Here is a 72,089-nt window from a genome sequence, read left to right as displayed (position 1 = left end):
TCTTATCTCTCCCGAAAGATAGTGATCACTCTTCCCACTTCTGCGATAATACGAAGTTATAGAGAAGAAGTCATGATAGGAAGTTGTAATTCAAGAGGATGTGTATACATGGTTCATGAATTTTATATTGAGAAAGGGAGATGAGCAGACTGATGTGGTGCTTCTGAAATTTCTCAAAGCCAAGGACTTTATGGTCATGAAGACCTTCACCATGCTAAAGAACATCATCCTCTAGCTCAAAAAGTTTGGCAGCATTTTTATCATGATGCATCACTTTGTCATTGATCGATTTATGGTTTTAGACCAATACATTGGTGGTTGGCCTTCTCCCTTTTGAGGGCATCTCATTATTTCATTAACAAATCACACACCTATGAAGGCATGGCAAAATTTAATTGACTGTCGATTTGGATTCTAGGTAGCTATTCATTGTTGCAAGTCTCTAAACTAGGAAAGCATATTATTCTTGCAATAAAATTTTATGCAACTTGGTTTGGATTCTATTCCACCAGGGGTTTTTAAGTGTTTTTTTATCTGTGCCATCTTCATTACCTTGATTTGTGCCTTGGATTATTTTGATCTTTTTCAATATGCATTTGCCTTTGGAGTGGTGATACATGGTTAGAGCGATTCATTTGCTTTATTATTTTGTTGGATGTCATATTTCTATTTTTTTACCAAGTAGTTTGATTTTTGATTTGGATCTAATTCTTCCATATCCTCACATAGTTGTGAATTTGTGTTTTAGTTGATTTAGTTATATTATAGTTTAAAGTTAAGTTACCTAACATTGAGTCGAGTCATTTAGTTTAGTTTTCAAGATTAACATTCATAGATTCAAAGTCAAATTATTATTATTTGTTATTGGTTTTGGTTCATTTAAATTATGTCTATTAAAATGCAAAGAGATGTCATTACTTCGATTGTAATTGGATGCATTCTCTCTTGTACACAACATTCATTTTGAGGGGGCTATTCTAAAAGTGAACCTCAAAGACAAAATTGCTAGGTAAGTAGCAATGTACTAGAGGTAGGAGACAACATAGGCTAGAGGACACCCGGTGTCCTCTCATCAGTCACCAATGATGGGGTCACTTATAAGATTTGGTGGCATTTTATTTTCTCTTATGTGACAGTAATAATTTTCTATGTTGTTGGAGATTGACTAACACGGTCAACAATGGTGAATATTTCTATTTTTGTGTGACTACTTTCTCTTGGTGAAAAATATTGTAGTCATAACAAAAGAACTAGTGTAATGTTGTTCATGGATCTTGAAAAGGTTAGTGGTGATCCAAAAAAACATATCAGGTGAATAGATGAATGTGTTTGTGTTTGTGTCCAGGTTTGTGGTAAACTTATGGAAAAATCATGAAAGGACAATAGGAGATTCCTTTCATTTGAATCAAGATCATGAACCACAAGAGTTGGGCTTACTGTAGTTGAAAATGTTAAAGTTCATAAAGAGGATAATGTGCACATCATTGATGTTGTAAATAGTTGTATAAGAGAGTAGCTAACTACAAAGATCCTTTGATTGTCAAACTTCTTGGAAGTGTGGTTAGCCAATGATGAGTTCACTTGAAGTGAAAGTGGGTTAAGTTATCATATGTAGATGACCATGTGTAGCAAGTGTTGAACAAAAATTACCACTAAGAGGGGGGTGAATAGGTGCTTCCTTGATTTTCTACTTTTCTAAGCTAATCTCAAAATATCAATTACTCACGTAATCACTAAATAGTCATACTGCTAATACAAGAGAGAAATCCAAAGAGTTCATTCACACACAAGAAACTCACAACACTAGATTTACGAGGAAAACCCAATATGGGAAAAAACTTAGTGAGAAATGTTGCTGGAGACTCCTGCTCCAATCCAGCCTTATAGGTAAAACACTGACTTACAAAGATTTTGGGCACCAACCCAAGGAGCACCAACCCCTGTCTTTTAGGGAACCAACCCAAGGAGCACCAAACCCTGCACCAAACTTCAACTTGGTGATGTATAATGAAATACTATTTGAATATAATTAAGGCTTCTTGTTGCAAATGAATTCTACAACTTTTTGATCAAATAACACTCTGCCGATTGACAGTCTTTTCTCCTCCACTGAAACTCACACTATCGGTTGTGTAATTACTATTTCTGTTTCTCAACTTCTGTTATCTTTCTCTCCCTCTCACGCACAATCTCTCAACATAATGGATCACACTAGGATGTTGCCTGCTTAACCACACCTTATCGGTTAGGCTTAACTACAAGACCACAGAACTGCCAGTAAAATCCTCTCATTGATATGCTTGCTAACGCACAATGTAAGTTTCTTAGAATTCTTTCTAAGGCTCACAATTCTTTTCTTTGCTTACTCTCTCTACACTTCTCCACTTTCTCAGGATCACCTTCTTTTGGTTTTGAGATCTCATTTCTTATATCATGATTTCGTGCTAGAACATAATTCAAAAAATTGAGTGGTTAGGGTTTCCTTTTTTTGACACAATCTTCATGAGATCCAATCCTACCTATCTCAGATCAATCACTTGTCCTAGAAGGATGCACCTGGACATGGTTTCCATTATCCAATACACATTTTTCGGAAACGGCAATCTCAAATCAGATCATCTGTCACGAAATCAATCAACACATCAAGCGCTTTAGAAGTTTTCTTTTCGAGGACTTCCTAAATCGGATTTCCCTTGCATAGATTCAAGCGCCAACTACTCTCTGATCTTTCTCTATCATTCCTTCTTCCTTGAGCCGCAATCATTCAGATACAATCCTATGATTTGTAGCTCATCCATTAATGGTGATTATCTATTTCATCAACCCTGTCGATGAGGCTTCACCAACCACAACATGTTTGCCACCTCTTCTTCACATGGCATCACAGCGATCAAGACATGACCCACCAACACACAGTTGGTCTTGAAAACACATACCGGTACAACTCTTTGTTGATAGAGCTATCTTCTTCTATTAATTGGTAGAATACCCTATATCGGTAACGCCTCATCACTTCCCATGGTGTGAGATGATTGGTAGGTCTTCATTCTTTATGCTCACCCTTATGTGAGTATTCATCCAGTTGACATCAAAGACAACTTAGTGCCAAATTGCCAACAATATCCCCCTTTGGCATTGATGTCAAGTTCTAGTGAGATACTCCATACTGGTAAGACCTTGTCACTTCTGGTGGTGTGAGACTACCGGTAGGTATTCATTCTTTATGCTCACCCTTATGTGAGTATTCATCCCGTTGACATCAATGACAACTTAGTGCCAAATTGCCAACAATCTCCCCCTTTGGAATTGATATCAACTTCTAGCGAGATACTTCATACCGCAAAATTTATCCCCCTTTGACACAATGACAAAGGGTACTGTGTACTCCCCTTGTGATTCATACCAACCTCCCCCTTTGACCACTATTATCTCCCTGTGAGCCACATAAAAACTTGCCTAGGTAGAGGACACAACTCCCAACTTGTGTCAAAGGTACTCAAAAGTGCTTGCCAGTAACAGTTTTGTGAAAATGTCTGCTATTTGTTCACTAGTAGGAACATAATCCATCCTTACCTCCTGTCCTTCAACCTTCTCTCTGAGAAAATGATATTTGATAGAAATGTGCTTTGTTCTAGAATGCATGACAAGATTCTTTTCTATGTTGATTGAACTCTAATTATCACACCGAATGAGAATAGGATAAATGATGTTCACCTATATATCTTTGAGAGTGTGCTTCATTCAAAGCACCTGAGAGCAACATGTAGCAGCAACAATGTACTCAGCTTCAGCAGTGGATAGAGAGACCTAGTCTTGTTCTTTCTATGCCAAGAGACCAACCGATCACCAAGAAAGAATGCACTACCATTTGTGCTCTTTTTATCATCAATGCATCCTGCCCAATCAGCATCAGTGTATGCTTCCAAGATAAAATCTCCATATTTAGGATACCACAAACCATAGCTGAGTGTTCCTTGTAGGTACCTAAAAATTATGCTAACAACATTCATGTGTGACTGCTTAGGGGCATCTTGGAATTTGGCCACCATGCACACTACCTAAACTATGTCTAGTTTTGAAGTGGTAAGATATAGTAGACTGCCTATCATGGATCTGTACAGAGTCTGATCCACCACCAGTGATTCATCCTTCTTGCTTAATTTTCTCCTAGTCACCATGGGGGTACTTATGGGCTTACAATCTTCTAGTTGGAATTTCTTCAACACCTCCTTTGCATACTTGATTTGAGAGATAAAGATTGCTTTATCTTGTTGTTATATTTTCAAACCAAGGAAGTAAGTCAATTCACCAAGCATTGACATCTCAAATTCTGACTGCATCTGATCAGCAAACTCTTTGCAGAGGGTATCCTTGTTGCCTCCAAATATGATGTCATAGACATACACAACCACAATAATTATGTGATTCCCATCTTTCTTTATGTACAAATTGTTGTCAGCACTTCCCTTTTTGAATTCCTGCTACTTCAGATACTGATCTAATCTTAAGGACCATGCTCTTGGAGATTGCTTTAGACCATACAGAGCCTTCTTTAACTAACACACAAATGTCTCATCATCATGTAACAGAAACCCTTCCGGTTGCTCCATGTATACTTCTTCCAAATTTTGATTTAGAAAATCAGATTTTACATCCATTTGGTATACTTTATAGCCCTTGTATGTAGAGTAAGCTAGAAACATTCTAATTGCTTCTAATCTAGCCACTAGTGCAAACGTTTCCTCAAAGTCAATCCCCTCTACTTGAGAGTAACCTTTGCATACTAGTCTAGCTTTGTGCCTTACAATCTTACCTTCTTCATTCATCTTGTTCTGGTAGACCCATTTTGTGCCAATGATATTATTGTCTTCTGGCCTAGGAACTAATTCCCAACTCTTGTTCTTCTCAATCTGGTGTAGTTCTTCTTCCATAGCATCCATCTATTCTTGTCGCGTGCTGGCCTCAATGAACATTTTGGGTTCAACTTCAGTCATGAGGCATAGGTTGACTTGTTCATCATTCCAAGCAAGTCTTCTTCTAGTCTGCACACCATCACTCATATTTCCCAAAATTTGCTCTTCCAGGTGATTCAGTTGTACATACCGGTTGGGGACCTTCTTGGATGCTACCTCTGGTTCAATATCTATCTGAACTTCACAATATTCATCACTAGAGTCATCATACTGGTTAACCTATGGTTGACATCCTTTGTGCATATCTTCATCAACTTTTACATGCACACCCTCAATGACCCTTCTTAGCCTTTTATTGTAGCATTTGTAGGCTTTGTTGTTAGATGAGTAACAAAGGAAGATTCCTTCATCACTCTTGGAATCAAAACTTCCTAAACCATCCATATCTTTCCTGATGAAGAACTTGCTTCCAAATACTTTGAAGTATTTGACTGACAACTTCCGATCATACCATAATTCATAAGGCGTCATTTTGTTGTTTGTTCTTAATTGAACCTAGTTCAAAGTGTATGCAACAGTGTGACCAACTTCTTTCCAACATGTATGTGGTAGACTGGCCTCATTTGACATGGTTCTGGCCATCTCCTTGACAGTCCTATTCTTCCTTTCTACCACACCATTTTACTGTCGTGTTCTAGGAGCAGAGTATTGCCTTCTAATTCCATGTTTTTCACAATAATCTTCAAATTCATTTGATGTGAACTCTCCACCCCTGTCTGACCTTAGGCATTTTAATCTATACCCACTTTCCCTTTCACTATTTTCTGAAAGATCTTGAATCTTTCAAATTCTTGTGATTTATATTGCAGAAAGGTGACCCATGTCATCCTTGAGTAGTCATCAATGAAGAGCATAAAGTATCTTTCACCAGCAAGTGTTCTTGTTTGAGTTGGACCACACAAATATGCATGCACAATTTCAAGTGGTCTTGAGATGTTGTGCTCCTTTATCCTGAAACTCACTTTTGTTTGCTTACCTTTTACACATTCATCACAAAATGTGTTTACTAGTTTGATCATGGGTGGAATATTCCTCACACACCCTTTTTGCTTACTGCAACTAAGTTATCAAAATTGATGTGACCTAATCTTCTGTGCCACAACCAAATTTCATCTACTTGTCCTAGCATACATTGAGACTCATAGCAATCCTTTAGATTATTGACATTTCCACCAGTCCTCTTTCCTTCTACCACAACTTCACGGGTACTGTCTTTCTCTATTTGGCAACCAGTTGAGTCAAAGGTGAATTTGTAGCCATTGTCACACATCTGACTTACACTCAATAGATTATGCTTGAGCTTTCCACATATTATACATCATGTGCCTTCATTTTTCCATCAATACTTAGAGTTCCTTTTCCCTTTATTTTGATGGAGGAATTGTCTCCAAACCTTACTAATCCACCATTCCAGTCTTCAAGTTTAATGAATTTCTTTTTGTCACCATTCATATGGTTTGAACAACCACTGTCTGCCACCCATATATTTTTCCTTTCAGAATGCAAGGTCGTCTGTACTAAGAGACTTGATTCTGCCTATTCCTTTTCTTTCTCAACCCAAGCTAGTTTGATTTCCTTCTTCTTGTCTACTGCTTTATTGAGATCAAATTCAGTCACCAACCCTTGATCTAGATTTACTTTCATTTGCTTCATCTTCTTGTTTGTGCATAACATTTCTATGTGTCCAAATTCTTGACAGTTATAGCATTTTACATTTTTATTAATGGGAACATCCTTAAAATTATTGTAGGGTACATGTTTGTTCTTCCTACAATCAAAACTCTTATGACCATATCCATTGCACTGATAGTAGACAACATTCATATCCTGAAGTGTATTAAATGGGTTTCTACTTTCATAATTCATAGAAGGCTTATTGTTTAATCTACAGTTAGCTACTCTGTGTCCAAATTTATTACACTAGTAATAGTAACCATGAAAGTTTGAAACATTAAGCTATCTTGGTCTTGAATGGAACGACCTCATGGAGGGTCTTCCCTTCATGTTGTTAAATCTGGTGAATCCTTCATGGTCAATTTTGGCATTTCTCCTTGGGTTTGTATTTTGGTGCAAGAAGTGTGGCCTCCGATTCATTTCTGCATACCGGTTTAAGTGACAATTTCCAACAACATTTGCATATGTCTTTTTGTCGGTATCCTTTCTTACAGTGAATGTCTTCTTTCCTTCACCTTTGATTATGGAGGTGAACGTTATTTCTTTGTCGGATTTATCTTTGTGGGTTGAAATTTGACCTTCTTCAAAGCCTAAGCCACTAGTGTCTTTGGATTGCTTTTGTTCTCTCAACATCTTATCTAAGGCCTCTGTGTTGCCTTCATACTTGCTCCTTATTTTTATTTCTTCCTTTATTTCTTCAAGCTCCTTTCTAAGCTTTATTATTTTTTCTTCCAACTCTTGATGCTCCTTTTATTTCTTTGTTAGATCAAAAGTTGTAGCTTCACAAATCCTCTTACTTTTTTCCAACTGCTATTTCAAGTGAGATATGACTTGACCGGACTCTTCTAGACATTGTTTTAAAAGATCTTGTTCATCTACTGCAAAAAGCTTAACCCTCTTGAGTTCTCTTCTTGTTATACTCAATTCTTCAAGAGCACTGATAATTTCACTCTCCAAATCCACTTCAGCATCAACATCCTCTTCTTCCTCATCTTCATCAACTAGTCTGTCAAATACCATGAAGAGATTGACTTTTCTGTTGTTCTCATGGTCATCATCTTTTGATGCATTTTTATCATCTGTTGTGTCCTACTCAAAGGTATATAAGTTTTTGTGGTTCTGATACCCTCTTCTTCCCTACCGATAGTCATTCCTTTCACTATCTTTGTTGGCATATCTTCTGAACTCTCTTGACTCATCTCCATCGATTTCTTTGTGAGGACAGTTTGCAGTGAAGTGTCCTACCTTTCCATAGTTGAAGCACTTAAGTGGTAGCTTTCCTTTGTAACAGTCAGATCCTCTTTTGAGCTTCCTGACAAATTTTTCTACTTCTGCATCAGAATCTTCACTAGATTGTTTGTGAGTAACAACTTCTTTGCCCTTTTGGTGATGTTGAATGTTGCTTCTTTCCTTGAGGAAGTATCGCTGGTTGTTCTCATCTCATATGTTGTCAGGGGGCCAAATAGCTCATCCATTGTAAGTCATCAGATCCTTGGCTTCTTCTATGGCTGACACCTCAGTATCATAGTTGGGAGTAAGAGATCTAAGTATCTTCTTGACAAGAATCTCATCTACAATCTCTTCTCGAAGTCCTCTAATGGTATTCACAATCTCATCAAATCTGTGAAGATAGTCTGCAATCTTTTCATCATCTTTCATTTTGATGCTTTCAAGTTGGCCTCTTAGTGTTTACAGCTTGGCTTCTTTGACTTTTGCATCACCCTCAAACAACCTCTGCAATTTGTCCCATGTCTCCTTTTCTGAAACACAATGCATGAGTTTGACAAATTCATTATCGGACAATCCACTCAGGATAGCATGTTTTGCCTTTGCATTATTCTCATACTCCTTTTTTGCATCCAGATCAGTGGGAGGAGTATTAGGAACAACATACCCATTATTGATGGACATCCACACATCAAAACCAAGAGATAAAATATAGGTCTCCATTCTTCTGCTCCAGAAGGTATAGTTGGATCCATCGAACATGGGGGCTTTTGAGGAACCAGACTCACTTCTTGCCATTGTGTTTAAAGTCCAGAATCAACCCAAGTTTTAACTATAACCAGGAATCTACTCTGATACCAATTGTTGAACACATAATACCATTGAGAGGGGGTGAGTCAGTGGTTCCTTTCTTTTCTACTTTTCTAAGCTAATCTCAAAATATCAATTAGTCACTTAACCACTAAATAGTCATGCCGGTAATACAAGAGAGAAACACAAAGAGATCATTCACACACAAGAAACTCACAACACTAGATTTATGAGGAAAACCCAATATGGGAAAAACATCGGTGAGAAATGTTGCTGGAGACTACTGCTCCAATCCAGGCTCACAGGTAAAACACTGACTTACAAAGATTTTGGGCACCAACCCAAGGAGCACCAACCCCTGTGTTTTAGGGTACCAACCCAAGGAGCACCAAACCCTACACCAAGCTTCAACTTGGAAATGTATAATGAAATACTATTTCAATACAATTAAGGATTCTTGTTGCAAATGAATTCTGCAACTCTTTGATCAAATAACACTCTGTCGGTTGATAGTCTTTTCTCCTCCACTGAAACTCACACTGTTAGTTGTGGAATTATTGTTTCTATTTCTCAACCTCTGTTATCTTTCTCTCCCTCTCACGCACAATATCTCAACACACTAGATCACACTAGGATGTTGCCTGCTCTACCATGCCTTACTGATTAGGCTTAACTACAAGACTACAGAGCTATCGGTAAAATCCTCTCACCGATATGCTTGCTAACACACACTACAACTTTCTTTGAATTATTTCTAAGGCTCACAATTCTTTTCTTTGCTTACTCTCTCTACACTTCTCCACTTTCTCAACATCGCCTCCTTTTGGTTTTGAGCTCTCATTTCTTATATCGTGATTTCCTGCCAGAATATAATTCAAAAACTTGAGCAGTTAGGGTTTCCTCTTTTAGACACAATCTTCATGAGATCCAATCTTGCCTATCTCAGATTGATCACTTGTCCTAGAAGGATGCACCTGGACATAGTGTCCATTATCCAATGCATATTTTCTAGAAATGGCAATCTTGAATCAAATCATCTATCACGAAATCAGTCAACAAATCAAGCACTTTAGAAGTTTTCTTTTTGAGGACTCCCTAAATTGGATTTCCCTTGCATAGATTTAGGTGCCAACTACTCTCTGATCTTCATCTGTCATTCCTTCTTCCTCGAGCCACAATTAGTCAAATACAATCCTAAGAGTTGTGGCTCCTCCATTAATGGTGGTTATTTGTTTCATCAACCTTGTTGATGAGGCTTCACCAACCACAACACCTTTTCCACCTCTGCTTCACATGGCGTCACAACAATCAAGACATGGCCCACCAACACACAGTTGGTCTGGAAAACACATACCGGTACACCTCTTTGCTGATAGAGGTTTCTTCTTCTATAAACTGGTAGAACACCATATACCAATAACACCTCATCACTTCTGGTGGTGTGAGACTACCGGTAGGTCTTCATTCTTTATGCTCACCCTTATGTGAGTATTCATTTGGTTGACATCAATGACAACTTAGTGCCAAATTGCCAATAACAAGATCCAAATAGTAGTATGTAGACCTAAAAGTATGCATACACATGCAATTCAATTTTCTATTTCATTTGATGTACTTTGTCCTCATGTTCACACTAAGGGGGCGTGTTGAGACTAGTGTTGGCATATTTAATTATGTGTAACAAATATTAAGTTTTTGAGAAACAACTTAATATTATAGTAATTTTTTTTTTGTATTATGAGTTGTTTTAACAACTCATATATTTAGGAGATTGTTAGCCACATAGTTATCTATGAGTTGTTATAAGATGTTTCCTATAATACAGGAAATACAAGTCCTATATATATGTAAAGTGTATTGAATAAAAATAAGTTGAACTATCTTGTGTTTGGTATTTTGTAGCATTGGACTTTGCCCATATTTCTAATAAATATTACGAATGTAGTTTTAAAAACAACATATGAACGAATATGTACTAAATAGTTTTGTTAAAAATGGTTTTATTAAGCTTTAAAATAAATCAAATTGGCAAGTGTCAATATTATGTAAGCATCTATTCAGAAAATCATGAGTTTCCTTCACATTTGAAAACATGGTTTTGGAATGTACTTACCTGGATTTGACTCTAGGGCTATGGTGTCGATGCTAATGTATGGGAATAAAAACCTATTCAACCCTATGGTAGCTATGGAAGAAATGATGATGTACAAGAAAAACAACCTATTCAATATCCATAAAGCCTTTGAAAACCAGATCTAGAGAACGTGCTTGGCATGAAGGGCAAAAATGGAGATTGTAGCTATGTGCTTGCCATCCATTGGAAAACCCCTACACGAATTGTATTCTATTAGTGAAATCCATGGGAAAATATGGGCATAGTTTGTAAGTAAAATAAAACCCATGCTATTCATTCTTGCAATTGATAATGCATGTCGAATATGATGTTGTGCAGGAGAGACAACTGAGTTGAGTGAGAAGAAATTAGAAGAGAAGGAAAAAGGTGTTTTTTCTATTGTCTTAATTTGACAATTAAAATATGTTAAACATGAAATACATATTTAAGACAAAATTAATATTTTATCTTAAATTAACGTCTTAAATACCTTTGTTGTGTAGTAGTGACTAAAATGAAAAAAAATTATAGCTCTCCACTAGGGTGGCTGCAAGAAGTTGAGTCCCACTTTTGGGCAAAAAGTGGAAGTGTTTTCTCTGTGTTTTCAAATTTTCTTGCGTTTGATGTGAAAATTTGATGCACTTAGAGATTGAATCTCAAAAAACTTGAGTAATAGAAAATGTAGTGCTCGGAGTCTATGTTTCAAATATGTAATTTAATTTAATACCCACATGCTAGAAATCTCTTTTTAGTAGGCATGCTTAAAAACCAGTTTTTCAAAATGCCTGTTTCAGGACCATACCACACATGTGTACGACCACCCTATTTTGACGCACATAAATGAATTTTTGCAAATACTTCTGGGAAATAATACCTAAGACACCAAATTATGATGAGAATATTTTTGCTTATTTTTTTATTGAATATTTTTTTTTAATTAATTTTTAACTGACAATAAAGTATATTTTCAAAACATCGGGTGTACGACCACCATAATTTGATGAAAATTTCATATTTTTCAAAGAAATTTTTTTTAATATTCAAAAGAATTGTATGTAGATTAATGTCATATAATTTATTTTCCTAAAATCCTAAAAACAAAAAAGTTATTAAAGTTTTAGTGAACCTTGGTATTTTAGGTTTAGGTTCCACTTTTGATTAATAAATAATACAAAAATAGTAAAAATAATCTTATCACTATGAAATTTACATTTCTAAAATCAGGACGCTGAAAACTCTAATGAGTTTTTGTTTCGTCAAAAAATTCAATCAGAAAGGTGCTCAAAAATTAGGCCAAGGTAGAAATCTGATGTCGTTTTACCTTAGTCATATTTTTGGAGGTCCAAGCATAGGATTGGTGGGACCAAGCCTATCCCAAAGAAAAAAACAATGCTAAGGGTTGTTTCCCACCCCTAATTTTAACAAATGGGTGCCCGTTTTTTAAATTCAAAAAATGGGCGTCCGTTTCACTTTGTACCGTTGAAAGCAAAATGGGCGCCTGTTTTTAAAAATGGGCACCCGTTTCATTAAATAATGAGCGCCCATTTTTGAAAAGACCCATTGGGCCAGAATCTGGCCCACAAGTACAAATCCCAATGATTAAATGATTTTTCAATCATTGTCTGACATGTATGATCTGGAAAGATAATGTTTTGATTAATCATTCTCTTTGTTTGTCTTATTATCGATTTGGTAAGGAGATCGATTCAAATTCAAAATTTGGTGTAGCCTTGGGATCAAATCAACACAGGAAGAGGCAAAGGAAGGTTCTGACAACTGAGGTGATTGCAGCAAATAGGGAGTAGGAGGCAATGCATCAACGAGAGAGAAGATCAAGAATGAGACAAGGAGCTTCAAGTTCCTCAATCATTTCAGAAGAGGAGAACATCAATGAGACCATAAATGTTGATGAAGGAAACACAATAGAACCATTTAATTCAGGTGCATCTTCTAATCCATTATTGGATACATGTATGTCTTCACAGCCCTATGTTTTTTCTCATGCAGAAATTGGTGATTTAGTAGAAGAAGGTTCCTTATTAAATGAAATGTCAATTGAAAATCAAACCCCAAATGAAATTAGAACTCAAGTTGAAACTGAAATTGAAATCCAAGTTGAAACCCCAAATGAAACTAGATCTCAACTTGAAACTAAAATTGAAACCGAATTTGAAACTCCAAATGAAATTGAAAATCCACCTGCAACTAAAACCAATAATGTGTATGTAGAAATGGAAACACCAATTGAAAATGAAACATGTTTGAATGATAATCAAACCAATGAAAATTTTGAAATTAAAAGTGATGTACCAGACAACCTTCCTAGCTTGGTTTCATGGAGATAGACTAGGACACATGCAAATAGATTGTTTAGACATTTTTTTATAATAACAAATTTGGGTTTCAATGTCAATTAATGGTACAACTAATTAAAATGACTAAAATACAAAAAGTGATGAATAAGTTAGGCTTTTATGTCAAACCCAAGAAGAAGGACGAGTCTTTAAAACAAGTTGTATCGATTGTTGCTAGCACCTTTGATACAATTGGAAAAAAAGTCGTTCTAAAGATAAAAATGTGGCACGACGGGTAATAACAACAACTTTAGTAAGCCAAACAACTACTAATAAAAGAATGATGAGTAACATAAGTGGATATCTTAATATTCATCGCAAAAATTTGTCAAGAGCTATAAAAAGAAGAGTTAATTTTGAAAGTGATTTGGCAAACAAATTGTTGACTTTTAGTGGTAGACTACCAAGGTCTGATATGAAACTTACTAGTGAAGTAAAAAATTTGATCGAAAAATTCTGGCATGATAATACAAGAGTATCACCTAATATTAGAGATATTCTTAAATTAAGAGTTGGGTCAAAAATTCGTGATCCACATCCAAAACACATATTGGATAGGGTAAGGCCGAAATTCAAGAAACATCCATACAAATCGATGGAAGATGATCCAAATGGAGCATTTTCATCTATTCCATATGGGGTTTTGCACATTGAAGATATTAGGGCATACATCCATTGAAATATTGAGGAGCTTGGAAATGTTGAAATGCTAACACTGTACACCAAGCACATGATAGACGATATGGGAAATCTTAAACCCAATTTCAAGTCTCTGTAGGATAAGGGTTTCATTCAGTTTGTGAACTTTTTGGTTTTTGAGGAACTCGAATGGGTTAGATACATTTTGAGTAGAAAAATGAGAAAGGAGCAGTTGCAGATAATACTGATAATCAGAAGGTTGTAGACTCCATTGAAGCTGATTAGAATCCTCCAGTAATAAATGTTAAATCAGAGAAGGTAGTTGAGGAGGTTGGTAACGAGAAGGGTGAAGAGGCAGAGAAGGAGAAGGTTAAAGATAAGATTGAATAGGTTCTAGTGGCAAGAGACACTATGGACAAGGGAAAACAGATCATCAGTAACACAAATCTCACCAAAGGACCTAATGATCTTAATTCTCTATCTCCTATCCAAGCACTTAAGATTGCAACACTTGCACATGCCAAGGCAAGTGAGGGCTTATTGAAATATCATTCTAAGGATAAAGAGTTGATATCTATGGCTAAAAATGTGCTTGATAAAATTATGCCATCTTTTAAGAAAGATACAACAAACTCACCCTTTGGTAAGATGAGCATGTTAAAATTAGTGAATTCTCATTTTGTATCTTTAGAGAAAGCTGCGGAAAGTAAGGTTCTAGGTCAGTTCAATGCTATACGGTTAAGAAAATTTTTGAAGATGGTTGAAGGTGATAGGGTTAGTTTGACTGCCAGTTTAAAGGCTATTCAAGAGGCATTTGATGAAGGTGGTAAGATATAGAAGTCGTGTCTTCTTTTTCCTAAGTTCACTATTGAGATTGATAAGAAGATAAAGGAATGTGAAGGGAAATTAGTTGATATTTCTCAATCCTTTACCCCACAATCTGTAGGTCCCGGAGACAACTGAGAGGGGGCGGGGGGGGTGAATCAGTTGTCAAATAAATTCAAACCAAAAACTTATTAGCCAACTTAATGCTTAATACCGGTAAGACAATTAATTATGCCGGTAGACAGTGTTAACAAAAAATTGCTATATCGGTAAGAATTAATGCATGAAACATAAGCACAAAGTTATCCACAACACATGACACCAATATTTGTACGTGGAAACCCTGTAAGGGGAAAAACCACGGTGGGAAACCTTACCCACAATCAGATGATACTACTGCAGATAGTAAGTGTACAAAGAGGGGTCTGCACATGCGGAAAGGCCAACAGCCTAGAGCTCACTGCTCAATCACAGATGGGAGTCACACTAACTACAGCTGGATGATTAAATCCAATGAGAATGTACTGCACAAAATAACATCTTCATATGCTGGATTCAGTATCGGTGTAATGTTGATATGCTTCTACAAAAACCTAACTTCACCTTCAAATGATGTCTTCGTGTATATGCCTACTTGATCTCACATATACCCTTCCTTAAATCTTTTTTGCATTCCACACTTGATCTTACAAATAAGATCTTACATTTATACCATACCCTAAGACCAATTTTAGTAGGTCGGCTCTACAAGATATTACAATAAAAACATTTTACAAACAATACAATATCCGATGCAATAACTGATTGAACATGTTGGCTTAATGCATTTACAACAATAATAAATCATCTCCATAGCATGCCATGCTGATTTGGAAAAGATAAACCTGTCAGTGTAACCCTAGATAACCTGGACCTATTTGCTGGTAAAAGCAAATATGCAAATAAGAGTATACCAATGATTATTACTTCAAAATAAAGTGTCCACATGATGTCTTTGACATTACCAAGTGTCTTCCATGTCATTTCAGGTACCTGTGAGCATTATATCCTGTCGGTGAACCATATACTGGTAACTTTTGCACAGTTTACTGTTTGCCGATGAATGTTGCTAGATCTCCAAAGTAGGTGTATTTAGTAGGTGTTGACATCAATGAAAAAACCATACCAAAATACCAACAATCTCCCCCTTTGGCATTGATGGCAACACAAGATGGAAAAACCATCAAAGTGCTAAAACAGAAATGCCAAGTACAAAAACCAACAATCTCCATTTCTCCCCTTGGGAGTAACATGTGTTTATTCAAAGATTTATTTTCAATACCAATCTCTCCTCAAAAAGATAATGCATTTTTCATATATCTTTCCCTAATGTTTTTCCATATATCTCTCCCCCTTTGACATCAAATGCCAAAGTCACAAAAAGTCAAGTTTATACAAAATACCAACCAGTTCAATATACCAACTACTCCCCCTGAGAAGTAGCTTCCTCATCAAATACCGGAATAAAATATTTGTCCATTTAATTCTGTTGGTTGATGACAATCATCAACTGTCTAAGTCTCTACCAGTGGAGGTAAGACTTTGAGCTGATCTTTGAGATACTCAAAAGTTTCCTTAGGCAAAGTTTTTGTGAAAATATCTGCAAGCTGTTCTTTAGTATCCACACAAACCAATTTTATCTCCTTTTCTTCAACTTTTTCCCTTAGAAAATTCAGTTTGATAGAAACATGTTTTGTTTTAGAATGTAATACTGGATTCTTAGATATATCAATTGTTGCAGTGTTATCACAATATATAGTAATAGGTTCCTTGCATTTTACCTTTATGTCTTTCAACATTTGCTTAAGCCAAAGTACCTGTGTACAGTTTGTTGCTGCTGCAACATATTCTGATTCTGCTGTTGATAAAGATGTACAACTCTGTTTCTTACTTAACCAAGAAACTAATCTCTTTCCAAGAAAGAAAGCTCCTCCAATGGTGTTTTTTCTATCATCCACATCTCCTGCCCAATTTGCATCTGTGTATGCATATAAATCAAAATTTTCATCTTTAGGATACCATAATCCAAGATTTGTTGTGCCTTGTAAGTACCAGAAAATCCTTTTTACTACTGATTTATGATTTTCCCTAGGATTACTCTGAAATCTAGAAACTATACATACAACATTCATAATATCAGGTCTGGTTTGTGTCAAATATAGTAAACCTCCTATGATAGATTTGTATCTAGTTGGATTAACAGGTGTAGATTCATCCCTTTGAGATAATTTGTCATTTGTAGTCATAGGTGTGCTTATCGGTTTAGAGTTTTCCATCCCAAATTTATTAAGTAGTTCTTTCAAGTACTTAGATTGACTCAAAAATATGCCTTTATCAGTCTGTAAAATCTGCAATCCTAAAAAGAATTTTATTTCTCCTATCATAGACATTTCAAATTCATGTTGCATTTCAAGAGAAAATTCTTTGCATAATCCATCTTCTCCTCCAAAGATTATATCATCAACAAATACTTAAATAATCAAGATATCATCATTAGTTACTTTGTAATATAAATTGCTATCTGCATTTCCTTTAGTAAAACCAATCTTTAAAAGGTACTTATCCAATCTTGCATACCAAGCTCTTGGAGCTTGTTTTAATCCATATAGAGCTTTTCTTAATCTGCAAACCATATCATTGTCATCTATCAAGGATAATCCATCAGGTTGCTCAATATAGACTTCCTCTTCAAGATCTCCATTCAAAAATGCACATTTGATATCCATTTGATAAACTTTGTAATCCTTGTGAGCTACAAAGGCCAAGAATAATCTAACTATCTCAATTCTGGCTACCGATGCAAAGGTATCATTGTAGTCAACTCCTTCTTTCTGAGAATATCCCTTACACACTAGTCTTGCTTTATTTCTGACAACCTTACCATCTTCATTGAGTTTGTTTCTAAATACCCATTTGGTTCTAATTACATTTTTTTTTTTAGGTCGGGGAACTAATGTCCAAGTATTATTTTTCTCAATTTGTCCTAATTCTTCTTCCATAGCTTTAATACAAAATTTGTCTTCACATGCCTCATTGATAGATAATGGTTCAATTTGAGAGATAAGACATACCTCTTCATTTGCCAATCTTCCTCTTGTCATGACTCCTTTAAATTTGCTTCCAATTATCTGATCTTCAGAATGATTCAGTCTTACATACCGGGGTGTCTTAGTATGTTGTTATTCTTCAATTACTGTGGAATCCTCTGATGCTACCGGAGTAACTGGATCATCATTCTGTACCGGTGGATTTATTGTAGGTTCATTTGTCATAATTTTTGTTACCGGTTCAGAGTCTATATACCTTGAAGTTCCTCTGAATTGTTCATCAATCTTTACATTGGTACTCTCAACAATTTTCTGTAATCTTTTATTAAAACATCTATATGCTTTACTCTTAGATGAATAACCAAGAAATATTCCTTCATCACTTCTAGGATCAAACTTGCCAATATACCCATCTCTTCTAATATAACATTTACTTCCAAAAATTCTGAAATACTTAAGAGTGGGAGTATTACCAAACCATAGTTCATGAGGGGTCTTACCGGTTTCACCTTTGATGTGAACTTTGTCGAATGTATAGACAGCAGTGCTTACTGCCTCTCTCCAGTACACATGTGGTACATTTGCTTCTGATAATATACTTCTTGTTGCATCCAAAATAGTTATGTTTTTCCTTTCAACAATTCCATTCTATTGTGGTGTTCGAGGTGCTGATAACTGTCTTTTGATTCCATTTACTTCACAGAATGTATTAAAATCTCTAGATGTGAATTCTCCTCCTTGATCCGATCTTAAACATTTAATTTTCTTACCGGTTTTATTTTCAACCATTGCTTTGAATAGCTTGAACTTCCCAAGTGCTTCTAATTTTTCTCTGAGAAAAGTAACCCAACACATTCTAGAATAATCATCAATAATTAGCATGAAATATCTATCACCTTGTAAGCTTTTAGTTCTAGCTGGACCACATAAATCAGTGTGAATTAAATCAAGGGCATTATTGGATTTTTCTGGAATGCTTTTGAAACTAGCTCTAACTTGTTTTCCAAATTGACATTCCTTGCAAATTGTATTCTGAGGTTTCACAATTTTAGGTAGATATCTAACTACCTTAGAAGTACTGATTTTTATCATGCAATCAAAATTTACATGACATAGTCTTTTATGCCATAGCCAACTTTCATCTATATGTGCAATTAAGCATGCCTTTTCACTGTTATTCAAATGAAAGATATTACCTCTAGTCTGATTATCGGTTGCAATTTCCAAACCAGTTCTATTCATGATTTTGCATTTTCCATTTTTAAATTGTAACTGAAAACCTTTCTCAACTAATTGACCAACACTTAAAAGATTATGTTTTAATCCTTCAACATAGTAGACATTGTCAGTGTTATGTTTACCATCAAGAGATATTGAACCCTTACCTTTGATTGAACAGGCTTTGTCATCTCCGAATCTCACTAAACCTCCATTGTATTCTTGAAAGTTCAAGAATTTACCTTTGTCTCCAGTCATGTGATGTGAGCATCCTGAGTCAATAATCCATTCAACCTTTGATTCAACTTTAGCTGCTAGGGCTTGTTCTATCGGTTGAGCAATAGGTACTGGTTGATCTTCTGTTATAGCAACAAAGACCCATCCATTGTCTGCTGGATCTTCATCAGAATCATCAGTCACACCTTCATCAGCAATGTAACAAGATTTATCTTTGTTTTTCTTGAATCTGTATCTTTGATATTTAGGATTAGGTTTGTATGTCCTTCTAGCTTCTTCTCTTAGCCTAGCATGTCTATCAGGGCATCTTGAAGCCATATGACCAATCTTATTGCAATTGAAACATTTAAAGGGTGCTTTACCTTCATACTTACTTCCAATTGGGCCTTTTGGCATTTTTCTTGCGAATAGTGCTTCAAGTTCTTCAAGCTCTTCATTCTCCTTCCTGGTTTCTTCAAGTTCTCTTGCATAAAAGGCTCTCCAGTCTGATTTGTCAAAGGATGGAGCAGATGATGTTGATTCTTTGAAGGCCAAATCGGTTTTTGTAGTAGTAACAGGACCAAATTCCTCAATTTCAAAAGCTGAAAGTTTTCCAATCAATGTATCCCTAGTTACTGATGTATTAGGCATTGTTCTTAACTCATTTATAGCAGTAACCTTCATTTTATATGCTGGTGGCAAACCTCTTAATATTTTTGAAACAATCTCATCTTCACTCAAGGTTCCTCCACAACATTTGATACCTAAAACAATTTCATTTACTCTTTCCATAAAAGTAGAAATCCTTTCATCTTCTTCCATTTTCAGATGTTCATACCTGACCCGGAAGCTTTCAAGTTTTGCAATTTTGACTATGGAATCTCCTTCATTTAGTGTTTCCAAATGATCCCAAATAGATTTTGCAATGGATCTATCTGATAATCCCATGATTTGTTGATCTGATAATGCTCTCAAGAGTGCTTCTCTAGCTTTGCAATCATTTTCTTCACCTTTGGCTAAAGTAGTAGGAGCAGTCTGACCAACTACAACAGTAGTATAACCATTCTTAGTAACTTCCCAGATGCCTTTACCAATGCAATTTAGATGAGTCTCCATTCTCATTTTCCATATCCCATATTTGGTTCCATCAAGTTTAGGACTATCCTTTCTGAAATAATTAGTAGACATTGGATCTCCTTAAGTTGTTAAACTTCTACAAAAAGAGGACTAGGCTCTGATACCAATTGTAGGTCCCGGAGACAACTGAGAGGGGGGGGGGGAATCAGTTGTCAAATAAATTCAAACCAAAAACTTATTAACCAACTTAATGCTTAATACCGGTAAGACAGTTAATTATGCCAGTAGACAGTGTTAACAGAAAATTGCTATACCGGTAAGAATTAATGCATGAAACATAAGCACAAAGTTATCCACAACACATGACACCAATATTTGTACGTGGAAACCCTGTAAGGGGAAAAACCACGGTGGGAAACCTTACCCACAATCAGATGATACTACTGCAGATAGTAAGTGTACAAAGAGGGGTCTGCACATGCAGAAAGGCCAATAGCCTAGAGCTCACTGCTCAATCACAAATGGGAGTCACACTGACTATAGTTGGATGGTTAAATCCAATGAGAATGTACTACACAAAATAGCATCTTCATATGCTGGATTCAGTACCGGTGTAATGCTGATATGCTTCTACAAAAACCTAACTTCACCTTCAAATGATGTCTTCATGTATATCCCTGCTTGATCTCGCATATACCCTTCCTTAAATATTTTTCGCAATCCACACTTGATCTTACAAATAAGATCTTACATTTATACCATACCCTAAGACCAATTTTAGTAGGTCGGCTCTACAAGATATTACAATAAGAACATTTTACAAACAATACAATATCTGATGCAATAACCGATTGAACATGTCGGCTTAATGCATTTACAACAATAATAAATAATCTCCATTGCGTGCCATGCTGATTTGGAAAAGATAAACCTGTCGGTGTAACCCTAGATAACCTGGACCTATTTGCCGATAAAACAAAATATGCAAATAAGAGTATACCAATGATTATTACTTCAAAATAAAGTGTCCACATGATTTCTTCGACATTACCAAGTGTCTTCCATGTCATTGCAGGTACCGGTGAGCATTATATCCTGCTAGTGAACATTATATCCTGTCAGTGAACCATATATTGGTAACTATTGCATAGTTTACTATTTGCTGGTGAATGTTGCTGGATCTCCAAAGTAGGTGTATTTAGTAGGTGTTGACATCAATGACAAAACCATACCAAAATACCAACACAATCAATTTTTTCCAATAATCTTGAAGCACAAGTGATTGATCTACTTGAAAAAATCAAGAGCCTTAATCAAGAAAAAGATAGTGTAGTCAAAAGAGTGGGAGAACTCAAGAATCTAATAACTCCTCGGTTGGATACCTTGCTAAGAAGTCAGTAGGATGCTAATAAGAGTGTTTTTTAGATCTTAGAGGAGCCAAGATGCATGCCTACCTTTTTAGTGCTCTGATCAATATTTTAGAACCTTAAGAAAGGTTGGGATGATCACCTGCAATCCCTGAAGACCATTTTTGCAGACATCTTTAAATTTCTGTAAGTTATTGACTATACCCTTGTACATACAAATTTTTTGTCAGATCTGTACCTTTTCCATTGATGTAAAAGTGGGAGAGAGTAGAATTAAAAATGATCTATATTCTTAGGGGGAGCTTGTTGAATTGTTGAGTCTTGCAGTTTTGAATTTTTGTAGTGACAGTGTCATTTTTCATCAAGTGTTGCCATCAATTCCAAAGGGGGAGATTGTTGGCAAGAGACACTATATCAATAGAGATTGGTGCATGAGGAATGTTTTGGTTTTATCATTAATGGCAACTCAAATAAGAAATCACATCTGGTATATGCAAAATTGATCTACCCAAAGTTTTGATATTCATTTTTCTTAAGTTTGGAAGGTGGAATACAATATGCGGTAGAGCATGAATACATTGAGAAAATATTTATTTTGGTTGTATAGTTTTGGTTATAGTGGAAGAGATAGTTGATTGGATATTCGAAACAACTTATTTCACAATCCTAGTCTCTGGTATTGATTCTCGTGCAAGATAGGAGATCTGGTATCCGATAATCTAGGATGAACAAGATTATTTTGGGTGTAGCATGTTATATAGAATCCTTGGGATGATTTCCATGATTGCTTTTGAGTAAGAGGTGGTCAATCCTACATGTGTGTAGAATTTTATCATTTTGTTTAGGTCCGCATATGGATTTGTAATCGGATAGAGCCGACCTATTGTTACATGTTTCATATTTTTTGTTATGTGGTTCGTAGGCCTACATGGAATTGATTTAATTTGATGGTTTGGATATATACGACCGATTCATTTGAGCATTTTGTGGACAGATGTGAGTGTGTGAAGATTGTGTGAGTGTTTGAGTGTAGTTTCATGTGTGCTATCATCGGATTTGTGCTCCGGTATATGACATAACAGAATAGTTTGACATAATATTGGAAGACAATCACCTTGTACTTAACTGGACTATAATCAGGCATTTGCAGATGCTATTCCTTCAGTTCATGTAATTTTTATTGTTATCCAATCTTTGTAAGGCAGCGAGTCTTCCTCAGAGTTGTAGCCCTTTATTGTATTTGAGCATTGAGCTCTAGGCAGTTTGCCTGAATGCATGTGCATTCCCCTCTTGTAATATTATTATACTCCTAATCACAATATTATAATATTGTGGGTCTCAATTCCATGATGGTTTTTCCCTTTCCGACTTTCCACATAAAAATTTTGGTGTTATGGTTTTGTGCTTGTTTGCATTAGGTTTTTGCACTTTGCTTTTATTCATTTGCATCTGGTGGTTTAAGAATTAGGTTAAGAAAGTTGTTAATTGCAAAACACTGATTCACCCCCCTTTCAATGTTCATTGATTCCAATAGATAGGTTGAGAGTTTTGGGGAGATAAAGAGAGTGAGATAGAGAGAATAAGAGAATGTTGATAGGAGCATGTTGATTACTAAAATTTGACTGTCTAAAAATTTATATGATCTAAAAACTAGAATCTACATTATAACTCCTAGAGATCTAAAACCACTCTCAAACATCTTGCCAATATATACCTAAAATATAAAAGTATGTATATATTACACTCACGAGGAGAAGAGAGAGAGATAATTTATCTATGCAAAGCATTTTGTGAGCACCCTATTTGGTGCTTTCCAAATAAGTTCTCTCCATATTTGGCACTTGTGAAATATTTTTAGTGTGACCAAACCCTAGGCTTGGCATGCCAAACCTATTTGGCAAGCACCCTATTTGGCACTCACCTTATTCAGCTCTAACCAAATGCCTTGATGGGAGCCAAAAAAGAAAGTGACATCCTTTTGGTCCCTCATCTTGGTGCACATTCCCATACATACATACATACATACATACATACATACATACATACATGCATGCATGCATGCATGCATAATATCAAAAATCATATCTTGTTTAATTCAACACGACAAGTAGAAATTTACTCCAGATCATCAGAGGTTGGGTACTGCCATTTTTGTCCTTTTACCCATCGAGTCTACTTTGTCATCTCTAGACTAGGATCCTACCAACCCCTCTAACCTGTAATCCTTGAGACATTAATGCAATGTGGAGATGTCCACGTGGCGTGCTAGCATACTGCAAATTTGACAATTTGCAGGTGGCCATTTGAGTATTACTCCTATACCTAGAAATAAATGAAACATCTTTGCATGAGTCCATCGATGTTGATTTTTTTACCATTTCCTATATCTCTTTGGTTTGAAGACATTTTGAGGATCTTTTTTTATTTTTGAGACTACTTCTTGCAGGTTGGTGCTCTTGGCAAACTCTTTGGATAGCACTCATAAACTCTCTTACAAACACCACCATTATTGCAACTTTATGAATATCTTACAGCACCATTGTCATAACATCTCAAAAAGGGGAGTTTCCTTATTCTCTTTTCCATTCATCTCACCATTCTCATTTTTCTATCTTGAATTATTTTCCATTATCTTTATCATTTTATTTTCTCATGGTTTTACTTAGGTTGTCCATGGATCTGGAATCACAAAAATGGGGGTTTGACTTAGGAAGACTCCAAAACACAACCCCAACATTTTCCCTTCTCGCTTGTGTGTAGGTTCATAATTGTGGGAGAGCTATTTTATTGCAAGAATATTCAATCGTGGACCATTTGTGAATCTCCTTTATCCCCTTTTCTCAATCATTTTTTGTGTTTCATGTTATTAGTTTATTATGTTATACTTTCCATGAGCATTTAATATTATAAGTACGTTTATTATTCTCGTACGTTTTCTGTGCTTCATCCATACATGACAACAACGTGCCACACTGGTGTCCCAGCCTTGTGTGCTCTTCCCAAGGACAAAGGCTCAACAGAGCCATCTTGGAGTCTTCTCTGCAATTTGTTAGCTTAGTTTGATTGTTTTCATCCCCTGGCTCACCTTAGTGCTAGTTTAAGTGAGGTATCGAAGGGTGGATTTGTTCTCTAGGATTAATCATCCTTGAGGTAGAAAATATCCTTCATTACATTTTTTGTGAACCCGATGTGATTTTCTTCTTTTTTACATTGTGCATTTATCATTTAAGTTTATTGTATAAATCTAAAAACCTAAAAAAAAATCATATTGTAGAGCTCACATCTTTAATTTTTGCATATGAAACACCTCGTGTCCCTGTAGTGTAAACTTAGCATCAAAAGACTCTTCTATGACCTTTACAACCTAGACTACCACAAGATCCATAGTCAAGATGTCATTTAGACAGAGTTTTCCTCCTAACCGTTATAGTCCTCCTTTTCCCACCAAGATGTTTAATGATCAACTTCCTAATCCAAATGATTTCTCGACTTCTCATCCCCTTAAATAAATTTTGATAGGGGGGACCCTCTCCTCCTGGTTCACAGTCAAACTCTAAGAGTAATTATTTGAGGAATTCCACTACATCTTCCCCTCCTATTGTTGATCATGACTCTGCTCTCACTATTGACTTTGAGAAAATTGATATGCTTGAGAAGAATTTGAGATTTTGAGGGTTTCCTAAATTAGGAGAATGTCCTCCCCCAGGTTGGAAATATTGTGAGCACTTTGAGAGACATGTTGATCTTAGACAGGAGAGGCCTAGAGATGTTGAGAGTCTTATCCATGATTGTCAAGAATCATGTGCCTTTAGTTGGTGCCTCTCCTCAAGATGGCCAGTCTGACATTTGTGGCTCTCAACTTGGTGTGGCCATGCCTAGTTTGATAGTAAACATGGTTGATCCCAGGCCTACTATTATTCCTAGTATCACTACTTTATCCACCCCCTTGGGCTATACGGGTATGTACAGTGGCTCAACTTCTGCCTCCGTTATAGCTTAGATGTCCATGATTAGCACTAATACTACCTCTATATGTGGCACTAGTTTTCTTGGTGGTGACAATGGAGGTAGTGGTGGTGTTTCAATTGGAGGTGCTAGTGGAGGTGGTGGCGCATTTGGCCCACCTCTGCCTCCTCCACCTGCTAATCTTGTCTTGAACACCAACTTGCAAAACATGGGGTAGTTGTATTTGCAGCTCACAAATTGGGCCTCCGCTTTTGGTCAGTCATCTATTCCTTCATATTATAGGAAGAGTCCCCTTGATATCATCATCTTGAATGCTATCCTTCCGACTATAGCCAAACCATTAAAGTTTGATAGGTTCAATAGTGATGGGGACCCTAATGTGAAGATTGATTATTTCATGACCATGTACAGTGACTATCATAGCCTAGACTTTGTGTTACTTAAACTATTCTCATGATCCCTTAAAGGAACCGCATTAGAGTGGCATAGATCCTTATGAGACCATTCCATTCATACCTTTGATCAACTCATGGACCTTTTTCTCAAACAATTTCAGGCCAACATTGGCAGCAGAGTCACCATTGTTGACCTTGTTCATTGCAAGCAGAAACCCAATGAGAAGATCATGGATTTTATCTCAAGGTATAAGTCAATCTCCACTATAATCCCCTTTTCCTTGCCATATAGTGATCTATAGAGAATGTTTATTGGCAATCTGCAGCTGACATTGAGGGAGAAGCTATCTCTCAACCGTTACCAAAACTTTGCTAATATGTATTCCCTACTTATGGATTACCAGCACACCATGTCGTAGTTTGCAGATTCTACTTTGAACCCTCGTGGTGGGTCCTTTTCAAGCACATCCATGAAAAGGGTCTAGGAATAATAAGGTTGTAGCTAATGTCATGGCTATTTTCCCAACAACTACCGTGCAAGGATTGCAACAAAATAGGGTCTTCACAAAATTGAATGACTCTTATTTGAGCATAATACAATGATTGCTGAAAGACGATCTAATCACTCTTCTTGAGATTATACCATTGTCTAATAGTAGACCTTATCTGCGTTAGTATGATGGATCAAAATTTTGTCATTATCATCATGTGCCTAGTAATGACACAGAGCGGTGTTATCATCTTCGACACATTCTCTAGGACCACATCGACAATGGTGCAATCAAAGTTGATGCCCGAAAACACAAGTCAAACAAGTTCATTGACAAAACCAATAGTGACTTGCAAATCTATACTGATCCCTTTCCTCCGCATTTAGCAAATTTCATCTCTGCATTGGATCCTTCTTCGGATGATGGTCCATCTTTGAACATGGTCACCATCACTCCTATGTTTTTTCCTCCTAGCCAGAAAGAGAAAGTGTTTGATGTGTCTTTTAACCCTTTGGATACCCCATACTATGGAGAGCTTACTCCTTTGTACATCCTTGCTAAGCTGAAGGATCAAACTATCGTAGGTGTGAAGGCTAACCTATCCTGCAAAGTCAATGTTATTATAGAGGAGACTCTATTCATGAATGATTGGCATAGGCCTATGTACATAAATGTCGAGAAACCTTGAGGATGCATGATGGACTCTCTATCCCTCCTTTAGGTAGCATCACCTTGATAGTCCTCGTAGGACCCAAGGCGGTATCTTCTACATTTGTGATCATTCTTGAGTAAGACCTATTTAGAGATAAGCTAGGTATTCCGTGGTTGATTGCCATGGAGGCAATCTCTTCAGTCATTCATGAGTGTCTCAAGTTTCCCCATGAGGGCTCGGGGCATGTCATCTAGGACACTGAATATCAACCCCTAGTAGCCTATTGGGATTTTTCATAAGATCATTTTTGGCCTACCCTAGTGGGGGCCATGCTTCCCCGTGGTGATATAATATACCACACGTACTATTTGTATAAGACAGGGGAGTTGGCCCCTAAATCAAGTCAACCTAGATATTTTTTTCCTCTTCCTGCATCGATCACCTATTCTCTTTCTATCTCAGTCTTAGAGCGGGTGGTGCCTCATGTCCCCTCATCGTCGAGGGCTAAGGCTAAGCTTGCTCCTCTGAATAGACCTCCACATCTGCCTAGGACTACATATCTTCTAATGGTATCTTCTATTCCTATGATTGCGTGAAGTGTAGACAAGGGAAAGGCCCCTATGTTGTCAAATTCTACGGCCCACCCTCCCTTTGAACTCTCGATCATGGTCAATATCCCTCAACCATCTCATTATGAAAAAGGGAAGTCTTCCTCTCAGGTTCGTTCATCACCACTCACTCCTACTTCATATCCCTCACTGGCACCCTCTGTTCGTTTGACTTCTTCTCGAGTGAAGCAAGGTAGGGAGCTTGTTGTTCTGAATGTGGTGCCTATCCTAGATGCACGTCCTGTTTCATCGATTGAGCCTTCACTTGTCCCTGGAATAGTTCCAGAGGCCTCACGTATGGAGCATGATGCTTTTGAATCCTCCAGAGCCTCAATTGGTGGTCCTCGCCTCTATCATAATCAGTGTGCACATGAGCATAAATGCTTTCGACAAGCCATGGCTCAATAGGTTATGTCGCTCTGCAGTCTGCTGGTACCTCTTCAATACCTAGTCATGTTGTCTCGAAGCATGTTTCTTTGGATGTTCCTATCTCTTCAATCTCTTCATTTTTTATTCTTGCCACTTCAGGGCTCGTTGATGAACCTCCCCCTAAACGGGTGCAGGTTTTCATTGCTCCTTCTTTGGAGTCACCCTCATTACCTCTTTGCCAGACATGCCTCCATTGTCTCAGCCCCTCGATACGTTGCATACATAGGTGGTGTCTAGCATAGCTCTATCTACTCCCCTATCTCGCAACCATTCTAGTATCAAAGATTTCTTGGAGTCCTTCAGCTTGCTACGGTTAAGAGCAGACCTATTTCTCCCATCTGACCCAAACACAAGATTGAATAGTGCCCCATTCTAGAGTTTCGATGGTGGAAATATTCGCTGGTATGTTCCTCACACTCTTTTATGCCTATTTCAGTACCTGTCATTTTTCCTGTTTATGTGTGTGTGATTGAAAAGGCCATGCCTTCTCTTGAATTCATCACTACTCCTCTTCTAGAGGCTGGCAATCTTGTTGTGATTTCATCTTCTCTGAATGAGTCACCTGCTTCTTCTACAAAGGCCTATATGTTTCACTACTTGGAGGATATCCTGGCCTTACTTACAATCTTCACGCAATTGTTGACCCTTACAGCATCCGAGCCTATTGACAACAATGTTTCTCCTACTTTTTCCCTTGCCCTTAGTGTTGGTGAGGTGCTCAATGAAGCTCTTATGGTTGTCCTGCTTCAATCTCATCCTCCTTCCCCATATGATATTAACTAGGAGGAAGATGACCTAGTTGTTGAAGACCTTTAGGGCCCTATCTTTCTTTATCTTGTAGCATACTGTGTGTGCATTCTTGTGTTCCCCCGTGCTTTCTTTATATATTTGTTCCCTCTTGGAGGACCCAAGTTACTCTGTAGGTACTTGGATATGGGAGGTTTACTATCTTTATCTACTGTGATCTTTTGAAGGACTCAAGTTACTCCGTAGGTGCTCAGATATGAGGTATTTTCTATTGTACATCTTCTTCTATTTATCTCTCAATTTCTTCTTTTTGTTGTATCTTATTTTTTCTCTATTTAGGGATGATGCAAAGAATTGGGGGCATCTTAGGCGTTCTTCCATGTTGACCCAAATTTTTATTTTATCTTTGTCTTCATGTGCTCTTCCTTAGATCTTAGAAATTTGGTGCTATGATGATATTACCCATCTCACAATTGTATTGCATATCTCTTCTCATTGCTATGGGTTCTAATGCCAAACTATTGGATCCCCATATCCTCTTGCCTTTCATTTTTGATGTTGTGGAAATTTATGTGTCACCACCTATTGGCGGCATTCCACGGAAACATCTTGCCATGTTGACGTGCCAAAAATCTTTTTCTCCTTAGAATAACATGTCTTTCATGCATATCATTGTAAGGGAGGCCCATCATATATGCATTTCTGCATAATCTACTATTGTCATTTAGTCTTCTGCATTAGCATTTCTTATTGATCACATTTCCATGTTTGCCTAGTTGGGGCTCAAACCACTTGATCTTTTGCTACCTTTTTCATGTAGATGGGGGCCAAACCATTTGATCTATCTATTTTGTTTGCCTTGATAGGGGCCAATCTACTACTTACCAAATCTATCTTTGATTGCCCAATTGCGTGGCTATCTAATGTATCGCTACCCATGTCGGAAAAATATATCTATCTTATTTCTCTATCGTATGGTCATCCATATTGGCATATATCTTTCCCTATTGTATGGTTATCCATACCAATATATCTCGTCACCCTATCATATGTCTATCTAGCATAATGCACTTTGCTAGATCCATGCCGGTGCATCTCATATCACGACAACCATTTATCTTGCATCTTTTCATAACTAGTGGCTTTCCTCCAAAGCGAGGCTCATTTCTATTATGCTATCTTACCAATCTTAAATCTATAATTTATCTTGCCATCCAATATGCTAGACTGTAGCTAGCATGTTTGCGATGTATCAGTTAGAAATATCTGTCCTAAATCTTTGTTGCATCTCGATGGGGCAACCTTGTCTAATCAACAAAAATCTACCTCCCTATCATGACTCTCTATCTTCCTCTACTTTAGCTTCACATCTCTCGGCAAAGACATGCTCACTAAAGGGGCAAAATATAATATCAAAAATCTCATCCTATTTAATTCAATGTGATAAGTGGCTCTTTCCTCCACATCATCGAAGGTTGGGTACTACCATTTTTGTTCTTTTGCCCATCAAGACCGCTTTGTCAACTTGAGACTTAAATCCTACCAAACTCACCGACCTATCATCCTTGGGACATTAGTGTGGTGTGGAGACATCCGTGCGACATGCTAGCATTCCACGAATCTGACAGTTTGTAGGTGGGCATTTGAGTGTTACGCCTGTGCCTGAAAGGAATCATAATGCCTCTACATGCATCCATCGACATTGGTTTTTCATCCAGGGCCTATATCTCTCTAGTTTGAAGGAATTTTGAGGATCTTTGGCTTTTTTGAGATTACTTCTTGCAAATTGGAGCTCTTGGAAAACTCTTTGGACAATGTTCATAACTTCTCTTACAAACACCATCATTGTTCCAACTTTTCGAATAGTTCATAGCATCTCAGAAAGGGGAGTTTCCTTCTTCTCTTTTCCATTCACCTCACTATTATCATTTTTCTATCTTGCATTGTTTTTCCATTATCTTTATCATTTTATTTCCTCGTGGCTTTACTTGGGTTCTCCTTGGAGGTGGAAACACCAAAACGGGGGTCTAACTTAGGCATAATCCAAAACACAACCCCAACATTTTTCTTTCTTGCTTATGTGCAGGTTCATAATTGTGGGAGAACTCTTTTACTACATGAAGCTTCAATCGTGGACCATCCATGAATCCCCTTTATCCCCTTTTCTCAATCATTTTTCGTGTTTAGTGTTATTAGTTTATTCTGTTATACTTTCTATGAGCATTTAATATTATAAATACATTTATTAGTCTCGTATGGTTTTTGTGCCCTATTCATATAGGATGACAACGCGTAGTGCTAGTGTCCCAACTCTGTGCGCTCATCCTAGGGACAAAGGCTCAACAGAGTTATCCGAGAGTCTTCTCAGCAATCTATTAGTTCAGTTTGATTGTTTTCATCCCCTATCTCACCTTAGTGCTAGTTTGAGTAATGTATCGAAGGGTGGATTTGTTCTATGGCATTCATCATCCTTGAGGTAGCAAATTTTCTCCGTTATACATACATACATACATACATACATACATACATACATACATACATACATACATACATGCATACATACGTATTAAAAAAATTATGGGACATGAAATAAATATAGCAGTTCTCACATAGAAAATAAATAAAAATAAATTATGTAACAAAATATTATTTAAAAATATCTTTGAACAAGATAAATTATATTTAAGAATTTATAATTTGGTTTTTAATATAAAATAAATTATGGGAAATGGAATAAATGTCAATTTTTAAAAATATTGTTCATGATGAAAAATTAATTATTGAAAATTATATAAAAAATTTCACAACTTAATTTTTAATTTTAAAATAAAATGCACTTAATATTTAGACAAAAAACTGCAAAAAATATTAGTTCATATAATCTTTAAATTATTAATAATTATGTTTCTACGGGTGATAGAAAATGAAAACGTGGCTTAAAATATTTAATTTGATGTCCAATATGGCCAAAAAATGGAACACCCAATAGTAGGATTACACATACTTATGTAATAGGTATTTGTTCTAAATACATTTAAAATATAGTTAATCACACTTCAAAAATAAATAAAAAATAAATCATCCAACAAAATATTATAAAAAATATCTCAAAACTAGATGTTTGTGTTACCAATCTATGTTTAAGAATTTATAATTTTATCTTTTCCACAAAAAAAAGGTGTGTGACATGAAGTGAATGTCACCTTTTTTAAATAATATTAATTATAATAAATATGGTATTAAAACTTATTTAAAAAAAAATCATAAATTTATTTCTTAAAACTAAAACAAAATGCATTTAGTACCTAGACAAAATATCACTAGTTCATGTCATCTTTAAATTAAATTATTTATAATTGGGTTTCTATAGGTGATAGAAAGTGAAAATTTAACTTAAAATGTTGATTTGAATATTGAATTGGCCAAAAAATGGAACACAAAATTGTCGGATCACTCATAGTTGTTATGCTTTTATTGGATATCTCTTGTTTCTTCAATATATGTTACTTTCATTTGTTCCTCATTTTTCAATTCTACTACCATTGAAATTTATTAATATATATCTTTTTGCTTCTTGTTGCTTGTTTATCCATTCATGGTTTAGATTTGGAGCTCCATTAATTGATATTTAATCAATCAAAATATATTCTTTAAAGCTTTCATCTTTTCAAGATCCTTTTTTTAATCCCTCCCTTCTCAACTATTATCCCCTAGAGTCCTAACCACCTCTCATGAGGGTAAGACCTAAGGGAGTCTATCATATATTCAACACTTGGTTATTTTCTAACTTTAGTCATTTATCTTTGAATTAATTTATACTGTAAATGATTTTATCTCTTTCCTTATCTTCCTCTTATCCCTAAAGTGGGGTCTAATTGATGGAACCACATTTTGGTAGGAATAAGCACAAGCTAGAGTTTTGAGCTCTAGTTTATTTAACGTTGTATTTATACTCTAATTGGAGGTGTCAAGGAAGGGTTATAAATGTGTGGTGGATTATAGAAGGATATGGTATAATATGATATGCTAAAGTAAACAATATAGACATTCATAAACTTCTCATATATATATGAAACACTTGACTTGTGATACATATACATCTTATATCAAACTTCTTGAGTATCTATTACAATCTTCTTCTCAATTACAAATAATATTTGTTTCTTTTTACACCCTCTCATACATATATGAAACACTTGACTTGCGATACATATACATCTTATATCAAACTTCATGAGTATCTATTACAATATTCTTCTCAATTACACACAATATTTGCTCCTTTTTACACCCTCACTTTAGTATATCTCAATATTTGTACATGCGTATCTATATCTCTATATCTTTATATATCTATAGTTTCCTATATTTCATATCTTATGTGATGGTACCTACATTTGTAAGCAACAAGGGATGTGTCCATTTCCCTTATAATTATTGCATTATTATGTCTTGATAAACTACTTGTATACACCACACTTAGTTTTTAGTAAGCTTTATTTAATTTCCCTTGTAGGGGTTTTCTCTATTCACAACTAGCCTTTGAAAGCTATTTATATTTTTCATCATTGGCTTCCATTAAACTAGAATTTTGAACTTTCAACCTAATTGGAAAGTTGCAACCATGTCCAATTAATACCTATTATGTGATTGCAATGTGAATATCAAGAGGGTAGAATGTTAATATTGGCATGGTATTCACAAACAATATTATGTCTAATGTTATGTTCTTTGAATACCTTCTAATAGATGTAAATTTTGAACAAAAGATTAAATTATAGGAAATAAGTTATTACATTAAAGATCTTGAATATTTGAAAGAATTAAATTTATTAAAGTACAGTTTGGAGATCTTTAACACCCTTGATAAATCCCTCAAAAGGTGGGAGAATGATTTTTTTGAAAATAAATATGACAAGAGTATGACAAGAGGTATTATTATAATGACACTAAATAAAGAGGACACATTAAAATATTTACAACAGGATTTACACTATGAATAGTCCATAACAACTTGTGATTAATTGGTTTCTATATTGGGTACATATTTCAATTCATAGTGGGACATGAGTTTTTGGTTTTAGATCATGGTTTTTATGACTATTAGTTTATAGAAATTAGTTGGTTGTTTCCTTTCCGCTTTGATCTATATAAGTACCATGTATGGGATAGGGGTTGATAGTGTTATTCAAATGAAGTACTATTAACTAGGGGTATATAATCATTAGATTGAAGAAATTCAAGTGAATTATATTGGTGTAATATTGTTCTTAAGATTATTAGAAGATCAATATCTATTTGGTGGTGTATTTTATTACATCAAAAGATTTTCTCCACACAAATATAGTATTATGTGTTATTGTTACTTTAATTATGTTTGTTTATATTCTACCTAATTGTTCAATCACATGTACTTGTTGGATTTAAGCACTAGATATTTTATTATTTTTGTTTACTCAATTCTCAACATGTCCAAAACTAATTGATGTTCAAATAATCATCCTAGTGCAACTTGTAAATTGTATAAGAAAGGTTAAGAGTATTCATAAATAGAGACATAAATCTATTTTCAGTTTTAGCTCCACATAAAATTCTACTACAAGACATGCATAAGATCTATGTTATTTGGTTTAGTCTACAATCTTGCATATATTGAAGTTCTAGTGACAAACCTTTGAGATCTTTATGTGCTCAAGATTAATTTTCTTTCAAGACTAATTATATTTTTCTTGTCTCCTCTTAATTTTCTTGTAAGAACCTTGAGGATTTCCCTCTTAGGCCTAGCATAGCCTAATGTAAAGAAGGATTTCCCTACCTTAAGAATTGGTCCTAAAATACCTCTTGTTTGACCATGATTCTCAACTCATTGCTGCTCAATTGTTGTCTTCTAGACTTGAAAATTTAAGTCTATACTCCCAAAGTAAAAATCCAAATATAGTTGAAATAACCAACATGTAATATGCAATTTTGAGTCTCAATACAAAATACCTAAAAAAATTGATCATATTAATTTAAAAATGAATAAAATAAAAACTATTTACATATTAAAAATTAATATTAATCTATGTACAAAATGAATTAAATTGGACAATAGAACAAGATACTTATGAATATGCCTTAAGCATCATGAAACAATCTTTGGAAAAGTGTAGAATGAAAGTAGAAAAGTGTCTATGATTTAAAGTTAGGAAATGAGTCTACAATCTAGAGTTTGAAGAAATATAATCACCAGTATGATATGCAATTTTGAATATCAACACAAAAGACCTAAGAAATCTAAGTATTAACTAAAATAATAATAAAATAAAAGATTTAATTTATGTATAAAATAAATCGAATTTGACTCTACAACAAGATACTTTTGACTATACCTTAATAACATAAAACAATCTAAAATTGAAGTGTTCAATGAAATAGTGTTAAAAAACTGTAAATGAAAGTATTAAAGTATGTGATAACACATTTATCTATTACAATATATTAGCCTCATTTTGTATTGATCTGTTAAAAAATCTTTAATAGTCACATCACCATGGGTTAGAGGAGAACGTGGTGTGTAACTCTCAACAACTATTGAGGATATCATTTTGAATTTCAAATCAAGACAAAACAATGAATACAACAAATGACGTGCAAAGATGTGAACTTAAATCCTGTAGGGTATGAGATGCTCTTTATCTATGTTGCTATTGAAAGGGATTCTTTCAGAGATGCCTGTAGGCAATACGGAACCTCAAAGGTTAGGCTTTTTTCCTGTATTAGTGGCTGCATGGACCCAGAGCTTTTTAAAAAGATATCTCTTAGCTTAACCATGTGACACACAAAAATAAAATTGAACTTTTATTTATTTCAGAATCATACAAATCCAGACTGTAAAACCTATGTCAATCCCAGTTTCCTTTCTCTCTCTATCTTCTATCTGATACCATGGAAATTAGGTTTTTGATACCATGGAAAGTAAAATTCTATTCGTGGGTACATTAAAATTTGATGAATTGGGACATTCCTCCATGTTCCGTTGTATCTGCATATAACTCAGATACCATGGCTGCAAACCAATCCAGTTCAAAAGGCATAGTTGTAGTTTCAAATACTCCACTACTGCCCTCCAACTGGTTTGGTTCGCTTGGTATTTTGATTGAATCAATTGGGTTAAGTACAAAATCCTCTTTTGGCTGTTCACCAAAATGAAGCACTGTCTTGTTCAGTGCTTCATTTTGCTGGACGATAGCCTGAGACACTCTGTACCTTTCAAATTCACTGTTTTGCATGAGAAATGGATTTGAAATAGAGCTAGAATCAATTGAATGTTCTGATGATGGATTTCCAGTGCCGAGCTTCCTTTTAATCCTTGTCCTCCAGTAGTTCTTAATTTCATTGTCTGTTCGCCCGGGTAAACGCCTTGCAATTCTTGACCATCTGCAATGCAACAAAATCACCCTCAACTGTAAATTTTTTAATCCACAATTGCCAAGTAGCTTGTTCTAAACCTACTTTGGCTAAGTGATGGATATTATTTAGGGAAAATACTTTTACAAATCTTTAATAATCAATTACCCTAGACAAATATTAAGAAAAAGTTTGATACTATCTCGAACCTGTTCCCCCATCGGTTTTGAAGATCTATGATCAGGCGTTCTTCTTGTGGAGTAATGTTTCCTCTCTTTAGATCAGGCCTTAGATAATTGATCCACCTCAGCCTGCAGCTTTTCCCACTTCTCTTCAGTCCTGCTCGATATTTTTCGATCAGCAACCAATAAGGTCATTTATGCTTCACAAATTCTAAAATCCATAAGATTGAATCTCTTATATTACTACTAATTACATTTCCAAGCGATATCTATCTAGATGATCCTGAATCAAATGCATGAGAAGATGCAATACAAATCTAGAGACACTTTTCTCCTCTAGGCCAGAATATCTGCGGTCTTGAGGAATTCTATTGAATCTCATACACCCAACTAAAACAAATAAGGCATAAGATAATTTCTGATTTCTGAAACTTTGATGAAAAATTTCATACACAGTCAATGAAAACCTAATATCATTAATTAAACATTGAATGATATACATCTCACTCTTCATTGCTGCATTTAATAATAAGTGGGAACAGAATATCTAATCCCAACAGCGAGTTGGAGAGAAGTGCTGAACAGAATACCACTAATCCCATTTAACAGTAAACATAACTAAAATCCATGCAGCTTAAATCCAGAATAACATTATCAGAATTATTGTTTCTCCTAAGGTTTAGATGTTACCTGAATTTTTGGCTACAGAATTCCAACGACCTTCACCACAGAGGTTTATATAGTTGGTGAGAAGCATATCCTCCTCTAAGGTCCATGGACCTTTCCTTATGTCTTCTTCTTCCTGGATATACATAACAGCTACCCTAGTCGCTCTTGTCAACCTAGTCTTGGTAGAAGTTTAACAGGCGTGACTCATTGATCACCAACAAACTCTCTGCAGCTTTCTTTTTTCTTCATAGATATCATGTCCCCGGTTTACAATCCATATTTGCAGCTCTTTATGGAGGCACAATGAGTGCAGACATAAAATATATAGAGGAGATTAAAGTGCTCTCAAGCAAGCTTTAGATAATTTGCACATGGAAATTGTGTACGGATGTCTTGTTTAGAGTGGTCCAATTTAGTTATCTCACTGCTGGAATCTCCAACAAATCAGTAATATAGAAAAAAAATTACCAGCAAGTGAAAGTCATGAGGGTGATGTCTATTGCATTAAAAGAAAAAACAATGAATTCTACACTGGGAAACAATGAAGCCTCAGGTCGGCTGCATTTTTTTTACTTTAAGCTCAGGAAGCATTATATTGGTAGCTCACACCATTTTTTCTTCTAATTGTCAACTATTTCGGATGCTGTTATTTTATAAGTATTTTTTACCCTGCGAGCTGGGTCCATTTTTAAACTCTTGGACTTCACCAAGGCTGGCCCAGGTTCAGGCAACCATTAAAAAATAAATAAAACTTCAAGAATTGAGTTTAAGTTAAGCAATAAGGCCCACAGATTTGACCAAAATCTGCAGGTGATAATGAATTTTTAAATCGCCATTTGTATTTAGGCTTAGAGTAATGGTTAGCCTACAAGATTGATTTCGAAAGATGCCACAGTTAGTCCAACAATATTTACTGCTAGATTTTCAGCCCACTGTCTTAAATGTCACATAGGTTACAATACATGTCAAGATATTGTCAATAATTTTGATTTTACATAAAAGTAAGTTTTTGTTTTTAAATTCATTTTCCATGTCAATATGAACAAAATATAGATAGATAAATATATAATTATAGTGTTAATGGACTTCTAAATCAGCATTTTTATGATGACCCACAGTGATTGTTAGTCCACAAGATCAACTGAAAGAGACATGCCCCAGTTTTACTGTTAGATTTCAAGCCCACTATCTAATGCCATATGAGTTACAATATATGTAAATGTAATGTCAGTAATATTATTGACAAGTAATGTTTAGTTTTCAAGTTCATTTCTATAGCGAATAAGAACAAAATGTAGATAGGTGAACATATAATTATATATTTGTTCTTAAACTAAGATATGTATCTTCTGTAGTAAATGCTTTATCTGTATTTAGCTTGCCATCAAGAACATTCTTGTCAAACCCAATGCAATTCATAATAATGTATCCCTTTCTCTTGCAATAGTAAAAAAAAAATTCTATCCTTAAAAAGAAATCTCTTTGATGTAGATATGGAAGAACAAAATGTAGATAGGTAAACATATAATTATATATTTGTTCTTAAACTAAGATATGTATTTTCCGTAGTAAATGCTTTATCTGTATTTAGCTTGCCATCAAGGACATTCTTGTCACACCCAATGCAATTCATAATAATGTATCCCTTTCTCATGCAATAGTAACAAAAAAATTCTATCCTTAAAAAGAAATCTCTTTGATGTAGATATGGATGAATGATTAGACTTGCTTTTTGTTTTGTGAACATTGCAGTTTCCTTTATAGTTGGATCAATTTTCTTAGCTCCTTCATCAATTAAAGTAAATATTATAGATTTTAGGGTAGATATTATTGAAAAGGTACAATATTTAGTAAAATAGTTTTTACATCATCATCATCGACTAAGATCTGTAAGTCTTAATGGATTTCTCAATCAGCATCTTTATTTAAGTCAAAGTGACGGTTAATTCACAAGAACAACTCCTAGAAATGCGACAGTTAGTCCAACAAGATTTACTGCTAGATTTCCAGCCCACTGTCATGAAGACAATATATGTCATGATATTGTCAATAATTTTGATTTTTCATCAAAACAATGTTCAGTTTATAAAATTCATTTTCCAAGCCAGTAAAAACAAAATATAGATAGACAAACATATAACTCTCCTGATCCTAAAGGTTATTCAAAATAAACCCACTGAATAGAACAACTACTAATAGTTGTTGTAAGACTAAACAGAATTTGACCTGTCAACCAATGTTTAACCTACAAGCCGTAGACTACAAGGAAGTGTATTCCTAGGCAATCTATCTAAACCAGAAGTGTATATATCCAAATGAAAGTGACACTGATAATTAATGCAAGATGATGGATTCTCTTCCACCTAATCACAGACATGCTTGATTGTCAAACTAAAAATACTTTATTACAAAGTTTTTTCAAACCTCTGCTCCTGCAATAACCTCCATGGGAATACAAGCTGTATTTAATATTTATAAACTGTAGAGTAAAACGACCTGCAATCGTGAGAGCGAAGGCAAATCTAACATGGTCAAATCGTATCAGAGGCGCACTTATGACAGGATAGTAATTGTGTATATACATTTATACAATGAATTTCCTTCCCTCTATATCGTAGGCCAACCAGATGGTGAATTTTACTAGACAAAAGTCATCAAAAATTTCCATGGTAGCAGATGCCGTCTTTGACTATATAATAAATTTGTGGTCCTGAAAGTGATTGAAAGAAACCCAAAAACGCGTGGCAGAGTGGATTTGCAGAGAGCGAGAAAATAAAGAAAAAAAGAAAATTGAGAGCCCATTTTGTGCATCATTTTCGTCTCTTTTCAATTTTTAACTCCTTCTGAAAAGCATGAAACGAAGAAAATAAAGCTACGATTTTTAAGATTAAAGTGATGATTGATAAACAACTGTGACAGGTCTGTTGTATGACTTAAAGTCGCAAACGTCGGCGCACGGCATAATTTCTCCCTGATTCTCGAGCACTTCTGTTAATCTTTTTCAAGAATTTTCTGAATTAGGGTTTTCAAAACAATCTATTCTGTCATACAAGTCTATATTTGCTTCTGCAGTTTTTTATTGTGACATCTTCTCTTCGTCATCATTTTATATTTTTGTGAGGAACTGGCTTTCATGGCTTCCCTCTCACAAACAGTTTTTAAGATGGTTACTGTATAAACTTTCAGTATTCTTGTAAAGTTCTTAAAATGAATTAATAGCATATGATTTTATAAACGCTGTTTCAATGATTTAACACCGTACGATTTTCTAAATGCTGTTTAAATTGTGTACGAATCTTCAATACCATACATTATGATGATATTGAAGAAATTAGCACTTCAGCAGACCTAACGGACGCAATTTACGGGATTTTAGTATAGAAAATTGGAGAGCATAATTGATATTTTCTATATATATCCAAATGAACGGATCTAAAGACCTATTTTAGATAAAATAAAGTTTGTTGTTTTTACACCAGCCCACAAGTTTTAATTTATTACATAACCTATGATAGTGCCCATCTATAACAAATAGATTTGTTTGCAACTCATTTACAAATGAAGAATGTTTAACATCATTTGATTCAAAATGTATATAGTCTTCTCTTTGTTTTGAGCTTCTTGATTACTTTTGTTTATCACTGTCTAACATGGTTATATCAATAAAGAAGATGAATATTTCCAATGATCATTGTAATCGAAACGTTGACAAATTTATCATTGATTTTTACAATCAATTTTAACAATAATCTTTGCAATCAAAATCTTTACAAATTTATCAACAATCTTTTCAATCAGAACTTTCACAATTTCAGTAACATTCTCTATGATCAATGTCACGACTTCAATGATCTTTGTGATCAACGTTATAACATTTTAGGTTCAACAATGATCTTTACGATCAACATCACAATCATTTACCAATAATCTTTGTGATTAATCCTACAACTTGTTAAGTTCTACAATGATCTTTGCAATCAATGTTACAACCATTTAAAAATAACCATTGCAATGAATAATATTTGTTTTTAGGTTCAACAATGATCTTTGTGATCAATGCTACAACTATTCAACAACGATCTTTGCAATCAACAATATAACTTTTTTAGGCTTAACAATGATCTTTATGATCAACATTACAAGCATTTAGCAATCATCATTGTGATGAATGGTACTTATCCATGCACGATTGTTTTCTAACATGACAATATTTGCTCTTGTAAATTTTTTGAACATAATTATGACCTTCTACCAATTATATATATTGATCCATCCGTAATCCATCTATAAACCATCTCTTAAAGGTTGTTTCTTCCTCTTTCTATTCCAACACAATTTCTCAAAATGGTTCCTTTAATCCACACATAGTACAAGGATGAAAAGCCCCACATGTTTCCATTTTATGTCCTTGATTATGACAATTACATATATTGCATTCTTTGAGTTGGTTTGTTTGAACTAGTAATACTTGCAACATTGTTTTTATTTTTGGCCACTATCATATCAAAGGCCTTCATTCTTTTGCCTCATTTTTTATTCAATTGACTCAATAATTCCTTGTCCAAGTTTTCCCAAATATTTTACTTTATATCTCATTCTTTTCATTATCTTAGAACCAACATGTGTTGAAAAGAATCCTTTGTCATTATCCTTACAACTAGAAAGAGATGTAGATTCATATATATGTCTATCTCCAACCATACACTTTTTTTATCAAAACAATCTTTAAATGTCTCACAATTATCAAATAATCCATCTAATAAACAATACAAATCATTTGTATCGAATGAGTGCATAGTGTAGTCTTAGACTTTAGATACTAGTTTTCCTTTACATATGATTCAAGTAGTTGATTGAACAAATTAGTTTCTTTTCTCAATTTTGATATTTCTTCCTTTTGTGACAAATTTTCCTCTTTCATTTTTTCGTTTTGCTCTCTAATTTTTATAGCTTTTCTTCCAAAATAGTTTTTACACATATTTAATCCTCATCCTCATTTTATTTCTTTTATTCTACAACTCTCTTCCTATTGAAACAAATAATTTCCTTTTACAATAAAAAATTAACCAAAAAAGAAACACATATATAATACCTAGTAACAATTGATTTTGGTGGCTTCATGTACCTTCACGTTTCTATAATTTGAAATAATCTACAACTGACTTTGTATCTCTTCGAATTTAACTATGATCAATATTCTCAACTTATATAGTCTATATTGTTGGCACTAGTTGATCTTGCCATCCAAATTGTCTATCTCTTTTGAAGTGACCAACCATTACTTCCTTTACTTTGGTATTAATATTTGTTTCTAGTTGCCAACTATACTTCATTTTCTTGTGTGGTGGCTATACTTTTCACATTTATAACTCTCTTAGATAATATTATCTAATCTTACTCAGGCTAGAGAAATTTCACTTGAGGCATTACTCTAAAAATTCTTGCAAACTCTTCCTTTTAGGGAAAACTTTCAAACTATCATTTCCTCCAAATTTTATTTCTATTTCTCTGTCTTAGATAACAACAATTGATGACTTCTTCTAATGGTGACAACAATTTCTTTAAGGATAAGAATTCTTATGTGACAACCTATGAACTACTAAGATTTGAAAATGATAACTTTTCAAACTTTAAGATTCTTTAAATAAGATGATTGTCATTCCTTCTTCCTTATTCATTGCTTCAAAAACTCAATCTTTGTGTACAACCTATGATCAAACTCGTACATCATTCATTTTTTGAAAGAGTGTAAATGCTTCTTTATGAATACTTCAATATAATATTCCAAATTGATTATGGAAAATAATATATCCTTGGTTGTGCTCATTATTTGTAGATTCTTCTCTAATTTCTTTATTGGCTAATTTTTCTCAAAAATTGGAAGTGTCTGCGAACCTTCTTGAGAACTATGTTATACTTCTTCTATAGCTTCATAGAATACTACAACTTCATTAGGTGTATTTACTTCTTTTAGGTTATGATTGCCATTATTAATCATCTCCTTGCTCTCCTATGAATTCACTTCTCTTTAAGAAACCTATTTGCAACAATTACCTTGCCTTTCCAAAATTTGGAAAAATAACAAAACCTCCAAATTAGCATACATCTATAGCCTCACCAATATGTAAGCAATCTATAAGATTTCTTTAAACTTTACTACAACTTTACAGGTATTTTCTTTGTATCTTTCTACAAAAAAAATTCTTGAAAAAATCCATCTTTAGGATCTTTTAGCTCTTCATGCCATGTAGAAAATTGGAGAGTATAATTGATATTTTATATATATCCAAATAAACAAATCCAAAGATCTTTAAATAAATGCATGTATGGAGAGATGTGTTTCTTACAAGAGAAAAGCCTATACTTGACAAATGTGACAATTTTTTTATAAAATGTAATTTATATTATGAACAATTATTTTTTGAATGTAAATTAATGTAATGGTTTATTTGGTAGTTTATTATTTATATTACCTGTATATAAAGATTTAAAATTGGTAGGAAATGAGAATGCGAGTCAAATTACCTTTCATAAGAGAAGAACCCACCAAAACTCACCCTTCTTTTCTTAAATATAGTTTAAGAATATGGCACTTACATTATTTAATTCAAATTTTAGTTAGTACTTGTAATGTACTAGGCTAGAATTTGATAGTCCACAATCCATCTCAACCTATCTTACCTTGGTCTTATTATCTATATTTAAAATTAATACAAATTTTAAATTAAAATCATAATTATTAGAAATGTTAGTAAATAACAAAAGATATAATATTCTAATTATAGTTTTCAAGATCTGATTTACTTATATTCAAACTCAAAATTAATTTCTCAAAGGAAAAAAAATGTTATGTCGTATTATTTACAATTGAAATATATACTAATAATGAATTAAACATGAAACAAATAAATGACATTAAAAATCAAGAATCTTTTTTATTTTGTATCTTTTCATATCTGATATGCTCTATTTCAACTTAAGATATTCTTATAAGTACATTCAATGTTTACAAACCTAACTTTTATTTTCCAACAACTTTTATGATGTTTTATTTTGAATTTTTTCTTGCACAGTTATTAGTACTTATACAAATGGTAACTATTCTTGTCATAACATCATCATATGACATAGTTATGAGGCAATCTTTCTGTCACTAAAAAATTCTCACAGTCTGTAATTAAAAATAAATAAAAAATTACTCTTTTTTTACTAGAAACAAATTAATTTCAATATCATTTACTATGTTTATTAATAAATCATATAAATTTATGAAAGAACATTAAATTTGTAAAATTTATTTGTATATATGAATATTTATCTATATGTAACACATAAAATAAAAAAATCTCATTTTACAATTATAAGATGAGTAAATCAATCAATATGCAATTTATTTGATTGAATATTTTGTTAAAAAAGAAATGATGTATGCTTCATTATGAGAATATGATTTTATAGTCCAATCCTTCTTAAAATTCTCTATGTAGTTTTACATTATCTTTTCAAAATTGCAAATTTGATATAAAAGTAGCATTGCACAAAAATAAAGGACAATGATTTAACCTTAAAATTAAATATCCTAATTTTGCTAATACATTTAAATGTAAAATTTTAAGCCACTTCATTTAAAATTTAAATATACTCAGATAATCTTAGAAAATTACTTTTCTTCATTAAGTGATATTTTATAAATTATCTTGTAACAAATCATTTTATATAATAAATTTTTATATCCTGCAAATAACTTCAAGTTTCATATATAAAAAAAAATCTAAAAAATGGACCATCAAGACATATTAAAAATCAAATCCACATTATAGAGTAGCAATGGTATATCAAGAGCTACAATTTCTTAATCTTATAGTTGTAAAATATGTTCAACATTTATCTCGACATCCTATCAACATTTTATAATTTTACATATAAACTTAGGTGTCCAAAATAGAACCAAATTCTTTAATCAATTATTTACAACTTGTTAGATAACAAAGTTTTTTTATTAATAACATAACACATATGTTTGCTTGCATTTATATTCTATATCTATACAACATATATAACATCACTAACTAATAAAGATAAAATAAAACTTAATTTTTTTCACAATTATTTAATTGTACTACAATTTATCTAATGAAAAAAAATATTTTAGTTTAATAACAGATAACTTTGCAACAAATTACATCACAAATTCATTTAATCTTTATAATATATTATTAAATGCTAAAAAAGAATAAAAAATCCATGGTCTAAATTTTTGAAGGAGTGTTACTTTCTCTATTACTTTTATGGTCGTAGATATGAGAAAGTTATTATACGAGACATTATCCATTTTTTATTGGAAACATGTATTTTTTCATTTTCTTGCTTAACAAAAGTTACAAACTTGAAGGTGTTAAAAATATTTTTTATTTCTTAGAAATTTTAAAATTATTTTATCAAGTTAACTAATAAACTATTTTTGTGGAGCTTATATAATTAAATAATTAATAAAAATGTGTAAACCATGTTATTATGTTAATTGAAATTGATTCAGTTTATAATTTATATATTTGTTATGTGTAATATTTTATGTCATTATGAAGTGATTGTGAGTAGAGAGAATATCTTTTGCATACTATTCATAATTAGTAAATTTCTCAATATAGAATCTTTAATAAATATTCAAAACATATAATGTATTTCTATTTCTATTTATTATTGTTAACAATATTCACTAAATTTTTACAATCATGAATATAAATCATAGAATAGAAGAAATAGAAAATATCACACAAAATTATTTTAACCCAAAATATTACCTTAAAAAAGTCCTTAAACAAAAAAAAAATATAATGAGAACAAGTGTTTTACTTCTCATTCTATTATTACAACCATATTTAATAGGTTATTCAATATAATATAAGAGTATATAATGGTACATAATTGCTTCCAAGTCTCAAAATATTCTCTACACCATCAAACCTCTCCAATGTAACCCAAGATGAATATTAAATGGAGGTTCCCATATGCTTTAATATGCATAACTATTGTTGTTGACTTCACTACCCAGTCCTACAAACACCCAAACCCTAAAAATAGAAGGCCAAATGAAAATAAAAAAATCACTTTCAACATTCTATCTAAATATTGATGAAATTACTACTTCTATCACCATGAGATTGTACTCTTACCATTTTTTATTGGGGTCATTTATATTTTAACCATGGTTTTATCCAAATTAATGTGGTAGGTTACAATTTTCCATCTATTGCAAACATTGAATTTTGTTAAAATTAATATTTGGAGTTACTTTAAGGATTAAATCTTATTTCAAAGACTCCATATTGCTCTTGACACTCATCTAATCTTATTGTATTCCTCAATTTATTAATAACATACATTTCATTAATTCAATTTTCTAGATCACTTTACATTTTCCTTGGTTGAATGAAACAACTTTGATCTTGTTGGCCAATTCTCTATATGCGAGTTAAAAAAAAATCTGAAAAAACAAACAAACATTTGATCACTCCAATGAAATTAATAGTTTTACTTCTAATAAATCTATATCTTATACTCGGTACCAATTTATTTTCAATTTATTTACTAACTTGATGTTAACTATATAAAAGAGCATTAATTTATCCATTAATTTTAGTTCAATATATTAACCAAAAGAATGATCAAGTTATTAACACACAACAAATGAAGTAATAATCAATGGTGAGTGAGAGTGATGGAGGAGGAGCTAGGGTTTCTTCTCATGTAGGTGAAGCTAAGGAGGATGGTGACCCAAATAGAGATGGGGTTGTTGCGACTATTCATGGCATGGCTTGGCTTTGTTCTGAGGACAAAGCTTTTGTGGTTGAGTACGAACCCCCTATGGTGCCCCTTCCCCTATTTCAACCTTTGGAGTTGGGTTTGGTGCTAGGTTTCTAAGGGGTTGGTTTGTAGGGGGGGGGGGGGGGGGGTATCGTCCTCCTATTCCTATGGCTTTGTGCATTTCACTTTTATGTGGATGGTTTTGTCGACTGTAGTGTGGGGTTGCAAGAGGAATTTGTTGGACCTTTCTCTTCTCTTTCTTCCCAAGGTGGAGATGGTTTCAACATTCTTTGTTCCTCCTCATGCTATGTTCTGAGAGAATATGTATTTATCCTCCCCTTGTCTTCACAACCCATTTTTATTTGGGGCTGCTTCTTTGGTGGGCATGCGGGTTTCTCTACGTTCAGCTTCTTTGGTGCTTTCATGTGATCTCCTCCTCTCAATGGGTGGATTTGGTGTGGATCCCCTTTTGCTACAGAACCTTCTCTACCTCTTAGTCTATAGTTGGGGTTGTTCTATGGGAGATTGATGTGAGGGTGTTCTAACACCTTTGAGCCTATTTTTGCATTAGTTATCGACTTGCTTTGGTGTATATTATCCTTTGGTTTCTTAGCACTTTCCTTCTTCTCTCTCCATCCCCCTAGGTGTTCTTTTTTGGAGATTTCCCTTAAGTGTCTCATGCATAGGTTGGGAAGAGGCCTTCTTGTTCTAGTGGAGGCCTCTTGTTATGGGCCAATTACTTTTGGGCCTTTGATTCGTAGAGACACTACTATAGATGGACCCATTGAGGTGGTTTACAATGCACCTATTAAGGTGGTTCACAACACGTTGTTTGAAAGGTTTCCTACCAAACAGGTTTAGGGATGTCTTTCAAAACCCCTTGGACTTTTTTATACTAACCCATTCTTTGGGTTTTATTTGTGTTTTTTTGAATGCTCCTCAAGGCAAAAGGTTGTGCGAAGCCTTTCAAAAACCACTATTAGTTTTCTAGTTCCTTGCCTATTATGTTTCCATCACAAGGTTTTTTGTTTGGATGATGGTTTGTTGTTCTTGCCTAAGCCAATATGTTCTGATTAGCTAGTTTTTGTGGCTTTAGGACTTTTGTTGTCGTCGATTCACTGCTCCAGTCAAAATGTCCTTGTTCCTACTGGGTTTGCTGCTTTGGTTTTGGTCTTAGCCCCTATTCAAAAAAGGTTCTTCCTTTCTTAGTTTTGTACTCTTGGTAGCCTTGTTGCTTACGAGTTCCCCTTTTTGTGCACCTATGTGGCCATTATATAATGGTTCGAGCCTCCCCCAATTTTATCTAATTGGAATTTAAATTATTTGATGGCGTAAAAAATGTGATTATGAATAAATGTGACAATTAATCCACAATCCAATACCCTTTATATTGTTGGAGTAATTAGGACATTATCTAATTAATTATTTCATTGTGATTTTTTTCACCTAAGCTAACGTTAAGTACTTTCTAGGGTTTAGTCTAGGGTTGCATTCATCCTTCCTATAAAGATTTAAATTTTGTTCATTTGTATCATTAATTTCATGTGCGGGAATACAATTTTCAAGTTATTCTTGTGGAATTGTAAAAATAACTCCAACATATATTACTATAAAAGTATCTTAAGACCTTTAGAAAGATAGTTATAAAACAACAAAATCAAACCAAAATGTATAAAAGGAATCCCCTAACTTGTATTCATTTATTTTTGCTATCCTAGATGCTATCTATTCTATTGCCATATTTATCCTAGACAATTATGACAATGAGAAAATTTTTCTAAACCAATGATAATTTTCCAAAAACAATTAAAAGAATATATGTCATATAAATTTATGATATGAATATTCTTAGTATTTTATAATGAGGAGCCCTAATACAGAGTTCTAATGCTTTAAAGGAAGGGTTCTCATGGCTTATGTGATTTTAAAACTTAAGGGCTTTCTAAAACAAATTGTTTAAAAATTAACTCAAAACTCATATTTTTAAGGCTAAATTAAAACCTTGGGCCTACAAATTTCTAGGGGAGGTGCCACATTCCCTTGGGGAAAAGACCAGAAAATGAAGCTTGAAATAACTATTTTTATGTAATATTTTTTAGCTCATATATGGATGCTTCCTCCATCAGACATGGTGCCATTTTCTCTGAGGCCTCCCTGTAGCAGACCAAGGCAAAGGATAAGCATTGAATTATGTTTGCTTGCACGCGCTTGTGTGGCATCTCAGTTATTTTATTTCATCCAGCACACTGAAAAAGGAGTTGCGTGGGATTTGAGATGATATGCAGAGTTATGCGGCGCAGCTAAAAACCAATGTGCAGGCCAAAGTTGAACACATCTATTCAGTTTAGTGACGAAAACAGGATATTGCTGGCGTGGACAGTTACAACTTTCAGAAAGAATAATACATGAACTTATGATGGTTCTCAAGAACTTGAGGAAAAGTTTTGCAATGTGTCGGAGGATAATCCCATGGACCATTAATTTGGTCTTCATCTACAGTGCTTGTAAGAATTTTGTAAAGCAAATAGAGCTAAACATTGCTGTGAGATAATGAGAATAAATGGTGGGTCCGTGTATATTACAAGTCAATATGGAATTTTAATAAGCATCAACTTTAAGCCTAAACGTAACCCATTGATTGTTTTATTCTTGATTTTATATGAGCAGTAGGTTTACTAAAGTATAAGCTTTGATGTACGATGAGAGTATTTTATTAAACTTTCTCCACGCCTGTGATATTTTGAGGAGCTCATTGCAAAATGGTATTCTCATTCTGGAAGCAAGAAAATAAAACATGTGTGAGAAATGGCTATAGGATGAAATTGATGGATAAGGTGTGGCAAACAATGATCTGCCGGAGCCACTTGTGTATGTTGGTAGTTGGATGTTTTAATCATACCATACAAATTAAATGAAGATTAGAAAGATAGATGTAGAGATTAAAATGAATTTTGATTAAGTTGTTAAGGTCATTATTGCATATGGGTTGTGAATGTAATGTATGGGTGAAGTTTGGGGTTGAAAATGAGTGAAAAATTAAGGAGAAGTGATTCAAGTGATGTTCTGATTAATAAAAAGTGAGATAGGTAGGAGTCTTTATATAACCATTAAATAGCAACACCTAGGGTGCATGAGGAATGCACACTTTGCCAAAGACAAAAAGCGCCAAAAAATAGTACGAAACCACCCAACGAACATACACAGACCGAAGAAAAAATCAACAAAAAAGAAACCAACCAGCCACCCACCAAAGATGCAAAGGGATGGTCTACTGGGCAGAGGCATTACCCTTTTGCCAATCTTTACACAGTCCAATGATATTCATAGAAAAATAAATTTTCTTGTTAGAGTCCTTAACAGAAGTTGGAGTATCAAAATCTGGGTATCTTTGACAATTGAGGTAGGGGGCTCCATCATAGCAGAGGGAGACAACGCATGCCTCTTCTGGTTCAGTTTCTTGCGATCAATATCCTCCTGAATAGTTTTCAAGGACACTGAATTCCTCAAGGCCATCTCCTCGCTCAAAGCATACATATCCTCAATTTTTCACCTCGGGCTTGTTAGGACCCGAAGGCAACTAAGAGGGGGGGAGGGGGGGGTGAATCAGTTGTCTATTAATTGCAACCCAAATATAACTTAATCAAACTTGATGCATAATATCGTTAAACCAAATTTAATTTGGGTAAATAGTTTAACAGTTAATAACAGTACCGATAAAGTTTAATGCATGAAACCGAAAGACAAATAACATCCACAACACATAACACAGATATTTGTATGTGGAAACCCTGTAAGGGGAAAAACCAGGGTGGGAAACCTTACCCACAATCAGATGATACTACTACAGATAGTATGTGTGTACAAATGGGCTCTGCACATGCAGAAAGGCCAACTGCCCAGAACTCACTGCTTAATCGCAAAATGGGAGTCACACTGACTACAATTGGATGGTTAAATCCAATGATAATGTACTGATCAAAATAGCATCTTCATATGCTGGATTCAGTAGTTGTTAAGCTCTGATTGTCTTCTTCATACCTTTCTTGAATCTTCAAATGATGTCTACGTGTATAGCTCTTCTTATATTCGCATATACTGAATATCACAACCTTGTAATACCTTATTACCTCTCCTATATCAATCTCACAAAAGAGATCTTGCATATATACCAAAACCTAAGACCAAATGTGTAGGTCGGGTCACTAAAAATATTACAATAAAATCAATTACAAATGAATCAATATGTGATGCATCATATCAGCTCAATATATTTACAATAATAACCAATCAATAAATCAATACCATAACATGCATTGTTGATTTGGAATAGATAACAATTGTCGGTCCATAACCTAGACCAATTTGTCGATAACAACAAATATGCAAAATCGATTAGACCAATAACCAAATCACCAAAACCAAGTATCCAAACAATGTCTTTGACGTAACCAAGTAATCTCCAGATGATAATAGATCATCCTCAGAGCCAGTGAACAATATAACCTGTAGGTGAACCAGATACCGGTGACTGTGCATAAGTCACTGAACATGCCAGTGAATATAACCAAAGATCTCCAATGCTGATAAGTGTTGACAAGTGTTGATAACTATTGACATCAATGACAAAACCAATACAACACATCCATAATACCAACAATCTCCCCCTTTGGCATTGATGGCAACACAAAATGGAAAAGCCATCTAAGTGCCAAAGCAAAAATGCCAAAAACCCAAAACCAACAATCTTCCAAAGAGATCAATTATCAGAAATCAAAATACCAGAAAATCCTTTTTACTGTTGATTCATGATTTTCCTTAGGATTACTCTGAAATCTTGAAACAATACATACTGCATTCATAATATCAGGCCTTGTTTGTGTCAAATACAGTAAACCTCCAATCATAGATTTATATCGTGTCGGATTAACAGGTGTTGATTCATCCTTCAATGATAGTTTATCAGTTGTAGTCATAGGAGTACTTACCGGTTTAGAGTTTTCCATACCAAATTTCCTTAGTAATTCTTTCAAGTACTTTGATTGACATATGAATATACCTTTATCAGTCTGTGAAATCTGCAATCCTAAAAAAGAATTTTATCTCCCCAATCATAGACATTTCAAATTGTTCCTGCATCTTATTAGAAAAGTATTTACACAATCCATCTTCTCCTCCAAAAATAATATCATCAACAAAAAATTTAATAGCCAAGATGTCATCATTAGTCACTTTGAAAAATAAGTTATTGTCAGCATTACCTTTAGCGTAACCAAGCTTCAAAAGATATTTGTTCAATCTAGCATACCAAGCTCTAGGAACTTGCTTCAATCCATATAAAGATTTCCTTAACCTGCAAACCATATCTTTGTCATTTGTCAAAGAAAATTCATCAAGTTGTTCAATGTAAACTTCCTCTTCAAGATCACCATTTAGAAATGCACATTTAAAATCCATTTGATATACTTTATAGTTCTTGTGTGCTGTAAATGCTAGCAATAATTTGACTGCCTCAATTCTAGCTACTGGTGGAAAGGTTTCATTGTAATGAATTCCCTCTTTCTGTGAGTATCCCTTACACACTAATCTTGCTTTGTTTCTGATTACCTTACCATCTTCATTAAGTTTATTTCTGAATACCCATTTAGTTCCAATTTCATTTTTGTTTTTAGGTCAGGGAACCAATGTCCATGTGTTATTCTTTTCAATTTGTTCCTGTAGTCACATAAATATGTCCACTTAATTAAATGAATACTTAGTATTTATTTGATTATTTAACCATCAATTAATAATTAATTAAATTAATATATTTAATTAATTCATCTTAACCCTCTTCTCCTATTAATTAAATAAATTATTCAATTTATTTGATTTAATTCACTTAACCAAATTCAGACCATTAATTAAATAAATAAATCATATTTATTTAATTAAAATCTTCTCTCACATTTAAATAAATTAATATTTATTTAAATCCCCCAAAATCCCACCTCTCACATTTAAATAAATTAATATTTATTTAAATCCCCCAAAATCCCACCTCTCACATTTAAATAAATAAATCATTTATTTAAATCACCTTTATCCTCCACCCACTTGTATTTTCCTACAAAAGCAAGTTGCACAATTATTTTAAATAAATAATTTATTTAAATCACCTTTATCCTCCACCCACTCGTATTTTCCTACAAAAGCAAGTTGCACAACTATTTTAAATAAATTATTTATTTAAAATCCTATTTATCCTCACCCACTTGAAACCTTTAATGGTTTCCCTTAAAGTATTCAAACTTGATGGCTTTAAAGTCTTCAAACTTGATGGCTTCCTTCTATAGTCTTCTTAAAGACTTTAATGGTTTTCCTTAAAGTCTTCAAGCTTTTAATGGTTTCCCTCAAAGTCTTCAAGCATTTTAAATGCTTTATCTTCTTTTTCTCATTTAAATAAATTAATATTTATTTAAATATTTATCCAAATTCAACTTACACCATTTAATTGAAATAAATGATTTTATTTTAATTGAAAATACCAAAATTTCTCCCACTTGCATTTTCCTACAAAATCCACTTGTATGCCTAAACCCCTTCTAGATTCTTCTAAACCCTTCCTAATTAGCCTAATCCATCCCCTAAATATTGTCACATTCCTAAGCAAATTGGAGTCACTTCTCAAAGACTCCAAAGTCTTTGAAAAGCAATTAATGCTTTGTGTGTTCAACAAATTAACCCTCAAAGTCTTGGATAACCTTTGAAAGCTTCCAACCTTCAACCACTAAATGGCTCAAAGTCTTTGATAACCATTGAAGGCTTTCAACCTTCAACCACTTAATCCCCAAAGTCTCCAATAACCATTAATGGTTAATTCAACCCTCCCACATGGTTAAAACATTTGTTTTGACTCAACCTCTACCCAACCCAAAGGTCTCATCAGGCCATTAATGCTTTGACCATGATTATCTCTTAATCATTTGCACAAAGGTTTATCCTTGGATTAACTCTTAATCCAATGGGTAATCTTAATTTAGACTTGACCCTTACCTTCTAGATAACCATGAGGTCTTCTCAGGCCTTTAATGCCTCCAACCTCTTCTCTCAACCCAATCCTATGTTGACACTTGTCACCATTTTATTGGTGCCAATTGTGCACATGGATCCCCAACTTTCAATCCTAACCCTTGTTAAGATTGCTCAATCTTAACCCTTCATTTCCCTATTTCTTCTATAAATAGAACCCTTCTCCTCAAGCAAAAAGAGAAGCATTTTAGAGTATTGTTGTTATACTGGCATTAGCATAGAGCTTTTTCATAGCATCACTATCTACTCTTGCATAGTATTTTCTTATCATATTCAACCATCTTGAATCTCCATATGGCATCCATGGCTAGTGCTAAAAGCTGAGAGCTACACTCGTTTGGGACTTGGAGAGGAGAGGAACAAGGGAGGAGCAACTATGAGCATCTTGATTAGCTATTTCATTTTATGTTTATATGCTTTCTATTTCATGCTTAATATCTCTCTTGATATGCCTGTTTAGGATAATCTTTTGTTGCTAACACTAACGTTTGTTTCTTGTGCTCTTGTGTGTGTTGCCATCAAACAGATTTTCTAATCCTTTTTGCAGAGCATCATTTGGTGAACCCGACGTGAATCCAAACACCAAAAAGATCAATTTTTTTTTTTAACCAATAACATGTTTGAATGTTGAAAATGTCACACAGGTTGCGATTTTGACACTGTTTTGGTGCGTTTGGCATTATTTTGGCGCTATTCCCCCTGTTTCAGTGCTTTTCCCTTCTCTGTCTTTCCCTTTCTTTTAATACGTTTGTGTTAAATAGTGCCTCTGTTCAAACGCAGACTAGCGCTATTGTAACAAAACGTTGTACAAATCACTTTGTAACCAAAAAAAATAAAAAACCAAAAAAAAAAAAAAATTTAGGCTTGTAGAAGCCCACCAAATAGGCGGATTTTACTAACTATTTTTCTCTTTTGTGCAGATTTAAATTAGATTAAAGAGTAGATTTATATTTTTTACTAACTTGTTTTTGAAGTTGGTTTTAAAAATGAATTCACTTTTTATTTTGGTTTAAAATTAACTTCACATTTCAAATTTGGGCTTTTGAAAAAGAATCACACATTTGTTTGGGGCTCTTAAAAAGAATTTCATTGTTCAAAGGTAAAAAGAACCACAAACTTATACAAAAACAACTTTATTTTTTTTTTAGTTAGGAAACAAACTTCATTTTGGTGCTTAAAATCAACAAGGCAAATTTTATTTCTTGCATCAAGATAAAACTCACAATCCACACTTCCATTTTTGGTGCAAATAAAATTCACAATCAACTTGTCTCATTTTTAAAGCAATCTTACTTCATGCAAACGTGTTTTTCATTAAGTTGACCAGGATTTTCAAATTCTAGTTTACTCAAACAATTGCCTTTGAAAATTAAAAAGAACACCATGATTGTTGGAGCAACATCTCCAAATAGTTAGATCACATTGCAATGACAGATTAAAAAGAACAAGTGTTTTTCGTGCTTGGCACACTTGTGCAAAGAGTTGGTCAAGTGGTCCTACTTCTAACACACACTATCCTCTCCCTTGGCTTTCGTGGTCCTAGGTGCAAGAGAAAGGTGTTAGTAACGCTCAAATTTTATCTTTTTAAGAGAGGCCTGCCAAGGGATCGATACTCTTGGGAACGACCTCGAGCGGTAAATCCTTCGAGCCGCTATAGAAATCAGGTGTGAGCGAAAGCTGTAGCCTTGGGTATAGCTGTTCCTACAGTGTAACTGGCCGAAAGGACAAATGGGCCCCACCACCAGTTACAAGGCTCTTAAGTGAGTCACTGCAGAATGAACTTATGTCCAAAAACATCGAACATGACTAAACACCTTTAAGTAGTAGCCCACCCGTTCTATTGATTGAGGATATTTGAGGTATAATTTAGTGCAAGAGCATAGATGGTTTTGCTCCCAAGATACTCACCATACATATTTCCTTGAGTAGAAACATAGCTTTTTGAAAGGTCACTTGTGGCTTGATAAAAGTGGTGACTCCCCCATCATAGGGATCATCTATTTGTTATGCTCGTGCAAGACTTAGTATATCACATCCTTACCTGCCACGGCGGGATTCATAAGGTATGTAGTACCAAAGTCGAAGAAATATCAAGATGTGGGCTAAATTTATCACAACTGGCCATTTGACCTTAGGGATAAAGAGTGTTTGAAGTGTGTTCGTTTTACAGACCTAGTGCAAATTGAGCCGACTTCAGGCTTTGGAATTACACCTTAAAATAAATCTAAAGGAAGGGTCAAAAACAAGTCCAAGGATTGGGTTGATCTAGACCCATACTCATTTGTGCCTTTTGAGGCAACATTCTTGTGTTTGTGTGCTTGCTTTGTTTTCTTGTCAAAGAAAAATCAGAAAATCAATCCCAAAAACAAAGTATTCATCCAACATCTGTCAACACAACCAAAAATACCAAAAACAAAGTGCAAACAAACAAAGAGTCAAAAATTTATGACCATTCTTCACATCTTGCGAAAGAAGAAGTGTCATCAGAGTATCACCTTGAAAAGGAGACCACTAAGCTCAAAGGCTTTAATCAAAAGGAGGAAATTCTTCTATATCAATCGACAAATCTTTGTCTCCCATAGAGTCTTTCTACATCGCATGCGTCTATACCTTCAAGGTAAAACAAACGAGTTTGATTCAGAATCACTGAACCGCAGAGCTTTTATGCAATATAGAGCTCTGAGTTATCACAAAAATCAAGGAGGAAAGATTAATCCCAACTTCTTCCCAAACATTTGTATCACCTACAACACAGCTCGAGAAGTGCCACCAACGCCTGAAAGGGAAGAAGTAGAGTTTGTTCCATTTGTAACACAAAGTTTTTATTAAAGTTGAAAACAAAACATCCATCATCTCATTCATACATCATTTTTCCATCATCAATTCATCCCAAAACTCTCAAAACATTAAGAGGTTCTTGTCCCAAGTTCTCTTTTAGATATTGCTTGAAATCAAACACATCACATCACTTTTAGATTGTTTCTATATCTAGGATAAGCTCATCCTAAGAGACACATCTACGCAGGTTAAAACTAGTTCATGAGTGAATCCTCTCATTGCTAGGTAGTCAAAATCTGTAACACATCTCAGATTTCTCTGCACCTTATCACATCCAAACTTATCAAACAAACAAGCAATTCAAAGAAAGAATTCTGGTTACATTTACCTTTAGAGTGCTAGAGATCTACAATCCACCAACCATCAATCTTTCATTTCATCACCAACTCATCATCATCTTCAATCAACTTCAAAAACAAACTTGTAAACAAAATGGCTCAAACCCGATCGCGATCAAGGCAGCGAGAAATAGAAATTGAGGAAGAAGAGGACAACCTCAATGAATTTCAAGAGGCACTTGGAGGAAATAGGAATGATGAAAACCCAGGTACACCCACTCCTTCAACAATCGAAAGGGTTCAGCATAATCCTCATTTTAACAGATTATTTGATGAAATACTAAGGAGCAATGCGGATGCTCACTTTTTAAGACTCGCTCAAGAAGGAGCCAAACTTCCCTCAGACTTTGATCTTGCCCAATTAAGACAAGCATCAGAAAGACAGAGTCGCCATGAGGAGGAAAGGCGTAGAGATCCCATCAGATATAACATCCCTCGAGGTAACCCACCACCTCCTCCTCCTAATGAAATAGAGATGTTGCGGCAACAAGTTGAGAATCTCGCCCAGCAACTTCATAGTGGTGTTAAAACCAATCAATTTTCACTTAACGACATCTGTCCCTATCCGTTTGATAGGAATCTTTATATGCCACCCTTTCCACGCGGGTTCGAAACACCCAAATTTGAAAAATATAGAGGAAAGGGAGATCCCCGCGATCATGTCCGAGAATTCCATTCCGCTTGTCTCGAAGTTGCATATGAAGACACATACCTAATGCGCCTTTTTCCCCAAAGCTTGGGAGGAACAACCACATCATGGTTTTCCCGACTTCCAGGTGGCATTAGAACATTTGAGGAACTCATCCAGAAGTTCCTATCTCATTACTCTTATAATATTGAACGCGACATCACCATGGCTGATTTGTGCAATACCAAACAAAAACCAGGTGAACTATTCTCAGTATTCCTGCAACGATGGTGCCAAATGTCTAGCAGACGTTCTCTTCAGTTACCTGAACGAGAACTAGTGGAAATTTTCATTTCCAACTTAAACGAAGAAATGGAATTTCACCTGGATGTCAAAGATACAGATTCTTTTAACGATATGATCACCAAAGGTATAAAATGTGAAAGGGCACTCATCAAAAAAGGACTCATCAAAATCTTTAATGAACCAAAAGATGCTCCTCGCCCGCGCTTCAATAGCGATAAACCGAACTTCTGGAACAAGAATAAGAACATCGTCAACGATGGAGTTGTGGATGCTCGGACTGTCCAAAATGCACAACCTGTGGTTCGGTTTGCAGGACAAAATCCTCCACCTCAAAATAACACAAATGTTCCTCTTAATCAAGGTCGCATCACATCTCATGATGAACCAAGACCTCGTCCACAAAAACAAAAACGCACATACACTCCCTTAGGGGAACCCATTGAAACAGTGTTGCGACAACTCCTCTCTCAAAATTTGGTCACTCTACCTAAGCTATCAAACTATGAGCCTCAAGTCAAACCAGCATGGTGGAAAGATACTGAACACTGTGAGTTCCATCAAGGAAGAGGACACAAGACAAGTAATTGTCACCGATTGAAAGATCTCATTCAAGATCTTATTGATCGAGGAGAAATTGAGATTGAAGGACATGATCCAAAAATGACAAATAATGATCACCTGATGTTCAAGAATCCACTTCCATCACAAGATCAAAGGGGTCCTTCCACTTCCAGGCGAGGCACCGATACCACTGACTATACGCAGGCTGCGTATAACTACACTGTAAATCACCTATATGATGCCAGTGAACAAATTGCAACTATAACCTTCAAAAATCCCACCTCAAATTGCAATGTTGTTACACGTCGCGGCAAAGTTACCATAAAGGCAGCTCCACAGGGCACCACCTCTGTCCCGAAGCAATACAATCTTGTGGAACAATTAGACAAAACCCCTGCACTTATATCCATTTTGGAGCTTTTGCGTCTGTCACCCTCTCATAAAACAATCTTGGATCACGCACTCCAAGAGGCGTCAGTCCCTGCAAACCTAAACACGGACCAATTTCAAGCCATGGTTGGAACTCTAAAGTCATCACCTTGTCTCACTTTTTCTGAAAGTGACAACTCTTCGTTCCAACAACCTCATAACGCCTCACTCCACATTGAAGGCTTTGTCAACCAACACAGGATCAAGCGAGTCTTGATTGATAATGGAGCAGGCCTAAACATTTGCACACTACAGTTGGTCACAGCATTGGGCTATGCAGTAGAATCAGTGGATCCTCGCAAGAAGATCACCATCAAGGCCTATGATGATGCAGAGCGTTCATCCAAAGGAGCTGTGGTACTACCAATCCGAGTAGGCCCTGTGGTAAAGCACATCATCTGTCAGGTTCTGGACCTTCCTCTGCCATATAATCTATTATTAGGGAGACCTTGGATACATGCCATGCAAGCCGTTCCATCTACCTACCATCAATGTATCAAGTTCCCACATAACGGTGTAGAGATCACAATCCTGGGCGATGCAAATCCCTTTGCATTTTGCCATAATATCAGCCATCAACCAGAGATTACTATTCCTAATAATAGGGAAGCCATTTCCTCCACATCATATGTAAATCCTGCCTCTCTTGCCAGTTCGAACACCCCTATGCCCAAGCAAGAAAAGCTTAAAATGAAAGTCGCAGAGGAAGGTCCTGGAGAATACAACTTGAGTCAGCTCTTTTGTGTGGGACAAATGCCCACTTCTCCTAGAACACATGGTAAACCACAGCAGTTGCTCCAGCAACCACTAATCACGCCTCCATGTGCCTTAACGCCTTTCATTCTTGGAAAGAGTCAAGAGGAAGAAACACAAGATGAGGACCTAGCGGACTGGATCTATAAGGATCCCATCACCACTGACATACCGCGAGTTACACTTCCTACGGATCAGTATGGCAAAGGCCTTCTCATTATGCAAAGAATGGGATATGATGGTCAGAGTGCTTTGGGATCCTGCCAACAAGGACGACACGAACCTCTACTACCAGAATTCAAGCCCAAAGGTAATACAGGCCTAGGCTTTGAAAAAGAGATCCTTCCTAAACTCAGATTTAAAGGAAAACCTAGCAAACCATTTTGCCCACCTACTGTAAAGAGGACACCTTTCATAATCAAAGCACCATCAAGCACTATCCCCACTGCCCCCTCAAGTCTCACAACTCCACCATCACCAATGTCACTCATCCCATCAAACGAACCAGTAATCCTATCAGCAACACCATTTGTAGCAGCAACTATATTGGAACCCGCAGCAGCATCTATGGCACCAGTAGTTCCAGCAGAAGCCACTGAGTCACCATTACTGATACTTCCAGTGACAAATCCATTAAACCCCATCACAATTCCTGCAGCACCGATCACTACAAGGATACATAAACCAATCACACCTGCCGTGTTTAACTCCAAAGACATCCCAGTATGGTATAGCAATCGGATGCTGGAGAGTGATTCAGAGACCGACTCACATGAGTGGGAATTCGATTCAGTGCAACTTAACACTTCAGATGAGGAAGACACATCACCACCTCCACCCCGCAAAGACATCCCTGTTTACGGAGAAGCACAGATAAAGACCACTTGGGTACCTAAGCTGGAAACATCTTCCACAGACCCTACGTCTCATCCTACGCCTGATTCTGACAGGGAGAGTACCATCAACGACCTTCACCACACTGTCTTAACCCTCACTGATACATCTCCCGCACTTAACTTAATCGATGAAGTAATGCCCATTATCCACCCTGAACTCATCGAATGGAACCAACCAAATCCCCCATGTCTTGACCTCTTCCAAAACGATGAGGCTATCATTGACTTTTTGGAATTAAGGGATAATCTACCAAGCGGGGATCACAAAGCTGGATTCGCCATTGAACTTAATAGCGCAGCATACTTCGGGGCGGATGCCAAACCCTTCAGCTGCAAAAATATAACATTAAAACATGGATCTTCCAGTGAAAACCACACTGTGGCACTGTTTGATCCAACAAAAGTAAAAAGAAAGAGCGTATCCAACGGTGAAAACCTCTCTGAGGCACTTGAGGATGAAGGGTTTGACATTCTCCCTGCTAGTACACAACAGGAACGATCGACGATTCTCATTGAGGAGACTAAAGAATACAATGTGGGGACTCCTGAAAACCCTCATATCATACATCTGGCATCTCTTCTCACTCCAGAGGAACAGCCTCAATTTATAGAGTTCTTCCAACAGCGTCAGATCAACTTTGCATGGTCATATGCAGACATGCCTGGGCTTGATCCTGATTTAGTCATGCATCATCTCACAGTAGCAAAAGGAGCCAAACCTGTCAAGCAGAAGCTTCGTAAGATGCATCCTCAGATTGCCGTGCTAGTCAAAACAGAACTCAAGAAACTCCTGGATGTTGGTTTCATTAGACCAATTGATTACGCAGAATGGATCTCCAATATTGTGCCAGTCGGCAAACCAAAAGGGGGCATCCGCATTTGTACAGACTTCAGAGATCTGAATAAGGCATGTCCTAAGGATGACTTCCCTCTACCAAATATCGACATCATAGTAGATTTGACAGCAGGACATGCCATGCTTTCACTCATGGATGGCTTTTCAGGATACAATCAAATAAAGATCGCACCAGAGGACCAACATAAGACAGCCTTCACATGTCCATGGGGCACATACTGCTGGAATGTAATGCCTTTCGGTCTAAAGAATGCAGGAGCGACCTATCAAAGAGCAATGACCACCATCTTCCATGACATGATGCATACTATAATGGAAGATTATGTGGATGATTTACTAGCAAAATCACTTACTAGAGAAGGACATCTTCACATCTTAGATAAAATCTTTGATAGACTGGAACAATACCATGTTCGACTCAACCTAAAGAAATGTGTCTTCGGAGTGACCTCCAGGAAGCTTCTAGGATACATTGTCTCAAGCAAAGGCATTGAGGTCGATCCAGCAAAGGTTAAAGCAATCATGGACATGCCACCTCCAAAGAATATCAGTCAGCTAAGAACACTACAAGGACGGCTTCAATCTATCCGCAGATTCATTGCACAATTGGCTGATAAGTGTCACCCATTCACACACCTGCTACACAAGAACATCCGCTTTCAGTGGGATGACAGATGCCAGCAAGCATTTCAGATGCTTAAAGACTATCTCATGAATCCACCATTGCTGATGCCACCAGATTCAAGTAGACCGTTGTTACTTTATATCTCAGCAACAAGTACAGCATTGGGTGTACTACTGGCACAACATAATGCAAAAGGCAAAGAGTGTGCTGTTTACTACATCTCTCGCACACTGGTTGGCTATGAACTCAATTACACACCTATTGAGCGAGCTTGCCTAGCAGTAATCTTAGCAGCCACTAAATTGCGACACTATCTGTTGACACACAAGGTACAACTCATCGCAAAGATTGATCCACTCAAGTATTTACTCAGCAAAGCAGCATTGACAGGTCGCTTGGCCAAATGGGTAATGATTCTAAGTGAATTTGACATCGAGTATGTGGACCGTAAAGCTATCAAAGGTCAAGTTATTGCAGATCAGCTGGCCGATGCACCACTCATAGGCTATCATCCTCTCATTTCCAATTTTCCAGATGAAGAGATATTCATGATCACAACAGCACAACCATGGAAACTATACTTTGATGGTTCGTACACTAGACATGGCTCGGGGGCAGGCATTCTGTTTATCACACCTCAAGGTGATAGCATCCCGAAGTCTTACAGGCTCACATTTCCATGCACAAACAACATAGCAGAGTATGAGGCTTTGATCACAGGACTCAGATTAGCCATACAATGGAAATTAAAAGAACTGCAAGTATATGGCGATTCCCAACTAGTCATTCGACAAGCAACAGATGAGTATCAGACCAAAGATGATAAACTCATGCCATACAAGCAAATGGTGGACAATCTAAAGACATCATTTACTACTATCACTTTTGAGCAGATACCAAGAGATCAGAATCGAGCTGCTGACGCTATGGCTACTATCGCATCTCTCCTAGATCTTCCACAGAATTCAACACGCTACGAGTTCTTGGTCGAACAGCTTTGGATCCCCGCTTATGATATCCCTGAATCTGAAATGATATGTCGCCTTGTCGGTTCCGAATCCCCATGGTACGGTGAGTTCTACACCTATCTCCGCGATCACACCCTTCCTCCCAACCAATCATATAACCAACGTAAAACCTTCATTCGCCAAACTGCTCGATATACCATTATTGCCGAAACCCTATACCGACGTAGTCTTGATGGTACTCTCCTTCGATGTCTGGAACAAGGTGAGATAACAAAGGCTTTGGAAGAGGTACATGAAGGAATTTGCGGGACTCATTCAAGTGGTCCATCACTCGCCAAGAAACTCTTGCGAGCTGGATATTATTGGCCATCTATGGAAACGGATTCCTACTACTTTGTCAAAAAATGCAAGAAATGTCAAGTTCATGGCGACCTGATACATGCACCGGCCCAGGAACTGCAACCAATCACAACACCATGGCCTTTTTGTCAATGGGGTCTTGATCTTGTGGGTAAAATCCATCCATCTTCATCCAATGGCCATAAATTCATTATTACCGCCACCGAATATTTCACAAAGTGGATCGAAGCTGTTCCACTTACCCAAGTCACTGGCAAGCAGATCGCCTCATTCATCCTCAATTACATCATCTGCCAGTATGGTGTGCCCATGTCCATTGTCACAGATAACGGTCTTCCTTTCAAAAATCAGGATGTCCGTGAACTTTGTGAGAAATTTCATATCCAACACCGCTTTTCCACTCCCTATTACCCACAAGGCAATGGTCAGGCCGAAGCATCCAATAAAAACATATTGAGGATCCTAAAGAAGACAGTCAATGATGCCGGCCGTGATTGGCATGTTCAATTGAATCCAGCGCTATGGGCATATCGAACTAGCATTCGGACCCCTACAGGTGCAACTCCTTATTCATTGGTCTATGGTGCCGAAGCTATCTTGCCTATTGAGGTCGAGATACCATCATTACGAGTTTCCTTGCATAATCTCATCGATGATGAAGCATACAGAGTCTCACGTCTTCAGGACTTAGAGTTACTTGATGAGAAACGACAAGCTGCATACAATCACCTCAAAGCCTATCAGCAGCGCATGAGCAGAAGCTACAATCACCGAGTTAGACCTCGTACATTTGAGGTAGGTGATCTTGTTCTTCGAGAAAATCCTCGCAACCAACCAAACAGAGAACATCAAGGCAAGTTTGAATCAAACTGGTTCGGCCCATATGTTGTCACTGCTGTATTCGGGTCCGGGGCATATCAGTTGGCTACTTCAGAAGGAGAACCGCTTGCAGATCCAATCAATAGCATGCACCTCAAAAGATTTTATACCTAAGGTGTACAGAGCATCAGGCTCCCCTACATATCAGAAAAATACCAAAAACATTCAGAAAATGTCCTAAAGAAAATACAAAAACATTCAAAAAAGTAAAGAAAAATCATGCATCCAAATGGTGAACAACCACTCCGGTGGCACCTTGGGTAAGTACGATGGCGAAAACCTGGCAAACAGGCGCCACTCGTAAAGGCTATGGCTCCATTGTCTTCCAGGCTTGTTGCGATCACATTCATACATACACACATCCATCCATCTAACCATGGCTTGTTATTTTATCTGTAATCCAAGAAAGTACTTCATGCGTCTAGCATCCCGCTTTTTCATAAATCATGTCCAACTTGGGGGCAATGCCCTTACAATCTAGATGATGGAAGTGGATTCTACATTACTGGTGATTCATTGGCAAAAACATTCAAAAATGTCTCGCAAAATACAAAAACATTCAAAAATGTCTCGCAAAATACAAAAACATTCAAAAATGTCTCGCAAAATCCAAAAACATTCAAAAATGACTCACAAAATCCAAAAACATTCAAAAACTATTACACAAAATCCAAAAACATCGAAAAAACCATCGAAAATCACCCAAAAAACATGACAACACCTTGTACATATTCATCCGATCATATACAAAATACTCACACAAATGACCACTTATCACTCGACCAACACAATCAACATCAACAATCCAAACTGTCTTAAACAAGGATGCATCCTTCCTTATCAAAACAAAGACAAGATGACATTTTCTTTGACAAGAAAATTATGTTAAGCTATCAAATACTTGGTTGATTTATGAGTAATTCATTTGTTTATCTGTATCGGGATCTTTTCAACATTGTTTTGTATCGTTTGCGCATTATTTCCGATGAAGTTTTGGGGCATGTACTAATGGTGTCTACGTGGGAAGTTCACTAAGCTACGTGATCTTATGCAAAATGCAGTCATAGATCATTACGGCTTGCTGACTACAGCGTATACCTCGACCATATGAGCATGAACCATTACCAAGGATCCATATTCTTTTATTCTTTATGTATATACTGTTTGTTTGCAGGTACAATGCTCATTCTTTAGTTCCTCCTCATCCAATTTGGATAAAGGTTTTTATTTCTTAGTACGGTATGCACTTGTCTCAGGATATGATCAGCCTAAGATCAAGGAGGACGATCCAAGTCATGCATGAAAGGAGATAATCCTTATCTGTTCCGCAAGCAATACTCAGGTCAACTTGATCCATTATATCAAGTTGCTTGTATTAACTTGCTATATCAAAATCCATGAAAGGAATACTCAGGTCATCTTGAATCATTATGTCAAGTTGCTTGTATTTTCTTACAACATTTTAAAGCTCAATGATGAAAAATAATGCACCATGGATCATCATTCCATCTCATTTGTATATATTGCATTCCGTTGCATTCCATCCATCCATACATTCATAAATAGCTACATATCATTCATACATAGTAATGACAATGGATACTCTATTTTCCTCTTCTTCCATAGGAATGTAATAGGTCCTCCATTTCTTCTATCTAACATTGCACCCCCCCCAACCCTCCCCATCTCGATAATCACCATCACATACCCTACATCGTGTCCCAATCAACCTAATCAAGCCACGTTCATCACCATCCATCTCTAAATAGGAGGGATTGTGTTTCCTATCCTAAGTCATCCAATAAAGTCAAGAAAGTTACTCTATCTGCATAGGTACATCAACTCCCACACACCTAGACTATCAACAGATACTCTGATCAAGTATCTTCGGGTCTCAACAGGTAATCGATCATGGTAAATCCTAGACTACATCAGGCATTTATCATAATGACCTGGTCTCAATGGGGCTACCATGATTCCCCACAACCATCCATCACACGCACATACTATCAATTGATCAAACCAATCAAACACAATCCAACGGACAATTACATCAATTGTCTACGTCTCAACGAGTATTTTGCTTCATATACCTTGACTTCATCGGGCAATTACATCAATTGTCTAAGTCACATCGGGTCACTTTGATTCACTTACTCAGACTTTATCATGTCCAAGCGACCAACTGACATCAACTGTCACGCTTTGACTTGACCGGGGCAATTAAACCGATTGCACCAGATTGTCCAAACAATTTTGATCAATTGTATAGCATCAATCCAAACCCCACACTACATCTGCTATGTATCTCTTGCATGACCTCAGGGTACTCATTGGCTTGTTGTTTCTTCATATTCACTCCATTTTCTCCCATTCTTTCATCATTAGTTCTAATTTCTTCTATTCTACCTCCCCTCCACTTTGCATTCTTTTTCGAGAGATCGCCCGATTTTTCAAAACAAAATTTGGCCCATCTCTCGAGGGGGCATACCACCCATTAAATTTACATTTTATGGGGCATTTCTTCACACCTATTTTTCTTTCTTTGAAACGACGCGATAAACTGCACCGTCTCAAAGAGGGGCAAATGTAGTCACATAAATATGTCCACTTAATTAAATGAATACTTAGTATTTATTTGATTATTTAACCATCAATTAATAATTAATTAAATTAATATATTTAATTAATTCATCTTAACCCTCTTCTCCTATTAATTAAATAAATTATTCAATTTATTTGATTTAATTCACTTAACCAAATTCAGACCATTAATTAAATAAATAAATCATATTTATTTAATTAAAATCTTCTCTCACATTTAAATAAATTAATATTTATTTAAATCCCCCAAAATCCCACCTCTCACATTTAAATAAATTAATATTTATTTAAATCCCCCAAAATCCCACCTCTCACATTTAAATAAATAAATCATTTATTTAAATCACCTTTATCCTCCACCCACTTGTATTTTCCTACAAAAGCAAGTTGCACAATTATTTTAAATAAATAATTTATTTAAATCACCTTTATCCTCCACCCACTTGTATTTTCCTACAAAAGCAAGTTGCACAACTATTTTAAATAAATTATTTATTTAAAATCCTATTTATCCTCACCCACTTGAAACCTTTAATGGTTTCCCTTAAAGTATTCAAACTTGATGGCTTTAAAGTCTTCAAACTTGATGGCTTCCTTCTATAGTCTTCTTAAAGACTTTAATGGTTTTCCTTAAAGTCTTCAAGCCTTTAATGGTTTCCCTCAAAGTCTTCAAGCATTTTAAATGCTTTATCTTCTTTTTCTCATTTAAATAAATTAATATTTATTTAAATATTTATCCAAATTCAACTTACACCATTTAATTGAAATAAATGATTTTATTTTAATTGAAAATACCAAAATTTCTCCCACTTGCATTTTCCTACAAAATCCACTTGTATGCCTAAACCCCTTCTAGATTCTTCTAAACCCTTCCTAATTAGCCTAATCCATCCCCTAAATATTGTCACATTCCTAAGCAAATTGGAGTCACTTCTCAAAGACTCCAAAGTCTTTGAAAAGCAATTAATGCTTTGTGTGTTCAACAAATTAACCCTCAAAGTCTTGGATAACCTTTGAAAGCTTCCAACCTTCAACCACTAAATGGCTCAAAGTCTTTGATAACCATTGAAGGCTTTCAACCTTCAACCACTTAATCCCCAAAGTCTCCAATAACCATTAATGGTTAATTCAACCCTCCCACATGGTTAAAACATTTGTTTTGACTCAACCTCTACCCAACCCAAAGGTCTCATCAGGCCATTAATGCTTTGACCATGATTATCTCTTAATCATTTGCACAAAGGTTTATCCTTGGATTAACTCTTAATCCAATGGGTAATCTTAATTTAGACTTGACCCTTACCTTCTAGATAACCATGAGGTCTTCTCAGGCCTTTAATGCCTCCAACCTCTTCTCTCAACCCAATCCTATGTTGACACTTGTCACCATTTTATTGGTGCCAATTGTGCACATGGATCCCCAACTTTCAATCCTAACCCTTGTTAAGATTGCTCAATCTTAACCCTTCATTTCCCTATTTCTTCTATAAATAGAACCCTTCTCCTCAAGCAAAAAGAGAAGCATTTTAGAGTATTGTTGTTATACTGGCATTAGCATAGAGCTTTTTCATAGCATCACTATCTACTCTTGCATAGTATTTTCTTATCATATTCAACCATCTTGAATCTCCATATGGCATCCATGGCTAGTGCTAAAAGCTGAGAGCTACACTCGTTTGGGACTTGGAGAGGAGAGGAACAAGGGAGGAGCAACTATGAGCATCTTGATTAGCTATTTCATTTTATGTTTATATGCTTTCTATTTCATGCTTAATATCTCTCTTGATATGCCTGTTTAGGATAATCTTTTGTTGCTAACACTAACGTTTGTTTCTTGTGCTCTTGTGTGTGTTGCCATCAAACAGATTTTCTAATCCTTTTTGCAGAGCATCAGTTCCAATTCATCTTCCATAGTTTTAATCCAATGTTTATCTTCACATGCCTCAAAAATAGTTTTTAATTTAATTTGAGAAATTAAACATACCTCTTCATTTTCTAGTCTTCCTCTTGTCATAACACTTTGATACTTATTCCCAATTATCTAACTTTTAGAGTGATTCAATCTTACATACCTAGGTGTATTCACTTGTTGTTGTTCTTCAGTCACTATGGAATTCTCAGATGATGCTGGTGTGACTAGATCAACATTTTGTACCAGTGTATTCAGTGTAGGTTCATTTGTGATTATCTCATCTGTCAGTTCAGAGTCCATGGACCTTGAATTACCTCTAAATTGTTCATCAATCTTCACATTTGTACTCTCAATGATTTTTGGTAATCTTTTATTAAAACATATATATGCCTTGCTCTTAGATGAATAACCAAGAAATATTCCTTCATCACTTCTAGGATCAAATTTACCAATATAAGCATCTCTCCTTAAATAAAATTTGCTTCCAAATATTTTGAAATATTTAAGAGTAGGAGTATTACCAAACCATAGCTCATGAGGGATCTTACCGGTTTCACATTTGATGTGAACTATGTTGAATGTGTAAACTGCAGTATTCACTGCTTCTCTCCAATACACATGAGGTAGGTTTGCTTTTGATATCATGCTTCTAGCTGCATCCAAAATACTTTTGTTCTTCCTTTCCACAACTCCATTCTGCTGGGGTGTCTGAGGTGGTGATACTTGTCTTCTGATTTCATTCACTTCACAGAATGTATTAAATTCCTTAGATGTGAATTCACCTCTTTGATCTAATATTAAACATTTGATTTTCTTACCGGTTTCATTCTCTACCATTACCTTGAATAGTTTGAATTTCCCAAAAGCTTCTGATTTCTCCCTAAGAAAAGTAACCCAACACATTCTAGAATAATCATCAATGATTAGCATAAAATATCTATCTCCTTGTAAACTTCTAGTTCTTGCCGGACCACATAAATCAGTGTGAATTAAATCAATAACATTATTGGATTTTTTTGGAATACTCTTAAAAGTTGTTCTAATTTTCTTTCCAAATTGACATTCCTTACATACCGGATTGTGAGGTTTTACAATCTTAGGTAAATCCCTTACTGCCTTAGTTGTACTGATTTTCACAATGCAATCAAAATTTACATGACAAAGTCTTTTATGCCATAACCAAATTTCATCAATATGTGCAATTAAACATGTTTTCTCATTGTTATTCAAATGAAAGATATTACCTCTAGTTTGATTACCGATTGCAATTTCCAAACTAGTTCTATTCATGATTTTGCATTTACTATTCTTGAATTGTAACTGAAATCCCTTTTCAACTAATTGACCAACACTAAAAAGATTATGCTTCAAATCTTCAACATAATAAACATTTTCATTATTGTTCTTACCATCAAAAGATGTACTGCCTTTTCCTCTTGTCAAACAAGCTTTATCATCCCCAAATCTTACTAGGCCTCCATTGTATTCCTGAAAGGTTAAGAATTTAATTTTATCACCAGTCATATGATGTGAACATCCAGAATCAATAATCCATTCATCATTTTCTTCAATTTTAGCTGCCAGGGCCTGCTCTACCGGTTGTATAGTAGGTGTCAGTTGATCTTCTTTTACTGCAACAAAATCCCACCCATTGTCTATCGGTTCCTCATTAGAATCATCAGTAACTCCTTCATCAACATAGTAACATGATTTGTCTCTATTCTTCTTAAATTTGTATCTCTGATATTCAGGGTTAGGCTTATATGTTCTTTTAGCTTCTTTTAATCTTGCATGTCTATCAGGACACCTAGATGTCATATGACCAATTTTATTGTAGTTAAAACATTTAAATGATGCTTTACCTTCATACTTCCAACTAGACCTTTAGGCATTTTTCTTGCAAATAGTGATTCAAGCTCTTCAAGTTCTTCATTCTCTCTTCTGATATCTTCAAGTTCTCTTGCATAAAGTGCTTTCCAATTAGATTTCTCAAATGATGATGATGATGCTATAGATGATGATGCTTTGAAAGCTAAATCTATTTTAATTGAAGCAACAGGACCAAATTCCTCAAGTTCAAAAGCTAGAAGTTTTCCAACCAAGGTATCTCTAGATACAGATGTATTAGGCATTGTTCTCAATTCATTAATAGTTGTTACTTTCATTTTGTATGCCAATGGAAATGCTCTTAAAAATTTAGAAACAATTTCATCTTCACTTAAGGATCCTCCACAACATTGTATACCCAAAACAATTTCATTAACTCTTTCCATAAAAGCAGAAAATTCTTTCATCTTCTTCCATTTTCAGATTTTTATACCTAACTTGGAAGCATTCCAGTTTTGCAATTTTGACAGTGGTATCACCTTCATTCAATGTCTCCAATTTATCCCAAATAGCTTTAGCAGTAGATCGGTCTGATAATCCCATGATTTGTTGATCTGACAATGCGCTCAAAAGTGCTTCTCTTGCTTTGCAATTATTCTCCTGATCTTTAGCCAAGGTAAGTAGATTAGGTTGACTCTGTGTAGGACCAACATAGCGATTCTTTGTAACATCCCATTTGTCTCTTCCAATGCAATTCAGATGTGTCTCCATTCTGATCTTCCATATACCATAGTTAGTTCCATCAAGTTTTAGACTATCCTTCCTGAAATAGTTAGTTGCCATAGAATCTCCTCAAGCTGTTAAACTTCTGCAAAAAGAGGACTTGGCTCTGATACCAATTGTTAGGTCTCGGAGACAACTGAGAGGGGGGGGGGGTGAATAAGTTGTCTATTAATTTCAACCCAAATATAACTTAATCAAACTTGGTGCATAATACCGGTAAACCAAACTTAATGTCGGTAAACAGTTTAACAGTTAATAACAGTACCGATAAAGTTTAATGCATGAAACAAAAAGACAAATAACATCCACAACACATAACACAAATATTTGTATGTGGAAACCCTGTAAGGGAAAAAACCATGGTGGGCCAAACATGCCCTTAAGTGGCAATGAAAATCAGAAAATAGAGTTACGCAACTTGACGTAAAAATTTGAATAAGCTACCAACATTATTTAAAAAATATGTAAGAATAGAATTTGTATTAAATTGAGTGTAGTTTCTAAGCTACTATTTTTTTTTTAAAAATAAATAAATCTATTTGACTAA

At 35.2% G+C, this 72,089-nt stretch overlaps 1 protein-coding gene across 1 annotated transcript; it reads right to left on the bottom strand.

Annotated features, from left to right (window-relative positions):
* Nucleotides 1-35,736: 35,736 nt before the first annotated feature.
* Nucleotides 35,737-37,386, bottom strand: LOC131071316 (MYB-like transcription factor EOBI). The gene is made up of 3 exons (XM_058007107.1): nucleotides 37,129-37,386; nucleotides 36,466-36,595; nucleotides 35,737-36,286 (listed from the first exon to the last, which is right to left on the bottom strand). The coding sequence occupies exons 1-3, from the start codon at nucleotides 37,250-37,252 to the stop codon at nucleotides 35,848-35,850; spliced, it is 693 nt and encodes a 230-aa protein (XP_057863090.1). The 5' UTR covers nucleotides 37,253-37,386; the 3' UTR covers nucleotides 35,737-35,847.
* Nucleotides 37,387-72,089: the final 34,703 nt, after the last annotated feature.

Source organism: Cryptomeria japonica, chromosome 2, assembly GCF_030272615.1.
Source record: "Cryptomeria japonica chromosome 2, Sugi_1.0, whole genome shotgun sequence".
Taxonomy (NCBI): Eukaryota; Viridiplantae; Streptophyta; class Pinopsida; order Cupressales; family Cupressaceae; genus Cryptomeria; species Cryptomeria japonica.
This window is presented reverse-complemented; position numbering and strand designations above follow the sequence as displayed.

What these genes read in the sequence shown, in the direction of transcription:
- LOC131071316 (XM_058007107.1), bottom strand. Translation starts at nt 37,252, where the DNA reads ATGTATATCCAGGAAGAAGAAGACATAAGGAAAGGTCCATGGACCTTA. An exon ending in TTCTGTAGCCAAAAATTCAG is followed by an intron (nt 36,596 to 37,128) that starts GTAACATCTAAA and finishes AATATCGAGCAG; the next exon opens with GACTGAAGAGAAGTGGGAAA. An exon ending in CAAAACCGATGGGGGAACAG is followed by an intron (nt 36,287 to 36,465) that starts GTTCGAGATAGT and finishes GTTGCATTGCAG; the next exon opens with ATGGTCAAGAATTGCAAGGC.